The sequence below is a fragment of the Diadema antillarum genome, unplaced genomic scaffold (genome assembly GCF_040938485.1).
Source record: "Diadema antillarum isolate AM-2024a unplaced genomic scaffold, OU_Dant_1.0 seq00002164_RagTag, whole genome shotgun sequence".
NCBI classification, from domain to species: domain Eukaryota; kingdom Metazoa; phylum Echinodermata; class Echinoidea; order Diadematoida; family Diadematidae; genus Diadema; species Diadema antillarum.
The window spans coordinates 10,983-83,071 of NW_027272803.1; the positions used below are offsets into that span (position 1 = coordinate 10,983).

Below are 72,089 nucleotides of genomic sequence, written 5' to 3' on the forward strand. Positions count from 1 at the left end.
ATGCAAGCAATGAGTTTTTCCATTTGTGGTTGACGCAATGATGGATCGAGAGAGGCCGCATCCCCCTCTGGTGCACCCTCACTATAATTATTCGGTTAAAACAACAGAAACAAAAATGAGAAAGGGGGGGGGGGGGTGGAAGTGTCGCGCCAGACTTTGATTTTGTAAAGGCGACCCCCCTCCACCTTTACGGAATTCCTGGATCCGCCCCTGAGACGCGATATGATATTTGTGGTCGACGTGTTTTGACACTTGTGGTTAATTCCCGGTTTTGACTTTTGGTTGACGCAATCGCGGATTATGAGAGGGCGCATCCCCCTTTAGTGCCCCTCTCTCTATTTTGTCAACAAAACAGAAATAAAAAGAAGAAAATGGGGAGGGGGAAGGTCACTACACCCTTTGACTTTCTTGTAAAGAATTACGCCTCCCCTTTACAAAATTCCTGGATCCGCCCCCACAATTTCAAGCAATGAGTTTTCCCATATTTTGTTGTTGACGCAAGGATGGATCGAAAGGGGGCGCTTCCCCCTCTAATGCACCCTCACTATATTAGGTTAAACCAACAGAAACAAAAATAAGAAAAGGGAGGTTGCGCCAGCCTTTGATTTTGTAAACCTCCCCCCTCTCTTTACGAAATTACTGGATCCGCCCCTGTGACGCGTTATTTGTGTTCGAAGTGTTATGACATTTGTGGTTAATCAAATATTGACATTTGCGGTTGACGCAATGGTGGATTTAGAGGAGACGCACCCCCCTTCTTAGAGCCCCCTCTCTTTATTTCGTCAACACAACAGAAATAAAACGAAGAAAAAGGGGGAGGGTCGCGCCATTCTTTCATTTTGTAAAGGCTCCCCTCCCCTTTACGGAATCCCTGGATCCGCCCCTCTAATGGAAACAATGGGTTTTTCCATTTGTGGTTGACGCAATGATGGATTGAGAGGGGCCGCATCCCCGTCTGGTGCACCCTCACTATAATTATTATGTTAAAACAACAGAAACAAAAATAAGAAATGGGGGGGGGGGGGATGAGTGTGGCGCCAGCCTTTAATTTTTGTAAAGGCGTCCCCCCCCCCCCCTTCACCTTTACGGAATTCCTGGATCCGCCCCTGTGACGCGATATGACATTTGTGGTCGACGGGTTATGACATTTGTGGTTAATCCAATAATGATATTTGTAATTGACGCAATCGCGGATTTAGAGGGGGCGCATCCCCCTTAAGTGCCCCCTCTCTTTATTGTGTCAACACAACATAAATAAAAAGAAGAAAATTGGGGAGGGGGAGAGGGTCGCGCCAGCCTTTGATTTTGTAAAGGCGCCTCCCCTTTGTGGAATTCCTGGATCCGCCCTTGTGACGCCTCATGACATTACGGTAAATTTGGAAATTTTGACATTTGTCGTCGACGTGTTATGACATTTGCAGTAAAAATGGAAATTTTGACATTTGTCGTCGAAGTGTTATGACATTTGTGGTTGATCCGATTTTGACATTTGTCGTCGACGTGTTATGACATTAGTGGTTGTTTTGACATTAGTTGGCGATTTTGACATTAGTGGGCTCTACACCCCTCCCACAAGACGCAGCTTTTGCATTTTTAGGATTGACATATTATAATGATCTGATGTGCACTTATGTGGAATATTCAGAAAAGTATCAATCCAAGTGCAAATGCAAGTGTGCAATGTCTAAATCAATGGATAGGAACCGAGCTGGCGGGGTAAATTAAAAGAGGATGAGGGAATTTTTAAATTTATTAGAATTGAAACAATACATGTAGATCTGATGCACACTTAATGAAACATTTCGAAATCTAAATCTGTACTAAGTCTATAAGAAATGGACCGAACCAGGGAGGGGTGGGAGGGGTATTTCCCTCCCATGCGAGAGAGATTTTGCATTTTCAGAATTGAAATTCAGTAATCTGGTGCACACCTCGGACAAGATATTTGGACAAAACGCAAGAAAATTTCCCTCATTTCGGGAATTATTGAGGGACGAAATAACATGTTTGCCCCCCCCCAGTCCTCCAGGATCGACGTCCCTGCATACGAGTGGGCTTTTGCATTCTTATGATACAAATACAAATGAAAAGTTTTGATGGAATTCGGAAAGCTGTCAATCCCCAATGTGTACTACAGTTTTTAATGGGAAACCAAGCGGGGAAAGGGTAGATTGAACGAAGATATCCCCTCCCACCCGCGGTTAATCTTTTGTGTTCTTTTTTTTGGGGGTAACTGAAGTGGCAGACCGGTTGCACACTTAAGATGAAACATTTGGAAATCTGTCAATCTAAAAAGAAATAAGGAAAAGGACCGAAAGGGGATGGGGATATCCCCCTCCCACGCGAGAGACATTTTTTTTTTCCTTTTTAGAATTGGAATTCTGCAATCTGGTGCACACTTTGGATAAGATATTTGGACAGATTTCAGAAACGCAAGACAATTTTCCTCCTTTCGGGAATCATTTGCGATCATTTGCCCCTCCCCCCCCCTTCCGCGCCCCCGTCCCCCAGGATCGACGTCCCTGCATACGAGGGTGCTTTTGCATTTTTAGAATTCAGATGAAAATATCTCGTAAACACATTTATGATGTAATCTGGGAAAATTTCAATCCCAGTAGTGTGTTTTTTTTTTTTTGGCCCTCCGTTATAATTGAAAGTATCTACATATCTCCTCCCACCCACGGAACTTTTTCAGTTTTTTTTTAAAACCGAAGTAACAGACCTGGTGCACACTTTAGATGAAACATTTGGAAATCTGTCAATCTATCTAAGTAGAAAGGACTGAACGGGGAGGGTATGGAAGGGGGTAGGCCTATCCCCCTCTCACGCAAGGGAGATTTCGTATCTTCATAATTGAAATTCAGCCATCTTTGGGTGAAATATTTAGTGGGAATTTTTGTAAGTGAAAGATCATCTGCACACTCTTTGATAATAGGAAATACGTCAATCTCAAAGTGTACAGTCTATCGAAAGGGACCCAGTATTGCAATTCAACGATCTGGCGCATAGTTGTGGCGGTATATGGACAATTTTCCATAAAGAAAGTTCGAGATTTGTCCTCATCACGGGAATTGCTTGGGGACAAATGATTTGTCTGCCCCCAAACATTTCCGTAGTTGCGGGGCAAATACCCCTCCCCCTCCCCCGAGATAGAATCGATGCCCCTGACCATCCCTGTGTATGCCCATAGATGTATCCTGACTGAGTCATCAGAGTCATTATCGTTTCAGGAATGATTCAGGAAATGGAGGGGTTCAATTATACGGCGGTATATTTTTTTGTCATTGTTTGTTTGTTTTCGTACACAATTTGCAGATGGTCCCGAGTTGCTCACGTCATAGCATGTTTACATGTTGGAGTATACTATTTGACGTTGTCAACGTCTGGACCATACTTTATGTCGACATTTCTTTCTTCGCGAGCGAGCGAATCCAGCGAGCGCTTGAGAAAATATGTATACATTATCCTACAAGATAGAATACTGTTCACCTCTGTTACCTCTCTGAAGGCGGGCGTACGGACGTCATGCAATATGCCAAAATTGATACAATCACATTTCTGTTTCCTCCATTTTTTTTTTCAAATTTCAGGGGGGATGATTGTACGGGCCATCCCCCCTCCTCCATTTCAGGGGGGATATATCCCCCCCATCCCCCCGAGATTTACGCCCATGATTGTACATAATGGATATCGTTTGACCCCTTCACACGTATTGTGACACTTTTCATTTATTTTTTGTGGTTCAGATAATGCAACCAACATCTCACAGCCCATCATGTCTAGTGAGCGTAAGAAGGAGTAGCACTAGCTGTGTCTTTGTTGAATAAGCATGCACACTTAAAAGATGGAGCAAGAAAAGCAAAACTGTACTCTTGTTATTGGATAAGGGGGGGGGGGGTGGGTGGGTGGCACAATGGATGATAAAATAACAACACTCCTGAAACATTCACCACAAGCAGAATGTTTCACATACCCTACAAAAGTAACTTGGTGACTTTTTAAAAGTGACTATTGTCGTGGATGTAAGGTCACTCGTACGTGACTATGAAGATCACTCTCGTTATTTTTCACATAAAAGTCAATCAATAAGTGTAGCAATACGAAATAATTTTGCTCATTTTTTTTTTTTGCTACAAGTGCATTTATTTTGATTAGGGGAGTTACTTTTCTGATGTGTGTATATCAGTTATGTTAAACATTGTTAGATAAAGCAATACATCAAGCGGGTCGACTATCTGATGTTGTGGCTGGCCTGGGTGCTGCTTTCAGATGATAACATATAAAATCGTCATTCGCAATACTGCAAAGGTCACGTTGTCATCATCTTCAACCTGTCAACCCTTGCCATCATCAATGGTTGTGGATAGTAGGCCTAACCACTCTGCAGAATTTAAGGAAACAATGAAATCCACTGTCAACCGGACTATGATAATCCCATTTGGGTCCAATCGCACTTTAATGGGGGTCGCTCTTGGTCCCGATTGTGGAACATATCGTGTCTTATCTCAACAGCCCGCATTGGTTCGCTGTATTCGTATTGGAACGTATCAGAAAGTAGCTGCACGTACCAAATCGGGGATCATGACCGTAATGATCGTGTTAGATCGGTACCAATCGTGGACTCAATCGGGACAATCCTATCGGATCGTATTTGAACGGGAGACCAGATCGTGACAGATAGTACAGGTATTGCTTGAAATAGACCAATCATGACCATATCGGATCCAAGCATACCAACACGTATCGACTCGCATCACCTAGTATCCAAACGTGAAATTTCTGACGAGTTCAACAAAAGTTCCACGATCAGTTACGAATGTCCAATCGTGGCCTTCGTAATACCCCGTCCCCACTGCCGATCAGATCAACTCGATCAAGCGAGATCAATCCCGATCACCTATTTTTACCAGAGCGATCCCGACCAAATGCTCGATCGTCCTTCAACACGATCCCTTTCCGACCGCTATTCGATCTTTTACGATCCACATCCGACCATTCTCGACATCTCCAGAATCTCTCCTCGACAACCACACAGATCTCTACTCGAACATCCCGATCTACACACAATCAATACACGATCGCTACACGGTCAATACTCGATTTCTACTAGACTTCTTAGACCAGCTCGACATGACTCGATCTGTGTAAGATCTTGCATTGAACGGGTCGGCAGGTTCGTACAGTGATCGAGTGAAAGAAGAATTGGTTACAGTTATTCGTTTGGTTATATGAGACAACTCAGTATTTATGCTTGAATACGGCGTGGCCCAAAAGAGTGCTATAAAACTGACTTCTAATTGCAAAAGCATGAAAAACGAAAGAAATGATTATCTTTAGTATAGGTTTTACCGGCCAATTTCGCATTTTAGGCCTACATGTACAAATACTCTAGTTTAACTTTGAACATCTTCTTACAGTCATGACGGCACAAGTTAGATACTAACGTATTTGTCAAGGGGACAGAAAAAGAATTATAGGAATATTTGATGATCATAACCTTGACTTCCTACAACTGGGCGACACACGGAATAAAGCGCTCAACGGCGAGATAAGTTGTGGCCATGCACATGTTGCACTATCTTCGGACTTGAAGAGTCACTAAGCACATTAAAGAAAAAAAATGTTGCCAAAATCTCTAAAATGAGTGCGAAAATATGAAATGTAATGACGCTTGGAAAACAATAACTATGTTAAAAAAATAAAGAAAGAAGCAAACCATAAACATGCGTGCCAAATTGACTGCAAAAGATGTTAAATTGATTGCCAAAAATGAATTGGAATGAACGAGAGCAGCATATCCGTGATCACGTGACTATATCATTCTAAACTGAATGAACGAATAACGAAATGGTGCTTGTTTTACGAATTTGAATTGAAAAAAGTGTTAATTAGAATGAGGCTAAAGGTAATTTGAATACTCCAAAATGAATTTGAATGAAGAGATTATAAAATTGAGCTACCGAACATGATTGTCATCTATGGTATATTTTGCTAAATTGAATGCAGCAATTAGGAATTGGACTGACAAAAGTGCGAAATTGGCCGGGAAAACCTATAGTCGATAGAAGAACACTTCCTATTTTGAAACCACAATCATAAATTCTCGTGCAGGCGTTTCGATTCTATAATCATTTTTCCTGAAAAAAACGATGACAAAGACTGATCACTACTGTTTGTGAGCCACTCAATAAGGTACAAAAAATGCATTCAGTTGTATTCATTCATTTGATCCGCTTTCAGTAGATATTTTTGACGCATTCGTTATCAGTTTTTACGTCTTCACTATCGCTCAGTCAAGGAGGATATCAGTGCCCAAAGTTACAGATTTTGTAAATCACAAATTTTCATGGAGATCCTGCACGAAGATTGATTATCATTGTGTCAAATAAAATTTGAGGTGTTCTTTCTATTTAATAATGTAACGATTTCATTCAGTCGCTCATATCTTTTTAAATAAGAGACAGTTTTGTAGCACTCTGTCTGCCGAGACACCATGTATAATATCATAAGTTCGTTCATATGCGTTCGATATTTGCAGTGGATGTGAAGAATAGCAAATCTAAGTTTTATGTCTCATAAAAAAAAAAAAAAATGTTACACCGCCACGCTTCGTAAGTGCATTACATATAGTTGGCTGAAATTAATTCGGGCTTAAATGAAACATAGGCTTATATGCCCATAAATGCACCATTATATAGAGTTGAAAAAAAAAAATGACTGTTCTTCAACCCTAATAAGTCGTGTTATCTTTGTTAATTGTTCTCATTATTAAAGAATGAAAAAGTGAATGAAAAATATGTATGTATTCATTGATAACCTATAGGCCCAAGAGTGTGTAAAAGAAAATGCATGTATCATATCAATTTCTAAATTCATGAAGTGTGCTGATATGTGGAACAGAGTACATTATTATGAAAATAAAAACAATATAACATTTTACACTGGCAAAAAAATGATGAAAATCTTAGTTGTTTATTTTTTTGTCAACTCATCCCAGCCAATCGATACCAAGGTGGACTTCAAGCAATATACATACAACTCTCGATAAAAAAAAGAAACATTTCTCAGTTTATAAGTAAAGTAAATAATCTAGAAAATTTCCTTTCACGTTACAGTCATATTGCCAGAATACCGAATTTTTCTCAGTTTCAGTTGTGTTTCCTTTCTTTCTTCTGGTATTTTTGTCTGGAGAGTCTAATTCTACCATGTCTGCTGTTTAGGGTTTATTGTCTATTCTCTCTTCGGGGCCCTTTTCTTTTCTTCAGTGGGCCAAGAGTGGCTGAAAATACTGACGACATTTAACTTTTTAACGTGACCAAGGACTGCATATATTTTTTCTTAATACCTGAACAATAAATGAGTGCTAAGAAAGTACGTCTGCACCTGCTGCAACCACTGTCAAAAAGTGCTCGGTATTTGATCGAGTGCCGGTCGAAGCATGATCGAATTTAGTCGAGTATCAATCGATAGCAGTCCTGTATCGGTCGTGTAGCGGGCGAGTTATTCATGAAACTGATGAATCCTGGATCGAGATGATCTTAAATCGATCGTGTAGCATTCGAGTATAACTCGAGATGATCGCAAACTGAGCTCGGGGAAAAATCCGTCCCGACCACACTAGATTTCTATACGACCGATTCCCGATCAGCTCGATCTCTTCTCGATCACTACCCGAGCTGTTGGTGTTCGGGCTTCCTACTCGAATATTTTGGACATGTCCAAAATTATCGTGAAGGAAGCAGGGGCGATGCCGATCAAGGTAGATCGCCCCCGAATACCAATGCCGAGCGAGCCCGACCAGGCCAAAAAAGGCTTGATCGGGATTGATCGAGTTGATCTGATCGGCAGTGGGAACGCACCATAACGGATCGCTCGATAATGGGAACGCCGCTTAATACCCCGTTCCCACTGCCGATCAGATCAACTCGATCAAGCGGGATCAATCCCGATCACCTATTTTTACCAGAGCAAGTGCTCGATTGTCCTTCAACACGATTCCTTCCCGACCTCTATTCGATCTTTTGCGATCCACAACCGACCATTCTCGACATCTCCAGAATCTCTCCTCGACAACCACACAGATCTATACTCGAACATCCCGATCTTCACACAATCAATACACGATCACTACACGGTCAATACTCGATTTCTACTAGACTTCTTAGACCAGCTCGACATGACACGATCTGTGTATACTTGTATATGGCGTGGCCCAAAAGAGTGCTATAAAACTGACTCTTAATTGCAAAAGCATGAATGAATGAAAGAAATGATTATCCTTAGTAGTTGCTAGAAGAACACTTCCTATTTTGAAACCACAATCATCAATTCTCGGGCAGGTGTTTCGATTCTATAGTAATTTTCCCTGAAAACTTGTGATGTGCATTTTTGATACTTTTGCCACCCAAGCCATTCTTGACTGAGGGACAACTTTGACAACTTTGCAAGATTAAGCTTCCGACAGAAATTACTGCGCTGGTCTATAAAACGATGACAAAGACTGATTACTACTGTTTGTGAGCCACTCAAAAAGGTACCAAAATGCATCTAGTTGTATTCATTCATCTTATTCGTTTCCAGTAGCTATTTTGGACTCATTCGTTATCAGTTTTTATGGCTTCACTATCGCTCAGTCAAGTAGGATATCAGAGCCCAAAGTTACAGATTTTGTAAATCACAAATTTTCAGGGAAACGGCCATGAGATCGAAGCGCCAGCACGAAGATTGATTATCATTGTGTCAAATAAAATTTGAGGTGTTGTTTCCATTACATGCTGTAACGATTTCATTCAGTCGCTCAAATCTTTTTAAACAAGAGACAGTTCTGTGGCACTCTGTCTGGGACATCATGTATAATAATAGGTTCGTTCATATGCATTCAATATTTGCAGTGGATATATAAGAATGATAGCAAATCTAAGTTGGTGTCTCATAGAAAAAAAATGTTACACCTCCACGCTTTGTAAGTGCATTACGTAGGTTGGCTGATTATCAATTTGGTCTAAAATGAAACATAAATGCCCATAAGTGCACCATTTATAGAGTTGAAAAAAATGACTGTTCTACAACTCTAATGAGTCGTGTTATAATTTTCATTATTGTTCTCGTTATTAAAGAATGAAAAAGTGAATGAAAATATGTATACTCGTTTTCATTGATAAAGTATAGGCCCAAGAGTGAGTAAAAGAAAATACATGTATCATATTCATTTCTAGATTCATGAAGTGTGCTGATATGTAGAACAGAGTACTGTATTATGAAAACAAAACAATACAACATGTCATAATAGCAAAGATAATGATGAAAATCTTGGTTGTTTATTTTTTTCTCAACTCATCCCAGCAGCCAATCGATATCAAGGTGGACTTCAAGCAATGTACTTACAACTTTCAATAACCAAAACCTTATTAAGCAAAGAAAAAGTGTAACATCTACGTAAATGAAAGTAAAATAAGTCACTGAGCATTTACGAGTCTACCTTACAAGTACTGTTTTAACACGTCAGAAATAGATTTTATATCAACGTAACCAACCTCAACTCTAAAAAACACAAGCAAGCAAAAGAATTCAAGAAACATTTCTCAGTTTAAAAGTAAATTGAATAATCTATAAGATTTCCTTCCACGCTACAGTCATATCGCAAGAATACCGATTTTTTTTTTCTCAGTCCACGCAATATGCGATATTGTTCTTTCTAGTTTCAATCTTTCAGAAATGTTTTTCACATCAACAGAAACGTATAAAAAACTTAATTTTGATAACACAAGGTTACAAAAGAGGTGATTCATAGTTCATGCGAAAGTTATAGCATGCGACAGTTACAGCTCACTTTCCTGGAATGTCTGAAGGTTTAACACTCCAACACACAAATACAAAGGATTAACGTTTACAAACTTACAAAAAAACAAAACAACGTCATACAAACATAAACAAATAAAACACTACGTGATGCAAAACAAATTTTTACTTCAGTACATGTACAGGGAAATATTACCGAGTTGTGTCACAGTTCATTCCCATTGGATCCATAAATATCGCTATTTAGGTGGGGTTTTGTTTGTTTTGTTTTTGTTGGGCCAGTGGAAAGTTAATAGATAGTACATCAGTCAAGTTCATATGTTGGTGTTAGAGATCGGCAAAGTCTACATCCAGTGTTTCTTGACTCAGGTTGAGGGAAGTGCTTGTTGTTCAGGCAATGTCCATGGCATGACGGATGACACATGTAGAGGTCACTGTTGGACCTGTAGGTAAACCGCTTCCTTGAGAAAAGGCCACCCATTGCACATTGGGTGGCTGTAAAAGGCTTGGTATGACATCTGAGGAGTAAGATGGGCTGCTAGCGCCGCAGCAGCTATGTTGGTGATCTTTTCTCAGTCAACATAACATGCAGTTTGATTCTCTTTAGTTCTCATTTTTCATTAAAAGAAATATTGTTAACGGTAACATAGACCTATACCAAACTAGATTTTGATGATAACACAAGTTTGCAGAAAAGTGGAAATAAACAACAGCATAGATTTAGCTCTTGCGACAGATACTTCACTTCCCTGGAATGTCTCAGGGTTGGTTTCACAACCCCTTTCCCTAACACGCGAAGAAGAAACACATACAAACTTTCAAAACTCAAAACATTATAAAACATAAACAAGACAAAACTAAAGTAATGCGAACCGAAGTTAACTCTGGTATAACCAACTACTACAAGGTTCAGTCACAGTTTTTTTTTTTTTTTTTTGACAGTATGATAGACAATTCATGACAGATTATGCATCAGTCAAGTTCATGGCTGGTGTTGGAGATCTGCAAAGTCTCCATCCAGTGTCTCTTGGCTCAGGCTGAGGGAACTGTTTAGTGTAGATGAGGCAATGTCCATGGCACGACGGATGACAGATGTAGAGGTCACTGTGGGGCCTGTAGGTAAACCGCTTCCTTGCTGTTCCATGAGAATAGGTTGCACATAGCGTGGCTGCAGATGAGAGTAGTATGACATCTGTGGAGTGAGATGGGCTGGTGGCGCCGCTGCAGCTATGTTGGTGGCTAGCTGAAAATCCTGAAGGTGTTGTTGCGGCTAGCCTCAACTGCTGTTGCTGCTGCCCTGGTTGCTACTGCCTCAACTGCTGTTGCTGCTGCCCTGTGGAGCTCGGAGCAGCTACTGAAGTATGACCCCATCTTCTGTTTCCTGGGAATGGATGTGAGGGGAATGGATGTGAGGGAACATTGGTAATAATCGAGGCTCTTTCTTGTGCTTGTGGAGCTGCATTCTGAGCTGCCTGTAGCCTCTTCTCCTCTTGGTTTTCGTCTAACAGGTCGAGTGCGAGCCTCGTGGCAAGAGTGACGAATGAATGCATCCTTTATTGATACATTTGGCGCATTAGGTAAACCAAAAATTGCCCACTCTGAGCAGCTGCATCTCTTGCATCTGTTATTGCACCTCGCACGGACTCCAGTTCTGTGGACAGTGAGGAGAGTGCTCGAGCTGCCTTTTGACCGCGACGAGAAGTTGAGGGTAGTGATAAATCAGAGACGGCGTCACCTGAGTCATCTCGCTCAAGTTCCTTTCTCTTCTCAGTAAACTAGAAAATAAGGGAAACCAAGGGTATATCAATCAATAGGATACAATGAATGTGATCTTTTACTGGCAAATATGCATAAGGGTCGGGCCACACTTTTTGTAAATTTATGGGATTTCGCAGTGCCTTTAAACCCAATCTTTAATTGGCCTACATGTTATTTCTCGGAATATATTTTTCATATCCATTCCTTCAAATCATATCATATGGGATCCTTGTTTTGTTGAATTAACATAGCGATTTTCCAATTCAAATTTTAAGGTGAAAAGTTGTTATAACTTACGTTGGATCCTCTCTGGTGACGCAACTGCACTAGGAATGGCCGAGTGAATTCAAACTTGTTAAGGATCCATTCTTGTCTTGCTTTAAGTTCTGCAGCACCAGATCCCGATTTGCGAGATGTCTTTATGAGCTTTGAAAATTGGGTCCTCATATTGGGATACCAAATCCCTGACAAGTCTCCTGGATACAGTTCCAGCTCGGCCTCCTTTTCATGCCACGTTCTTCTCTTTTTCTCTCTGAGCTTGAACTCCGCTGATGACTCGTCATGAAGAAAAGTATGCTCTCGCAGCCACGTTACCATGTCATCTTCTTCTTCAGGAGTAAGTATTCGACACATCGTCTTCCTGGGCCTGAATGCAGTCTGGATATTGAAACAACCGGGAATGACTTTTTTACGACGAATGAAACAAGATATTTTTCCAGTTCTGCAAAAACGGGCATATTACACTGAATTAGAAATACGTAAGATTTGTTTTCTCTTTCTCCTACGGGTATTCTATTCCTTTCTTTTATCATTTTGTTTCCATACTATATTAAAAAAAATAGAATGTTCCCAATGCATTTTTCATTTTTCTATAAGCTTCTTTCATAAGTTTATTGGGGTGAAATGGTAAATGATACCTGATATATCATTCCAAATTTCGACCCCTCTTCAAATCACACTGTAAGGTTTACAATATCTATTACAGATGTAACACTGAGGGGCAACTCTGTTTAAATAAAATGAATAGTATAGGTGGAAAAATGAAATACTATATATATATATATATATATATATATATATATATTAATATACATATATATTCACCTCGTTTTGTGGAGACCGAGTCTGCGTATGTTCTAGGGTTCCTTCACTGTTGTTGACGGGGATTTCATCCGGAAGCGTAGGACTAGGAGTCGGCAAAGTAACCGGCGTAGGATCCGGTGGAGGAGCTGTAGACTGCTTCGTATTTCCTTTCCTTCCTCTGGTATTTTTGGCTGGAGAGTCTAATTCTGCCATGTCTGCTGTTTGTTATCGTGGCTCTCTTCGTGGCCCTTTTCTTTTCTTCAGTGGACCAGGAGTGGCTGAAGATACTGACGACATTTAATTTTTTAACGTGGCCAAGGACTGTGGATGTGATTTTTCTTAATACCTGAACAACAAATGAGTGCTAAGAAAGTACGTCATCACATGTTGCAACCACTGTAAAAAAGTGCTCGGTATTTGATCGAGTGCCAGTCGAAGCGTGATCGAGTTTAGTCGGGTATCAATCGATAGCAGTCCTGTATCGGTCGTGTAGCGGTCGAGTTATTCACGAAACCGATGAATCCTGGATCGAGATGATCTGAAACCAATCGTGTAGCATTCGAGTATAACTCGAGATGATCGGGAACTGAGCTTTTCCCTCTCCTTTTCCCTCTCTATTCTTCCCTGCTCCTCTTTCCTCGTTCTTCGTTGTCCAGTATCTGTCTGAGTGCATTTCCTCAAGTTCTGTTATTTCTGTGTTTTGTGTTGTTGTTGGTGCCGTTATTTTTTTTTTTTTTTTTTGGTGGCCGATTGCATATCTCCCTTTCCGTTCAATTTTCTTGGCATACCTGGCCCTATAGTGTCGGCAACAAATGTGATAATTATGCTATATGGTTTATATGTTTGCATTCTAAAATTCTAGTAAATTTGTTCATAGTATCAGCATCATACATCAATGAGTAAATGTACAATAGTATATAGAAGAATTTAAAATGAATATGTTTTATTGGTATAACAAATTGGTGCTGTTGTTGTTTTGTTCCAGTGTTCCACGTCTTACAAGCTTGGCTTTCTTAGTGGAACGCTGTTTTCCATCATTGTGATTATTTACTATTTTTGTTGCCATGGCAAAGTGCATTGTTTCTTTTTTATGACATCATTCGTGCATATACTTCATATTGTATTTGGAAAAAAATCCTTTAGCAGACGAGTGTAAGAAAAATGAAAAAAATTGTATCACTTTGAATTATGTCAACTTTTTCTTTTCTTTTTGATGATGGAAATAAATACACTATTGAATTGAAAATCCGTCCCGACCACACTAGATTTCCATACGACCGATTCCCGATCAGCTCGATCTCCTCTCGATCACTACCCGAGCTGTTGGTGTTCGGGCTTCCTACTCGAATATTTTGGACATGTCCAAAATTATCGTGAAGGAAGCAGGAGCGATGCCGATCAAGGTAGATCGACCCCGGATACCAGTGCCGAGCGAGCCCGACCAGGCCAAAAAAAAAAGCTTGATCGGGATTGATCGAGTTGATCTGATCGGCAGTGGGAACGCACCATAAGATAAGAGCATGCATTTCAGCATTGAGCATTCAAATTCATTTCAAGCCGGTGCGCAGCGGCGATGGAATCTCGTCGGTCATTCAAATTCGTGAAAAGGCAACCATGTTCCAAATAAGTTCATTCAATTTAAAGGAAGTCTTGCATTTAGTTCGCTTGGGGCGTGTGTAGCCATGTTCAGACGTATTTCTAGTCGGAGTAAAATTTTATGGCGCAGCAATTAAAATTAAAATTTATACTTATCTTACCACGACCCTGTGTCCACAAGACGGTCGTGGGAAGAAACTCCGACCAATTTACCACGGCCTTCGCGGAGATCACCTTTGAGGGTCGGTGTAACTTTCGGAAGTGGTAGCGCCGCGCACGTCGACCATACGATTGTTTTTTTACCAGCGGCATTTGTCTTCTCCATTCTTGTTGATGGAAATTTCTGCATGAGCGCTAGCTTCTTCGTCGCGATCGACTAGAATTGCACTACACACGCACGTGTACTCGCAAAATGTCAACATTGCGATTTGACCCAGGAAGTTTTACCTAGGTCGTAAGGTATGTAAGTTCATAGATATTCCGAGGGCTTGTCCGCGCGGGCAATTTACTCCCACCGGCTAGTCATGGTAGCGAGATACTCCTGAGAAAACGCAGGAGTATCTCGTTCGGAGGAAGAGGTCGTGGTAACTTCCTCCGATCCGAAGAAGGTACCACGACCTTGTTCAGACGGGCACTACTCCGACCTATCCTCCGAAGTTACTCCGACCAAGCTTCCTCCGACCCTTCCTCCGATGTTACTTCAACCAAAACTGCCTCCGTCTGAACACAGCTTGTGTGTCTTTTTCACATAGCTTTGAATATAGATTTGGCTTCATGATGAATGTTATTTATTTTGCCGTATAGGTCCACCTGTTTATTCTAATATTTGAACTCAATAAGGAGCATGACGAGGGTAGAATGGTAGTCATTGATACAGGCACATCAGGTATTGTATAAAACGAGCAAAATAACGGAGGTTGATTGACACCTTCGAGAAAATCAATTTCGACTACATGGAAACTAAAACTACGATCATTGTAGGTCATTGTTAGATCATTGTGTGTCAGTCTGTCTTTAAATTGATGCATTGTTTGATTACTGTTGGAGCGTTGTCCCTTTTTAGTGCGTGCGGTGTCATCAGGGAGTATGTCTAAATAGTTGTTGTGTTGTTTGGTGCATGCACTGCTGATTGGATCTTATGATTTAAAATTTCTTGAAATGAAAACCCAAGAACACATGAACACAGAACAATACATATACTTCAACATGATTGAATGCATATAAGCCTGGGTTGTGTACACCTCTTTGCTTGTTTTCTAAGAAACTTTCGCCCATAGCTGCCCACATCCTTACCCCTTAAAGGGATGGTACAGTATTGGTGGAGATGAGAATTCGGCTTTTAACTTTTTTTTTGCGATATGATTTTAAATTTCTTGAAATGAAAACCCAAGAACACATGAACACGGAACAATACAAACATTTCAACATGATTGAATGCACATAATAAGCCTGAGTTGTGCACACCTCTTTGCTTGTTTTATAAGAAACTTTCGCCCATAGCTGCCCCCATCCTTACCCCTTAAAGGATGGTACAGTATTGGTGGAGATGAGAATTCGGCTTTAAACTTTTTTTGCGAGATACCAAGAAAACACTTATGAGATAGTACAGAGCATACCATTCTAAGAGCAATTCAAAGTTTGTTTAATGAAAATCGGTTTTAGAATGACTGAAACATCCAAAAACAAAGTAAAATAAAGCTATCATAATAAAAGTTGGGTCCCACATTTTATTAGGAACGCTCTGTTTTGGATATATCAGCCATTTCAAACCCAATTTTTATCAAATAAACATTGAATTCCTCATGGAATTACATGCATTTTCTTATTTCATAAGTGGTTTCTCATTATCTCACCAACAAAATGTTAGAAACTTGAAGTTAGGTCTCAACCAAAACTATACGATACCTTTAACCCTCATTCTTCAAAATATTATGAAATACATTACTTTAACATACACTGCAAAAATAATGGTGTTAGATTAATAATAGCCTGTTCCATACGGGAACCTGGTTGTCTGTGTATCAAGTATGTGGGGATTTCAGAATTTAGTATGGAACGGGTTAACACACAAAATGAAATCAGCACCGGACTCCGAAATTTAAGACCAGCTCGGTATTTCATATTAACACCAGCCTTTTTGCAGTAGGCCTACAATGATTTGCGTAATAAGCCTTTGTGAGTGGTGTATACCGGTGTGCTTACCTTCGCCTCTTCGTCCCCCATCCTTACCCCATTACCCCTTCTAAAAAAATCCTTCCTTAAATTCATTGCACGTAGTAGAAAATTGATCATCTTAACATGAAATTGAACGCCCAAAACATGCTCATCGGGACTATCGCGTAGATTTGAATGCACGAGTGGAAATTTCATTTGACGGAAACGAAATTGAGCTCCCATAAATGCAATTTATCACTAGCATTCTGAATTTGAATGCCCGAATATCTTCGCGTGCGTGCGCTATGTGAAATTCAATGCACATTCATGAATTAGAATGTCAAAAGTATGAAATTGACCGGGGAAAGCTATTATCAAAAGAAGTGGTCATGACTGCTTGGTTTAGACACATAATGAGGAAGAGGGATTAAAATGGCACAAAATTCATCCCTAATTCACCAAAATACAACGATCTTATGTTCCCATGCTCAAATTTATGTAGCCATGTCAAGAGTGTTCGTATACGTTACTTGGGCGACCATTGCATTACCATCCATAGACTTTGCACGTGCAACGTGAATCTACTTTGTGGGTCTTGCACAGCAACGCTAACACCAGCACCAACTTGAAATGACAAAGATGATAATCCCTAGGGGCTAGTGTTAGTCAATGGGGAAAAAGCACGTAAATCGCAACACAAACGGCGGAGCTCGGTTCAGCAGACGACATTCAACATCGAGCTCAACACCACCTACCAGAAATACGTATTTGAGGTCAACTTTCCAACACCGACTGGTTTCAAGTTCGGTTTTATCACCGGTGATACTAGTGCTGAGATAGCACTAGCACTAGCACCGACCTTCAAATCACCCATTGTACACTTGTACATTGTACACTTGTACATTGTACACAAGAATTAACCTATATGATGGCATTACCTGCATGACGGCATTAACCAGATTGTGTGGTTTATCATAGCAAATAAATCCTCCTCAGTTCAAGGTCGTGGTTCCGCAGTTTCCCGAATGGCTGAAAATTGGATACCGAATTTTAATCGCGACTCCGGGACCAGCGCTCTCCTTGCGTGGGAAGACAATAGGGAGTTTTCACTAAAGGCAGACGTCCACTAGGGCGCGGACAAGCCTAGGAAGGGTTGCGATAGCAAATTCTGTCATTTCGGCATCCTGTCCGCGTCAGACGAGGAAAAAGTGTGCGAATCGGCTTTTCCTGGGACATTCCTAGGAATGTCCGTGGAATGTCCGCGGACTGACTGCGGACATTCCTAGTGTCCTAGGAATCATTCCAGAAGAGCGCGAAATACCCCGGAATATGCTAATCGTAGCCGGGCAGCGCGGAAGCATCTAGGATTTCACCAGGAATGATTAAATCATGAACGAGGACAATCAGGATGACTCGCGGGCAACAAGAGTTAGATATGCGGACAATATGGGGAAACAGGGGAAAAATTATAAATTGGGAGCCGACTTTCGATTTTTCTCATTTGACTGCTAGCCCTCATGGAGATCACACCAGTCGAAATTCACTTTGCCCTATTGCTTCAAATACCAGCCGTGAGAGGTGCCAAGATAGCACTGGCCCTGGTCCCCTTGGAATGTGGATGGTCATTATCAAACAAGTTAGATAATTTGTCAAGCCTATAACATAGTACGTTGACATAATATATATATATACACTTTTGTGGGTTTTGAGTTGGGCGGTCACATTTAAAGCGAACAAAACGATGCACTGTGTATACGATGTAATGGCTTCTATCAAAAGTCCCTCAAATGAAAATGATTTCTGAAAAGAACGCAAAAACAAAATCAAAAACAAAGTTTACTCGGAGCGGAGAACGCTGCTTCCTCTTTTTCCTAGTTACTGTTGGCAAAATATCCACTGCCTTCTGCTTTGCTTCCTTCATTTGGGACTTATGAGAAATGCTGATATTTACCTGTTTCTAATCAATGGAAGAGAGGTTTGTCTGTTTGGCTAGCATGGGGACCTCGCCTCCCTTATTGGTCTTTTTGCGTTTCATTGACATTATACTGCATTGATCTATTTTTTCAACTTTCAAAATCCTTTCGCACTAACGTGTTGACTCTTTCATGTCTTGATCATAAAATGTCCGCATTGGCTCCGGACACTTGCATATATAGATCCGCATCGGATCCGCTCTGTCCTAAAACGTTCCTGGTGTCTTCCGCTTTCATTCGCGAAGCTTCCACACAGCGGGATTCTTTCAGGAGCGTTTGCGGAAGGAGCAGAAGAGTTACGGACAGGCGGGAATGTCCTGATGATGTCCTGACGACAAGTTGCTGAAAGTGTCAGGAAGTTCATTTCCGCGTCCAAATTTTGGTCTCGATCAAAATTTGGACGCGGAAGTTTGTCTCTCTCCCGAAGGTGCGGAAACGCCCGGACATGTTTAAGACAGTGAACGGACACTTTCAAGAACGTGCAGAGAGGTTGCTTAACGAGTGCGGAATACCAAATTTGCTTTCCGCGTCTTGTCCGCGTCTTGTCCGCGGCCTGGTGGACGCCTGGTCTAAACGACGGAAAGACCTAGAATACTCGGAAGCAATCAGCTGTGAAATTCCCCGTACTCGGACTCCCGTCCCATCAGTTTCGCTTTCCTGTTAGGACGGAGGTGTAAGGACAAGATTGCTGATTGGCTGGCTGGCTGGCTGGTTTTCTCCTGCTTTGGCCGAATGCCGTACTCGTTTTCCCCAGGACGGAACGTTTCTCGGATTTGATGATGTACAGAAGCTAATTTTGCACACGGCACGCTCAACTACCGGCTGCGTCGTGCTTGCGAAAACTCCCTAATGAAGAGCAGGACGCACGTCGCTTGGAGAATGCGGTGTCGACCCAGCCCCAGTAGGCCTACACTCTGCCGAAATGGAAGAAAGCTTCGCCATATATACGTAACAGTCTTCTGTAAGGTTATGTTATGAAACGAAATAACCTGCCATCCAGACTGTAAACAATAACGAGGAACGACTGCCCTATTAATGTACATAATCTCAGCTTTAATACGTCAACCTTACCCGCTACTTTCACGAAGCAACAAATCATTTCGAGCGAATGATACAAAAATGAGTGGCATCCCTATAGAATACATCAAACAGGTGGAGATACATCTAAAAGAACAGGCTATCGCGTTTGAGAGGAGGCGAGTGATAGAGGTAGAGGAAGGAATCTGAAGCTGGAGAAAAGAATTGGCGAGCTGGAAAAGGAGGTTAGTGCACCGCGATCAGAGTGGAAACGCACATCTCGGCAATTAGCTGGGCATACCAGAGTTTATCATCGGCAATGAGGATTACACAGCTCTTGTCGAGAAAATGGCGGAGAAGTTCGGGTTTAAAGGTAGAAAGAGCGCATTGCGATGGCAAAGCAGTAAAGGATAGACCTAGGCATATTATCTTCAAAACTCTTTCGTACCGTGAAAAAGTCGACCTCATAAAGAATCAGCACCAGAACCTAGCGTAGGAGGCATACTTCATGATGGATGACCTCACAGCTGATGATCAGGCTAATAAGAAGAAGTGGTCTGCAGCCAGTCAAAAACTCTACAAGAACGGCGTGAAGCTTCGCTTCTTTGCTGGCAAATGGAGGAACCGGACCGGAATCCCGCACATCTTCGATTCCTCCAATTTGATGACCGTGATACTAGGGAGGTTTTGTTAGTGTATGTTCATTGCTTCACCATCTCCAATATGATTCATTTATAATATTGTTCCTCATGTCTATTTCTCTCTTTCTCTTGTTCCACTCATTCACCTCTCCACCCCTCTTTCTCTATCAGCATATATACTGAGCAGAAATGATAACCAAAAAAGAGCACTAGATTTCTTGGGATTTGTAAAACTGAAAATTTAAAATGGAACGTTCATATACAACATATCTCTGATAAAATTGCCCGTAATGCAGGTATACACCATAAACTGTAGCATTATGTTGTAATGAAAATATATGAATTCATAAATGCTTTACAATTCCTTGATGCTATCGTACTTCTGATATTGCTACATTGTCTGGGCATCCACAAAAAAAAAGTTATAACAGCATATTAAGGTGTACTAACTCAGGTTTTCAGGATCATTCAGATCCCTTATTCGCAGAATAAAAAAACACTCAAGGTAAACTACATTGATTTTTAAAAAACGAAATTGCGTGTTCCAAACTGAGATTATTTCCCTATCAAGGGAAACCAAAATCTAAAAATAATTATGTGAATTGAATGAAAACAGCAATACAAGTAGAACATATTAGTGAGAGGAAATCGGACATCCTGTCCAACCTTTGGTTGGATTTCGTGGTCATAGCTCAAAGCTATGATTAAAAAAAGAAAAGAAAAATAAATGAGTATACACCACAGAGTGCAGTACTTATCAGGTAAAGTTCATTTACTCTCAGTCTTGTCAGAGTTTACCCATATACTAACTCGACCGGCATTTTTAAATGATGTACCCGTGCCGTGAATTCAGGACCACCTCACTATTTTACACTTTCTTTATGGGTTATTACTCGGTTTCTTTCTCCCTGTCAGGAATACGTTTTTATTTTGTATATTCTCTCTCATTCCCCTTTTTTCTTCCACACGAATCTTTTCAGGACTTACCCCTTTTCTCTCTCTCTCTCTCTCTCTCTCTCCCACAGCATTCATTCCTAGATTCCACTCAACCTCCTCCCCTTCACTTTTCTTTAGCTTTCATTCATTTTTTTTTTGCCTTTCCTCTATCTGTTACTCTGTCATAGTCTAATCTCTCCTCGACTTACATCTTTCCTTCCCGATTTATCCATCCTTTCGTCGTTTTGATTACGCGTTCCTTAGTCCACATTGTTCTCCGACTTCCTTTATCTCTCTTGGTTTCCTGAAACTTCACTTCTATCTGCTATCTCCATGATTTTCCAACCTTCAACTTCTCCCTCGTCCCCTCCTGTCTATTTCATTTTTCTTCTCCCAACGGTTTCCGAACCCTCTATCTAATTTCAATTCTATTCTTCCTTGAGGCTCTCTCTCCTTTTCTCCCTTCTCCACTAGTGCAACTTCAACTTTCAGCTAACTGTTGCCCCTACTTTTCACTATTTTCACTATTTGCCTTTCTTACACTCCCCCTATGGCTTCACATCGATTGATATTATGATAGTTCATGTAGATAGTGTAAATATTTTAAGATGAATACACAACTCTTTAAGAACGATTTAGTCTAAAATTTATTTTTGGTATGAAATCATTTCAATGTAAGCACGTATTATCGACTTACATTTCCATGTGAAATGAGTTTAACACTTAGCGTATCACATATTAATAGTTTTTCCATTAATGCAAACTTTGAGGAATTACAATTGTTGTTTGAATCAGTTCTGCAATCTCAATTTAGGAGCGCCCGGTGCGCTCCCCCTGGATCCGCAACTGATTATTATCGGCGATTTCAATGTCAATTCACTTTCGGACGATGACAAAACAAGTGAATATAATGATGGAATGGTATGATATGCATCAACTTATCAAAACACCTACCCGAATAAAGCTAGGCATAGTATCTCTTTGATTGATCATATATATTCAAATATTAAATAGTTCTTGTCAGATTTCAGCTGAAACCAAATTAGCTATGTCATGTGTCACTTACCTGTTTTTGTTTTGTCTGAGTGTAACTAAAAAAAAAAAAAATACAAGATCGACACCTCATGCTTCTGGAAAAAAAAGTTTCCGCAGCTATATAAGCTATTCTCCAGTAGCGTTAGGGGATCATTTAGATTGTATTTCATGGGAAACTTGCATTGAGATGATTTGTTGGTTTTTCTACAACTTGTACACGTGTAAAGATTGTGGAATCTGTTTTCAAACACTCATCGATGTCTGTACTCAACCCTTGATCATATTATTTCTTATGTTGATTTCTGCCTGTGCACACATTGAAAGCAGCCCAGTTTGAATAAACTCAAGGCCAAAGTCATTATAATGTCATTTGAATCGCCTGATATTTCTAGGAGCTCGCATAGAATACTAGGTATTGACAAGGGCGCCGAAGCGGGGGGGGGGGGGGGGGAGGGGCAGAGGGGGCACTCCCCCCCCCTTCCCCCTCCCAGCAGCAAATAAAATGTATGAAGGAGAGGGCATAACTTATACAAGTAATTTTAGTGCAAGATAGTAGCCTCGTGTCCTTCGACGAGTGTGCCCCTGAAACATACCTTTAGTAAACCCTTTCATTTTTCATTTTCTTCTAAACTTTCTAGCAGTATAAGAATATTTTTCATTGCTCGAACAATGCGATCATGTTTAAGCTTTTATTGAACACATTTCAGACTATAACCGAAAGGCAAAGTGAAAGTTACTCACCAATGCATGCTGGCGCTGACCTATAGCCTATGTACGCAATGCACCCATCGGCTCATCCACTTTTAGAAATCTCAGAGGATATGGCCAATCCCAAGATAGTGAAGTGCTTCCGACAGTTTCAGCTCATCAATAATGGACTTTTGTTAGAAGCAGCTATCAATCCCTACGTTCATGAGAAACGAATATTTTCGATGATTCTGAGATCTCGCTCGCGTTGTTCGTGCATATAAATGTGTATAAATAAATGTTTCTGAAAGGATATTGCATGACAAAATGGGAAAATGTCACTTCTGTTATTTTGAGTTAACAATAGCGTAATACAAATTTGAAGTTAGTTGATCAGGCATGAAAGTCTATATACTAGGTGCTACAAAAACATTTCCCACTTTCAATCCTTTATAGTTCAAAAAATGACACTAACATTGATATGAGCAATAACTGAATAGTGTACAATTTTGTTGGAGGTAAATTGAAAATGAAAGCATAATTCAGTTTCGTTAAATTCAACATTAATTTTTCAGTAAGGTTGCAGATTTTGCTCTATTTTCAACCCTTTGTGCAAAACTTCAACTTTGCACAGGGGGTTATTGGTGTGTATAGGAGTGTGTTGCTGATACCCAGGCAATGGTTCTGGAAAATGGCCAGGATTGGAATGCTCTATTACATATTCATGAGGAATTCCACTATCACAGCTAGTCTTTATTCATTCTGAAATGCGGTGTATGCAAGCACATGGAAACATGTGCTCACTTTTTTTTCATGTGCATGCATTTCACCCTGTGTCATGAATTCAGACTAGCAGTGCTCAGGGCGATCCACATAAGTAATTAATAAAGCATTCATGTGCCTTGCAGCAGAGCTTTGAACAGGTGGTAGCCATGTCCATTGTTCAGGGTCATTGTAAGCACACACACATACACATCGTTAGTTCCTGTGTAAAGTTCAAGTTTTGTACAGAGGGTTAAAATTTGCTCAAAATCTGCAACCTAACATTGAAATAAATCATTGATTTCATGAAACTAATATAGGCTTTCATATTCAAATCACATCCAACTAAATTGTACACTATTCAGCTATTACTCATATCAATGACAGTTTTAGCTGATCAAAAGTGGGAAATGTTTTTTGTAACACCTAGTACATTCCGAAGCGATCGCTCGCTCTGCCCGTACTTAGTAGAATGAATAGTTTCTTCTTCTTCTTCTGATTAAGTCTGCCTCCTTCAATAGACTGAAGATTCTTGCAGACTGGTGCTATTTACATTATAATACAATTTATTTACAGATATTTACAAGCACATAGAAAATTTGACGAAAATACTAGCCACTGTGATCAACCGCTAGACGGTTTCGAAATGATCCCACAGATGGCGCTGAAACAATTTCTGACGACAGGGAATTCCAGTTCCTTACAGTTCTTGGGAAGAACGAATGGCGATGCGATTCAGTTCTCGAATATGGTACCTGATAGGAGTGTGGTTGCGAGGCTCTCGTTAACTGAGTAGCCTGTTTGATGATATAGTCCTGTGCTGAAAGAGTTTTCATAAGTTGTGATCACAGTCCTTCGCAGTGATTTTTAAGTTATGTTTAAATCTAGGTCCTGCCATTGCGAATTCATCTGGAGCAATTACGCTGTAATTTTACTGAACGCTGTTTTCATTTCATTCATTTCATTTCATTTTTATTTCATTTCCGGCCAAAATATATAATATGACAATTTCATATAAACAAATTAAGTACAATGTAACTATTACATTTCCAAATGAAATTTAGATGCACGTCATTTGTTTACATGACTCAATAAACATACTAGTTGAAAAAATACATGGGCAAAATGTGACTGAATCATAAGAAAGAAAAGGTCGGAAATGGAGGGGACTGCTAAAAAGCCAAGCTTGTAGAATGCAGTCCCCTCGTGAGTCGTGAAAAATTATAGTAATAATGTAACAAGACAATTTGACATAGTCCTCGGGAAACAGAAAATAAAACAAGTATAAGCACACAAAACGCACACACAGACAAAAACAAAGCTGCTCTCTTACATACGCGAGGAAAGAATAAATAGGAGGTCAAAGGCCAGAGGGGGACAGGAAGACAGAGGAAGAGAGAGAAAAGGGCAAAGGAGGAAGAGTTCAAGGGCCAATGCCAGGGCACATGAGACTTTGGTCTTACCAAGAAGTGGACTATCTATAAGTAATATATATAACAGTTATGAAATAGATTAAACAAAGTAAAGACATTAACAGCAAAGAAGTCAGTTAGCAACTTTCGAAATGCAAATCCCAGTGATATAAGAATTGATAAACATTTTCTTTAATTTCAAAGTAAAAGTGTTAAAACTTAGAGATTCTTTTATGCTGCTGTCAAGGGAGTTCCAAAATTTAGGTCCAGCGAAGGAGAATATAGACTTTGCCAAAACCGTCCTAGAGAGTGGTAAATGGAATTCATTGATTTGTCTCGTGGGGTATGAATGTACAGTTTTATTTTGAATAAACATGGAATCAAACGCAAAAGGAAGGGAATTATTTATCAATTTGTACATAAACTGACCTAAATTCAAACAATACAAATCCTTAATTTTTAAAGTATTATTTTGATAAAACAAATCGTTTGTATGACATCTCCACGACTCTCTACAAATAATACGAAGAGCTTTTTTCTGCAATAATAATATTCTTTCTAGATATGAGGAGTAAGTGTTGCCCCAGGCGAGAATGCCATAGTTCAGATAGGGTAAAATTAAAGATGAATATAACATAAATAAAACATTTTGGGGGAAATAAAATTTAACTTTATTGATTACGCCGACATTTCTAGAAATTGTACGGCAAATTGAATCAATATGCAAGTTCCAAGTGAGCTTATTATCAAGGATCAAACCTAAAAATCGAATTGAAGAAACTTCTTCTACAACTTCATTATCCAAATAAATGTTCTGAGATAACTTTTCCAAAGAATTACTAAAAAGCATACATTTAGTTTTTTGAAAATTAATTGATAATTTGTTGGCTCTAGTCCAGTAAAGTAACTTTTTTATCTCGATATTCATAGTATCAATCAATAACACAGGATCAGAACTCGAAAAGAACACATTTGTATCATCAGCAAATAATAGAAAGGAAAGAATACTTGATGAATGTTCAATATCATTGATGTAAAGAACAAATAAAAGTGGACCAAGTAAACTTCCTTGCGGTACACCACAAGTGATATCATGCATAACAGATTTATGACCATTAATATAAACAAATTGTTTGCGATTAGTAAGGTAGCTCCTGAACCACTCCAAGGCCATGCCTCGAATACCATAATGGGATAATTTGTAAAGGAGTATTTTGTGGTCAATGGTATCGAAGGCCTTGGAGAAGTCCAGGAACACACCTATAGTATGATGAAATTTATCGATGGCTTTGGAGACTTTATCTAAGAAAGTAAGGACTACATGAGATGTGTTGTATTCTTGCCGAAAACCAAACTGATTATTAGAAGTAATGTTATGCTTATTAAGAAAATCCAAAAGTCTAAAATGTACAACTTTTTCCAGTAATTTAGAGATAGTGGATAACAAAGATATTGGTCTATAATTACTGATGTCTTCCCTATCCCCTTTCTTAAAAATAGGAATAACCTTAGATACTTTCATAGCCTCGGGGACAACGCCATTACCTAAAGACAAATTAAACACATGAACCAAAGGGTCAACAACAAACTCTATGATATTTTTTAAAAGAACATTATCAATATTATCATAACCAACACCTTTTTTACTCTTTAAATTCCGAACTATATCAATTAGTTCGTTCCGGTGAGTGGGAGCAAAAAAACAGGAGCTGGGATTAGGCGTTTGTAAAAAATCAACAAATAACTTTTGAGATTTAGGAATCTTTTTAGCAAAATTATTTCCTATTTGTGAAAAATATTGATTAAAAACATCAGCTATAAACCTTGAATCAACAATTGTAAGATCATTATGTTTGATTGTAGTAATACGGGATGTTTCTTTGTTTCTATTAATGGCCGAATCAATAACTTTCCAAGTATTTTGGATATCATGTTTAAAATAATGTATCTGATCACTGAAATATTTTCGCTTTGCACAACGCAAAATTTGAGTAAGAACATTCTTATATGAAATATATTTATGACGAGATTCCTCAGTACGTTTGATTTTATCAGCGTAATACAAATTATTTTTTCGGTTAATTGACCGCAACAAGGACTTTGATATCCACGGGAGTCTCGGGAATCTTTTATAATTACTATTATTTTTCTTAACTAAAGGAACATACTTATTTAAGAGCAAATTCAATTTTCTCATAAATAAATTATAAGCATAATTTGGGTCCTCAGCATCATATACCTCAGACCAATCTACTGCATTAAAACCATCTTGCAACCGAGCTATATTATCTGGTGTAACTTTTCGAAAATACACTACAGAAGAATTCAAATTAAATTTGCGATTAACTGGAATATGAGTAAATATGGGGTAATGGTCGGACAAATCTGATAAAACAATGCCAGAAAAGGGTAATGGGTTGATATTGCAGAATATATTATCAATAAGTGTTGCTGAATGATTAGTTACTCTAGTTGGCTTTGTTATAAGGGGTAAAAAAGATGAGGACATCATAATATCTAATAAATTCTGAGCAGAATTTAATGTCTGAAACTTGGATAAATCTACGTTAAAATCTCCCATAATATAACAATCTTTATTGTTAAAAATTGGATTTTGCAATAACGATTGCAGATAAGTAAAGAAATCTTGAACCTCAGAATTCGGAGGTCGGTACATGACTAATACAAGTATGTTCCTAGAACCAGGCACGTTAATTTCAATAAAGAGTGATTCTACAGCTTCACTCATGCAGTTCAATCCACTATGAATAATATAATCAAGGTTTTGCTTTATATACAGGGCAACTCCTCCGCCTTTCTTGTGCTGACGACTGTTTTCTATAAAATCATACCCGGGAAGAGAGAACGTAGGCATAGAAGTCGGACTGATCCATGTTTCACTCAGACCAATTACAGAGAAAGATGATTTATGAATGTCATTCATGAAACAGCAAAAATTATCAAAATTACGATTCAAACTCCTTATATTGAGTTGCATCAACGAAAAACTTTGAGTAATTTCAGTTAAAGCTTTGAATTGATTGATTGTAAAATATTCAGAACTAAGATATTGTTCATTATTATCTTCACCAAAATTTACACTTTTAGTATGAGAATTTTTAACGACGGAAGCCTGATATCTCGATGACTGCACATTTCACTTGTGTATGTATGCGCGCATGTGTGTGTATGTGTTTACGCTGAAAACTTCCAATGCATTTACATTCCCTCGCATTCCAAAGTACATAATATACAATAATCCCATCTATTCTTAAACTAAATGGAAGCTACGTCACAGTCGTGGGTCACATCTAAATTATGCTAGTAGATATATCTCATTTTTTCCCTTTATTTGGTATTATTATTTGATTTGGGCTCTGTTTCAAAAATCTGTTCCTAAATTTACGCATGACTTTACGGACGACTGGAATATGAAGTGCCAATACGTGTGCCCATTTTTTTTCTTACGTTTTTACACAGTATGACAGTATGTCAATATTTCATCTACATTGGGGCAAAAATACACTTTCAACTAAAAGTGTGTGTTAATATGTACGGATAATAATTATCATCTGCAAATTTCATCGAGCTATTGAAATGACAATGATTAAGAAACCCAATTAGCTTTCTGTTTTTTATTCACAACCTCTGATTATTTGGGGCTTACATGCAGCCAAACAAGCTTGCTTTAATGCAGGTCCCGTCATACTCTTCTATTTTCACAACCCTAACACCGATATTTACCAGTTGTCATTAAAATTATTGTCTTATATATACATGTATATATGCATGTATATAATTAATACTTTGGTTACACTGAGATTAGGCACGCTGATAGGATATTAACACCATACTGTTGATATCACTGTGAAAATTCACTTTCATCCCTGACGAAGGGGGAGGCCTCCGAAAATTTCGATTTTGAATAGAAACCAATTTGCATTTAATGCATTCTTGAATCTTGACATTACTATATATATATATATATATATACATATATATATATATATATATATATCTTCCTTTGTTTCTCATCGACAAAGTACAGCAATTTATACTCATATTATTTAAATGTAACCCAATATCAGAAATATGAGTTGAAATATGAACTGAATCGATTTTACTAGGTGGGACTTGGATTTAGAGGGTCGACATCGAATAAATCTTGTTTTATTGTTGTTGAAAATCAACAGATCTTGTTACTTTCAAAATTAATGATCAATTAACGACATTGTAATATCCAATGCGCTTTATCTGACTGCAGTCGGGTACACGTCACGAGACCGCCACCCATGAGTCATACATCCCACGAGTTATGCAGCCCACAAGTCATACAACCCACAAGTCATAGAGCCCAATAGTTATACAGACTACGAGTTCGACATCAAGTAAAATAGGCCCATGAGTTATACAGAACTTGAGTTAGACACTAGCAAATAAGGCCCATGCGTTTGACACTACGCAAAGAAGGCTCACGAGACCGATATAGGCAAAGAAGGCCCACGAGACCGACAGGACGAACAGCGCCAACTATACACCAAATAAGAGTGCGTAATTGAGCAGGGTGTCCCGATAGTAGCATGAGGAAGAAATGAGTGATGGGAAAGGGAATTGCTATGGTGTTCCCGCGTCAGTTGCCTTCCCTCATCCTTTGGAATTTATAATATTTTCATTTGTAAGTGCGTGTGTGAGTTTCCGCAAAAATTGACAAAATTCACTAAAAGTGTGCTCCTCATCTTTTCACTTCACATTCCAAAAATGCAAAGCACCGTCATTTGCGTATCAAATCCTCGAATTTTATAGGTATACTTGCTCCCCTTCCTAAAAACAAAAAAGAACGAAGAACAACACTGCGTACGACAATGGTTATCTTAGCCTTGTTTGATACTGGGGGGAAAAATGTCACTGCTGGAGGAATTTTAGAGTAAAAGTTAGATTGTGACTGCACTTTTCTTTCTGGCATAATTCGAGTATGCTGAGTTGATAAAAACAAACACACAAACAGTTTGCAAGCAAAATTCAAAATAGTGCAGCCCATCTAATTTGCATAGGCAAATTGGCTGCCAAATCCTTACTTTTTATTCTTGTAGGCTATTACTACTCGGAAATTCTCTACAGAAGTGACAAATTAGCATTGCTTCAATCGCACAATGACATAGAAGGGCTGCAGAGAAGAATTTAGTACATTATCATTCCACAACACTTATTAACACGCAAATTACTTTGAAAATATGCAAAACCATGCATATAGCAGCATATTGCTAATGTTTTTATCATATTTGGAGTCATAGGGAACACCGATAATGGCGTGTTCATATAGTTACATGAAGATCAGATTATGAAAGACAAAAAAAAATCAAGAAATCTTATTGCAGTCAATAATAAGAGAAAATAATGATGATGCTATCTCATGTACATACTTTATCAATGTATCATTTTGCCAGTTTTGCATACATCATTATTAGTCTAAAGCTTAATTATGATTAAAAACTGTGTCAGGGACTACTTAACAGGTGTAATAGCTAAGAAGATATTTTTCTGAACAATTTGAATTATATTCAATCATAATTTTCATTTAGAACTTTTTTATAATCACTATTTACAATCTTGCGCTTGATAGTGTGACGAAAGTTTTTTCTCTTTTTTGTCATTAATGCAACACCCTGTACAGATACATGTTTGCAGTTTACATTATAGAAGGCGCTGTTTATTCTGTCGATCTCGCGGGCCTTCTTTGCTAGTGTCGGTCTCGTCAGCATATTCTCCAGTGCCAGTCTCGAGAGCCTCTTTAGCGTAGTGTCGGTCTCGTAGGCTTTGCTTGCGCATGGACGAACTACACATGGACATTCATCATTTCGTTAATTACTGCAGGCCTCTGTCTATGTCAAAAGTGTCACAAAAAGATTGTAAAAATTCTTTCCTGCTTTGATCTTTTATCCGCCACCGGCAATCCAGAGCAAAACACAACGCACCTTGAAGACTCTATTAATCAAATGTTCATAAGATATATTATCTTAAATCAAGGAAAATGCATGTGTAGTTGTGGTATGTATTCATTATATCACCGCTCAGGTATCTACATTGGCGAAGTGCAGATACTGTTAAAGAGAAAGCTAACTTTAAAGCTGATTGATTATGATTTGAAATGTCATTTTCCATCTTTTCCGCACATTTTTCTAGAGTAAAAAGAGACAGTAGAGGAAGCGGATATGTATGTGTCACTGTTAGGCAAGGTCGTTTTTGTGAGCGATTGCGAGCGAATCTGCACTACTCAGTATCCAATCAAATGACACAAATTTAGTCATGCTCTGACGTTTGCAGCTTCTCATCATTGGCGTTTCTTTAAAGGCGTTTCCGCCTGAAAAGGTGCATCAGGCAATTAATATCAAATAAGACTGGAATTAGGGAAACAGTTCCTTTGTCAGTGACGATGCATGATTATGCAATCATCATCTTCGAAACACTTGTATGTATACTCATTAAGATGCGCGCAGTCAGGTGGCGGCGGATCTCGTACTTCACAGTGGTTGGATTCGTTAGTATAGGTCCATGGTTTGCGTAGGGTCGGTCTCGTGAGCCTTTTGTGCGTATATAGTGTCGAACTCATGGGCTGTATGACCAAGGCGGTTCAAGATATGGAGTCACAACAGTCCTAAGCTAGGCTGACACTGGCACGATTTTTGGCCACGATTTTGTCGTGGCAAGTCGTGCCATTTGGGGGCACGAAGTGGGAGGCTCCAGCACTGTTCACGAATAGTTCACGCATAGTTCACGTCGAGTTCACGAATAGTTCACGAATACGAGCCCATCAGTGTCCACATTTACACGAACTGGCACGACGAGTTCACGCATAGTTTGCGCATAGTTTGCGCATAGTTTACGCACTTCCCGCATTGGCACGACGAGTTTGCGCAATTCGGACGGTGTCGTGCCGACTTGGGCACGCCATATAAAAAGGGGGCCTCCCCAACCCCTGGTCATTTTTTGGATGGGCTGTGGAAGAGACAACATGCTGAATGCCAGAGACACAATCATTGCAGAGAAGAGAAGATGTCTATACCTGGCAGCTGCTCTAGAGCCATTCTCCAAAAAAGTGTGCAGTTACAGTTGTACAAATGACAAAAATTCAACATCAAAGATTTCATTCATGTTCTATCAATTCAGAGAGTTTGATTCCTTAGGAATACAAAACAATCAGTGGGCGATTTTTGAAAGCACATATTTTTTCTAGAAACATTTCCAAACGCAGAGTCCTTTTTTACATGTTAGTAGGCCTACCATATATCAGCTACGTTACCAGAGGTAACATAGAAAATCGTTGATTGTCTGCTTATTTCTCGCTTTAAAATGGCAATGCTTATGTAAAACCACAAGCTTAAACATAAACAAACATCATGAAAACAATTTGGAGTCAGCCGTGATCTTATGTGTAATAAAAATGATCCTGATTTATAAAGTGAAGGCTAAATAAAAAGCAAGAAAATAAATATATTTCGATTTAAAATATGTTACCTTAATTTAACTTTGTACCTGCATTTGAATTATATCGATAATCTCATTGATTATGTATGAAACATCATGAATAAGTATTACACTTCTCATAAATAGCAAATACCAGGTAACATCTCTGTCAGATTAAATACATTCTGGATCGGAAGAAGAACGGTGTGTGGTAACGTATCTGACGCATCAAAAGTTCCGTTAGCATACGTTTCAGACCAAACACCAATCATGCCAATAAATTTATTTTAACTTGTAAGAACATCACAATGTGACTATTTTCGTTAAAACACCACACTTCTAAACGTAAAAAAACCCCAGGATTTCGTCATAGGTAGAAGATAAGATAACCCTTCGACAAAACTTTGATATACGAGAACCAAACAAACACAAATCAACAATTCTTTTTATCTGATATAGTTCCGACATTTTGTAATTACATGGAAGACGGTAAAAATGAAGTTGGAAAATATTTCTGTGTACATGATACGCACAAATCAATTTTTCTTTGTTCCTGTCCGTAATGAATTAGGTCTCACGAATCGACAAACGATGGTAACGTATCTGACAAAGCATTTATGTTTATTGACACATTTAACTACCGATTTACATCAAACCCAGATCACTCAACCATGTGATTAAAAGCAACCTGATGCAAAACGCTAGACGTCATTAATCCTGCAGTCATTTTCAGAGCATTGTGCAACCAAGGAAGTGCTCTTGACCTTAACCATGATACTGAGCGCATTTTATGTAGATAAGATGCAGAATTATAATGAACAAAGGTATAGAGCGTTCATGTAGCCTCGTTTGCAGTAAAGTTGACAGCATAAGGTGGGTACCAGACTTCAGCCCTAAAAAGTCCTAAGTTGATTTCTACAGACAAAAATTTATTGTGGTATACAAAACGCTCACACACACACAAAACCTCAACAAAGCAGAAACAAAATGGATTTCTAACATATCTGACGGCACTTTTTGTAAATGCCATAATTCTAAGGGATAATATAGGTTTTCCCGGCCAATTTCGCACTTTTTTCAGTCCAATTCCAAATTTGTGCAATCAATTTAGCACAATTTAGCCTAGTGGCATGTTGTGTATTTCAATTTTATAATCTTTTCATTCAAATTCATTTTGGAGCATTCAAATTATCTTTAAGATCATTCGAATCAGCACTTTTTCAGTTCAAATTCGTAAGACAAGCACCATTTCCCCAATCGTTCGTTCAATTTAGCATGATATACTGTAGTCTAGTGATCACGTATACGCTGCGCTCGTTCATTCGAATTTATTCTTGGGCATCCAATTTCGCATTTACTGCAGTCAATTTAGCAAACATGTTAATGCTTTTATTCTTTTTTTTTCCATTTTCACTCATCATAGGTGTTGTTTGCAAGCATCTTAACATTTCATATTTTTGTATTCATTCTTTATTCTGATATCCCCTTTGCAACAGTACTTTCAAAATATGTGTATGTGTTTATAATGTTCGACAGCATTATTTCATTCACAGATGCTTAATCTTAAGTTTGTTTTGACATTAATTGGGAGAAGGATTACATCGTGATTATTTCTTTCATCTGCATGTTTCATTATTTTCATTTGGTGGGTGCTATATTGCGTTAATCATCATTAGGAATCAAGTTCTTGGATCAGCTCTAGCCATCAATTTATCAAGGTTATTACCCTCAAATGCTTCTATGATTTTTTCCCGTCTTCTTGACTCGTACTGCCATGACTGGACATAAGAAAGTGAATTGGATCTATGGTACTGGTTATGTATAGTTCTGATAACATGTATGAAAAGGGGTGTTACAGAACAACAAACTATTTAGGGTCAAAGATACGTTTGCTATCTACATTGTACTTAACAGTGTGTGGATGAAACAAAGATTCACACTCAAATACGTATAAATCACGGTTCTCACCTTTTCAAAAAAGAAATAACATTACGCCAATTTGAATGAACATGTTTGGAATTTGACTGCCCATATACGCGAAATTGAATGACTGAAATACCATTTTCCGCCAGTGCTGGCGAATCTGAATGACTGAAGAGCACGTGCCAATTTGAATGCCCGTTTTACGAATTCGAAAGGCACATGTACGAATTTCATTGATCGAAATGCTAAATTGAATGAACAAGTTGCAATTTTGAATGACAGAATGTGCAGCGACGAGGATTTTCGCTAAATTGAATGAACCTTTTATCAAATGGACTGACAAAAGTGCGAAATTGGCCGAGAAAACTTATATTATAATTCTGGTTTAGATGAGGATTCAGATTTTAACCTTTTGCAAAATAATCAAAATCCACTTATACTTACGAAAAGTTTATTTGATGAAAATCAGTTTAGAAATGGATGAGATGTCCATAGTAAAGTAAAAGGACATGTTAAAAAAAGTAGATCGGCCATCACATTTTGTTAGGACCTCTTTCTTTTACTTTATTTTGGATATCTTGGCCACTTGAAAACCGATTTTCCATTAAATAAACTTTTAATTCCTTTTAGAACTGCATGTTTTCTTATCAAGTTGTATAGAGCACAATGTCAGGCGGTTAAATCCGCGCACAAAAGCGCGCGCCGATACATTTCATTGGTAACGTATCTGACATGTTTGATGGTAACGTATCTGATGGGCCGTTACCGTTCTCACACTATTATTTACAAAAATATTAATTTTCTTCAGTAATTTCTGTTGTGTGATTTACTGTTACCTAAAGTATTCAAAAGTACCGGAGCTTTGCTTTCATATAACAGCATACTTTTTTCTAAATGAAGCAAATTTTAAGTAACGTATCTGATATCAGCTCATCGTAACATTAGGTTTCCACGGCTTCCACGGCCACGCTGCGACGCGCACCAATTCTATAACAAGTCGTTAACAACACGTGAACTCGACGTGAGCTGTTCATGAACTATTCGTGACAGTCGTGGCAGGGCGCCCACTGCCACGCACTGGCACGCATGGCATCCTCCCGCATCGTCCCGACGAGTTCACGACGAGTTCACGAACAGTTTGCGCATAGTTCACGACCCGGTCGCGATATTTTGTCGTGACCAAAATTTTGAACATTTCAAAATTCTCGTCCCGACATGGCACGCAGTCACGACGGGTTTACGCACACTTCACGCCAGTTTACGACTAGTTTGCGCACTGGCCCGACTCGAGTCGTGCCAATGCGTGCCACAAAATCGCGCAAGTGTAAGCCTAGCTTTATTCGTTCTGATCCCATGCTCGAAGCCACCACTCAAATATATTTGAAGTATGTGTCAAACTGGATCTGTCACTCAGATGCGAAGAGAATTGACTCGTGTCTCATTGCATAATCACCAGCCACTTTCAAAAGAAGATATGTCTTTGTGATATGGTAATTACTTTTCGCTATCCCCACTTACAAACGATGGGCGGTAGACAACGGTAAAGGCACGGGGGTGCGCGAATAGAAATTGCTCAAATATTGCTCAAATAGATATCAAACTTACTCGACTCTACGTATCTGTACGCTAATCTCACATATTAATTTATAAAGAACTATACTTGAAGATGATACCATATTAGTTTCATTTGGCGGAAATAAGGAGAAAAGTGATAAAACCGGCTTTCCATGAGGGTAAAATTTCAAACACTTTCACAAAATACAGCTCAGATTTACACTTTTGCACATATTTTCGAACGGAATTGACTTTCGATTTATGTGCTTTATCATTAGGTGAAATTTCATTGCATTTGATATATAAACGAGCAGCATTCAACCGATATTATGTTAGCGTTGAAAACGAATCTTCAGATTGCTCAGAAAGATGGCGGCTTCAAGCATCGAACATCAAAGGCACAAATGCACGTGTGGAATTCTTTTGTCCATCCATAGAAGACCGACAGCTGATTGAATAATTATAGTCAGTTGTAACTCCATCTCTCGAACCTCCTTGGTATGACTCGTGGGCTGTATAACTCGTGAGCTGTATGACTCATGGATCTATTTCCAATGTCGGTCTCGTAAGCCGTATGGTTCGTGGGTGTAGGTCTCCTGGGATGACCCCCTGCAGTTTGCGCTAGCAAGTTTTGCATTGAAATTTCTTACATATTTCTCCTTTCCTTGTTTTCTGCTAGCCTTCTGTTCTTTGCCCGTTCAATTTTTTTCTCTGTCTTGTTTCTTGTTTCTCTGTCTGTGCAAATGTAGATTTGTTTTGTTTCGTTTTGTTTTGTTTTTGTTTTGTTTTGTTTACTTTACCTGCGAGACACGACCGGCCCACTTAAGACTGAAGCGCCTTATGATCATGCCAGCTACGGCAGGGACAATGATGGTGACCAGCGTGGTGAAGATGTTAATGAAGGGAATCTTGGTTTGCTCTGTGGTCCATCTCCGGGAGTAGATAAAGAGGTTCAGGGGCATCATTCCAATTGCTGCTATACACGACACCGTTGTCATGCACACACTGATGAGAGAGGGACAATGATTGTGAGACCGTGGTTAAATGTGTGCAGCGATATGGTCGAAATTCAAAAGATACAAGGACGAAATTAAACAATAAAAATGTAGATATATTTATCTCTATTTATACGTCTACTCTGAAAATAGATTTCAAGGATAAGAAAAAAGGCGCAATAGTAAAAGTGATCGTTTGTGTTTTTGATCGTAGCATAAGTGTAAACTATTACTTTTCTGAGACTCGTGATCATTTCGAGATTTACGGAAAATTTATTTCGGTGTTCTTCAAATAACATAAGAATATATCAATGTAGAATAAACTAAGACGCAGGTGAATAAATGGATACCTGGCAACGCTAGGGTAATAATAATGGCAGGCCTTCGGGTACAGCAGTGGCAACTCTGAAGAGGCTACCCTGGGTAAATAAGACCTTATCATTATTATTATTATTATTATCATTATTATTATTATTATTGTTATCGTCATTATTATCGTTATTATTAAGATGAATCATGTTTATTCAATACTCGTCATGTCAAGACCTCTCCTGCTATGAGTTATATGGATTTCTTTGGTTCGCTAATTGTGAATTATCATTTTTCACATCAAAACCACTACATAATGTTATGAAATAGTGCACAATTTCCCTCTCCTGTGTGTGCGTAGTTGTCACGCTCTGTGAATAAGGTGATTTGAAACATTAAGTTATAATGATAAAATATGTAGGTTACTGCGGTGTCAAAATTGATACTATGATCATTCAGTTTTGAGGGCTTGTTTTGTCATTCAAATCCATTTTTCATAGTCGAATCTATTTTCATGCCAATCAACTCTAAAAGGTTGCCATTCAAATTCTTAGAAAATACTCCAACTTCGCTGAACGGTTATTCAATTTTGCGAGAGACGGGGAGGTGACTGCGCAACGGCGCTATTCCAGCATTCACATTCGTTTCAGAGCAATCTATTTAACAATAGTACTCCGATCTTATCTCGTAATCATTATGATCATGTGTTTTCATCCACTGTGTATGCTTTAAGCACTCATCGTGACTTTGTGTTTTCTACGTTTTCATTAACTATGTTTGCATATATAGGAACATTTGTTTATTGTTACACACTTCATGAAAGCGCATTTCAGCATTATCCTTTTCACTAACAATCGCAATAAATGTTCATTTGCTTTGATTTGAACACCAGTTTATTATTTTTCCTTAATGATATACATTATAACTATAGGCTATATGTTTTATTGGGAAAAGTACATATTTTCTTCCGCTGGGAAACGGCAGCTATGCACACCAAGGTAATTATTGATTGCAGTCTTGATTTAAGGGGAATTCATCGCAGTTGAATTAGCTGTCTGTTTCCTGGTGGTGGAGGCCTCATGGGAGGAAGGTCTTAGTGTGTCTGTACTAATGAAATATATTTACACAATGTTCTCTGAAATATGAAGTCGATGTTATGCCTTGCAACTTGCGACCTGAAGACAAACGTGCGAAAATGACCGCAAAAAACCTATACAAACATTGAACTACATCCAATATTTATATATATATATATATATATATATATATATATATATAAGAAAATTAGAATGGATGATGAATTCTCTCAATTCTTTTGGTTGGCACCGTCTTGACAGCATACGTTATTTTTGTACGACTCTTCCAGCCCTAAACGCGAATTTAAGGTCGCAATGATAATGGTAATTAATATACGTAGCAGTTTATAACATTATTCTTGTCATTAAGTTCGTGTTCTTTAGCTCACCTGAGGCATATGTCACCGTCTGTCCAGAACGTGAAAAGGTTTGAGACGGTGCCACCAGGACAGCACCCTATTATTAGCAGTCCGAGTGCGAAGGGGGGCTCAAGTTTCAGCACGAGGGCAAAGACGAAGCAGATGAGCGGCATGGTGATGAACTGCGAGGCAAAGCCGACGAAGAAACCAACGGGATGACGAAACTATTGAGCAACAAATTCACACCATCATCATTATTATCATTGCCGAGACATTTGCTATTACAGTGTACCATATTACTATCACTCGGATTATCACATTGTAATTATCGTTGAACTTCATCAAAGTTAGTAGTAACACATGCAGCCTGCATTTTTGTTTTCTTTGCCTCATCAGAGGATTTATAATGTGCATAATCTGACGCATTGTTTACATTCAAAGGTACAAAATGACTGTACGACTCAAATTACACCATGACAAAATGATAATTGGCAAGACAGTAATTTTAACAAAAAAAAAGATAAAAAAAAGTATTCTGTTTAATTTTCTTTTTCAAATAACACGCAACAACCGTGTTGGAAAAATGCTTTGTCTGGTGTGACTGATATTCTATTCATATTCTTTTCGAAATTTCTCTCTAAAAATTTGTTTGGCTGCGACTATTCTTTTTAATCACTTTCCTGTAATTTTGTGATCTCCAATAAATTTGTGAATAATTGAAAACCTATAATAAGAAATAAAATAAATTTATTTCCACAGTCTACCTTGAGTAAATGTTGAACACTGACCGTCAGCTTTACTTGGAATATTATCTGGTAATATTTCTCTCAAGTATTTGAGGAGGGGCTCATTCAATTTGCATGCAACAATTGCGTGTTTTACATCCTTATAAATACAACAATTTAGACATACAGCATCATTAGATTTTCTCCATCTAAAAAGGTGATTTTTCTTTCAGCATATTATAACTTATAATCAAATGTCAAATTAAACTCTCATAATTTGTTTGCTCTTATCTGAACAAGATTCTGTTTAAGACTGAATTCAAATCAATATTAGCCTTCAGTTTTTCTTCCTAATGAAGAAAATATGAGTTTGAACATATATTTGTCGAAGGAATAAGTTGTGTACACGATCACTACTTGTATCGTATCAGTAATAGGGAGTTTTGAACTCGTTCTCTTGTCTAACATACTGTTAGATTCTTCCTTCGCCCTCTCGACTCACACACCTCATGGTATCGCCCGATTCAGTCTTGCGTAAACAGATACCATCATGCCTTTACTTCGTCTGCAACGCGACTGTGATTTGATGTGCTAAATTCAACGAAAGCAATCTACCGTAAACAGATCTCCTTGGTAAAGCAGACCACTGTCGAAAAGAAAGCCTCAATAATAACCCCAAGCCAAGCAAAAACAAACGGACAAACAAACAACAACAACAAATTATCATAGACCACGTAGATAATGTGCCAAATAATCTGAACACTTTTACTGATTTACTAGTTATACAAATATCTTTCAGCGTACGGCAATATCTAATGTATTCCCACGCCCTTAAGATTTCCTTACAAGATTTTTCAATTTTACTTGTGATTAAGAATGTTCTTGTCAAACAAATGAATGATCAAGTGCCGTGATAATTATGAGAAAAGTTAAGCAACAATGGCGCTTATGACGTTTTCAACGCTCCAAAATATCTAGTCGAAAAATCTACCTAACTACTTCAGTCGGAAGCTGAACAATTTCCTCTCTGTATCAAACATTTTTTTTTTTCATACCGTCTTTACTGTATTCTTTCAGTAGAAAAACCATTTTAACTTTTTTTTTCTGTTTTCCAATTCCACATCAATTTAAACATATTAATTATTAATGCTTTCTATCCTCTTCAACAGATATGAAAGGATAGAATCAACAATTATGAAATCAGTAATTTGATAAGTGACAAACTTTTAAATACAGCAACTTCCTAAAATACTTCAATTTCTTTTTGACAAGCTGTCAAGTACTTTCAGCAGTTTCGTCATCTTTTGCTCCTTGTTCATCTTTAGAGCTTATGAAAATGCATATAATGAACTACGTATTTCACAGATTTGTTGGCCATAGCAGGTTATGATTCTCCAGGTTCCAACTACAATAGCTATCTCCTTAGGCTTAGTACATCATAACTGTTTGTTCTTTGTTTATTCTTGGACCTGGCACATCCCCAAATTGATGCGATTAGAATTCCTTTGATTTCATCCCTAATAAAAAACAAAACAAAATAAAACAAAAAATCCAAAACCAAAACGTATCATCTGCATATTGCAACACCTTTAAACTAGGATACTCAGCCATGTTTAGAGGGTTGATATCGTTAGTTTTTGTTACTCTTTTTTTTTCACGTAAATTTAGTAGCTAGGATAAATGACAATGACGACAATGGGCATCTTTGTTGCGTGCCTCTTTTGATATCAAAACTTCTAGAAATCCAATCATTGACCAAACCAAACTTAAAACATTTGTGTACAGGATAGAAATCCATTTGCAAAATGACTCACCAAAATGTAGCATGAATTGAGAAATCGTACATATGAAACATCAAAGTATTGGGAAAAATGTGCTGGCATAATTGTTCTAGTTTGACCATTTTTTCCCTGATGTATTAAATATTATCTTATGTCAATCTCATAGTAGTGACTGCCAGACGACCTTGCATATAACCTGTCTGATTTCCATGTACAAACTGTCTAATGACTTTCTGTACTCTTGCAGCTAAAACTAGAGAGGGGCCGTCAAAGGCGGCAGACCCACGCCTAAGTACAAAGTCGGGGTAAACATAATGTGCATTCGGTCATCTACCAGAATTCGGCCACTTAATTGCCAGTGTGCTTTATCACCAGCCAGTGAGTTCTACCAAAGATCGTACACTGAAGTGTACGATCTTTGGTTCTACAGTCACATCACACGCAAATCACATAATTACACATACGGTATTAACACTCATTCACGTACAGGAAAGTCCTTAAGTCTCCTCCAAAAATCCATCGAAAATCCCAAATTCCACCGTCAAAAGTGCAGAATCGGAACTTTTCCAAGCGCGCGCGAATTAAGTCCAGTTTTAAGAGTATTGTCTACGCGACGGGTCGCGGAAAAAGCGCTAAAAATCGAGAAATACGCCGTTTTCTTGCGGGATATTTTGATTATAGCAAGCCGAGAGTGTGATGATATCAAAGGTCGTATGAGTGTACGATCTTTGATGGTATCCACAAAAGCAAAAAAGAAAAACAAAATTTACGTACCCCCTAGGCAATTACCCCTATGATTAGTGTCTACGGGAATTATTCAATGCAAGGGTTGAATGCAAATGTCTACTGCACCAGTATTCGGCCACCAACGAGCGCCGCAACGTCCCCGGTGCAATTTTGCACCAACAGTGTAGAGCGCGATGCATTTTCAGCGGCCTTGCACACGCATTGACATTGAGCACGCATATCGTGCAGTGTGATTGCGACCGAGCAAAATGCTCCTCCAACGAAAAAAACAATCAATGTTAATTTGAAAAATCATCAAATATCAAAGGTCGTATGAGTGTACGATCTTTGATGGTATCCACAAAAGCAAAAAAGAAAAACAAAATTTACGTACCCCCTAGGCAATTACCCCTATGATTAGTGTCTACGGGAATTATTCAATGCAAGGGTTGAATGCAAATGTCTACTGCACCAGTATTCGGCCACCAACGAGCGCCGCAACGTCCCCGGTGCAATTTTGCACCAACAGTGTAGAGCGCGATGCATTTTCAGCGGCCTTGCACACGCATTGACATTGAGCACGCATATCGTGCAGTGTGACTGCGACCGAGCAAAATGCTCCTCCAACGAAAAAAACAATCAATGTTAATTTGAAAAATCATCAAATATCAAAGGTCGTATGAGTGTACGATCTTTGATGGTATCCACAAAAGCAAAAAAGAAAAACAAAATTTACGTACCCCCTAGGCAATTACCCCTATGATTAGTGTCTACGGGAATTATTCAATGCAAGGGTTGAATGCAAATGTCTACTGCACCAGTATTCGGCCACCAACGAGCGCCGCAACGTCCCCGGTGCAATTTTGCACCAACAGTGTAGAGCGCGATGCATTTTCAGCGGCCTTGCACACGCATTGACATTGAGCACGCATATCGTGCAGTGTGACTGCGACCGAGCAAAATGCTCCTCCAACGAAAAAAACAATCAATGTTAATTTGAAAAATCATCAAAATACGGGCCAGTTTGTGATGACGGAGAACGAACTTTCATAAATCTAGAAGGACATAGTCCCTCAAATAGGCCTAAACGTAAATTTCGGAATTCTTACGAACATTTGAGCAGCGAAGTCGGATCGTTGGGGAGTTTATGTCTTCGTATGGTAGCGGAAAATCGCAAAGTGAGAAACGGGAAATTTTCGGAATGGTCACTATACCATGGGGTCAAAACTTCAAGGTCACACAGAATTTGCAAGGGTCAACCGATTATCACCAAAATCTAATCGATTCTTTCCTGTCATTATCCAAACATTCCCTGAACATTTCGTGCAAATCCGTTTACCCGTTCTCTTGTTATCTTGTACACAAACAAACAAACAAACAAACAAACAAACAAACATACAAACAAACAAAAAAACAAACAAACAAACAAACAAACAAAAAAAAAACAAAAAAACAAACAAACAAACAAACAAACAAACAAACATACGGAACCCTTTACATAACCCCCTGCCGATTTTCATCGGCGTGGGTAATGACTGTCATTTCCATAATCACACATGAGGTTCGCCTTTCGTAAACAGCAAGTTTCGACATCAAGACCTTTTTGTTTCGTGTTCGACAAGAAGCGTGTTACGTACATGTAAGACTCAGTCGAAGCATCAACAAGCAATGTTTAACCTGCGGCCAACCAGCGATTGACCCCGAGATTCCATCTGACCCTGGCGCTTTGTTTTTCTACGAAGCAAATACTGCATAGGGCTTATTTACATTCCTCTTTGCAAAGTATCCCTTCACACCTTTCTTTGTTTTCATTTTATAATGGTCTGTAACTTTAGAACTTGATATACTTGCTTATATTATTGGTATCATGTTTTTCTTTTTATAAAACTTTGAGTGATATTTTACAACTTCTTCCATCTATAGTGGCGTAATATCTTCATTTTTACTAACGATTCAATTAACATTCCTACATTTGCATTGTACCATTTCTTTCTTCTTTGATTTGCTCCTTTCTAGACCCCAAAAATGTTTCGTACTTTTCTTTTGTTCTTTCATTCATAGTTATCTTATAAGAACTCTGATTCCAGCCCTTTTAGATTTGTGTTTATATAACTTCTCTAATCTGTCTATTCTCTATTTTTTCCCCAAAGACATTTTTCAGGAAACTGAAGATGATGATAATTTCTACAAAATGAACCTATGATTTCAGAAGCTTTTAACTAATAATCAACGTCATCAAGTTTATCAAGAGAGGTGCCATTATGCTATTGTGTGAGTAGTCGGGGAGTAAGGGAGCTCCTGCTCAATTTACTTAAAGTATTTGTTTTTACCTTCTCTCGGACAATACCGTTTTCAGAATAAATATTGGAGGACATGCATCTCGGTGATTTATGTGACCGTGCATCACAAAACCAAAACAAAAAAAAAAAACCCAAAACAAAACTGAAAGGGTCAACCAATTCAATATTGGGTTTCCCGTATTTTCTGAAATAGTTATTTTTCTTCTAGATTATGCTTAAAATTGGGATCATAAAATGAGTGGGAGAGTGTGTTTTTAACAGTTTTCGACAACCCCTCATTTTGTAGAGTGTTGTGATCAGGTATGTGTTAGAGGCCCCTTTTCATTTCTTGAAGATCCTTTGCACACTCTTACACTTTCAACTCTAATAAATTTTGAAAAGATAATGCTAATGATTTGAAAGGTAGCATTAATCATGGACAGAATATATCGATACAGCATGCTCAATTTCAGCTTAATCTGATGATATCTTTATTGTTGTTGCTCCAGTGGTTTACATCCTGATTTTTGTTCCATTCATCGCACAGCCACCACGGCTTAGTGAAGATTAAGGGCTTGAATAGACCCTGTACTTCAGAGCCTTTTTTCTCAGTTCTCATTTTCCAGAGTGTGTGCTTTATTCCCAATATTTAGATAGTTTAAGAGAGTCCGTCTGAATTGAGTTACACATCATTTTAAAGCTTAGAGTCTGCTCTTTCAGAACCTACCCTTAACAAAAAATTCATACTTGACGACTTTTTGTTGGTTTTGTGATGCAGGGTCACTATTTTTTTGGAACCACTTGTGGACGCGATGGATCAGATTTACAGAATGTACACAAATCTGGAAGTGCAAGATTTTATCTTTAAAGGAGGAGCACGAGCTCCAACATCACAAAATAATTTTTCATTATTTACTCTACCCCACTATCTGGCATGCTTTGGATGCCACAGATACACTTGTCAGAGTTCGTTATTTTTGTTTGCTCCCGTGAAAATGAATGATACAAGAAATTAATGTTGTGGATGCTACATATGTAAGATGACTATTAAGTGAAATTGATAGTGAAGTTGAAAATTACGTAATTTATGTATTGCTAAACTTTAGGAAGAATGTTTTGTGATGAGTGTAAAACTTTAATGGTTGGATATATGTGGTTTAAGAAATTATATTAATCGGAAGAAAATTTTCCGAGTCTTAACGTAATAAATGTTAGATATAATCATCTTTACAAGAAACACATAAAGCACGCAAAAAATTGAATTTCTTTCGGAGAAACCAAATGAAAGGAGCCTTATAAATTTGTACATGCATCAGACTGTGGACAGGGAGTTCTGATCTTAATTCGAAATGGTTTTAATACAGTATATTTGTTATAGAGTGATACCTGATCTACGTGGTCGTTATGTTATTGTCAAGGTTGAAATATAGAAGATGCTATTTACTATTTGAGATATTTATCCACGAAATGCCATCTCAGATCAGAAAGATTTCCGGTCCTATATGCAAGATACATTGCAAAATGCAGAAAATATGAGTGATTAAATTTTAAATATTAGGTGGCGACTCTGATATTTGCCTTAAACCCCATTTAGATAAAATAAGAAATATAATGACCATCATCAGATACTTTAGGTTTTCCCATTCATTTTCAAACTTTTTTCATTCAATTTCACAAATTTTTACTTCAATTTCGTCGCGGGATGTCGGGAGTAGGCCAATCTTACTTTCAAATTATTCGTCTTTCGTCGTTCATTTTCAAATAAAGTCCAGTCAAGTTAGTCATTTGGCATACATTTTCGTCATTTACAGTTGAAATTCGTCAGTCTCTCTCGTAGCACTCAAAACAGCAGGATCGATTTCGTCTTTTGTCAATCATTTTCGTTAAATTTTCATCTATATTCGTCTCACATCTCTACCCGCTGTGATTTCTAGTCATTCATGTATTGTTTTGTTCTGTAACCGTTCACATATTACATTCAGGGGTTAACATACACACAAGTGCCCCCCCCCCCCCACACACACACACATGCAGAACCACAGATACAGACACACATACACACACAAGCAATGCGAGTACACACTGATACAAACAGACGTATCGTCTCGCAAACGAAAACACTGACAAACGATTTATAGGTAAATATGATTAAAGACAAAATTTAAGTGTAGAATTGTCCCCTGTTTAATGTCAAAGAATGGATAACATAACTATGTTTGCTGCTTTCCAGGGTACAAAATTTAAAGTTTGCTTCATGCATCATGATGCGAAAACCTTAACATTACGAGTTCAAGTTCAAAATGTGACACTGACATACTGTCCTGGGTTATGACTTTTGACTGTCATTTATCCTTCAATCAATTTTCGTTGGCAGTCTTGTATTTCGTGTGTATTGTTAAAGCAAATGGAGCAACTGATGACATATTATATAGACATGAAAAGTCATTGCGACTGATCGACCCTACATATGCTGGGCAAATGATTTGCCTTCAGGCCGTGTCAAACCTTTCCAGGCAAGCCTTGCATGTGACTTGGGAAGAACAATATTTACTACCCTGAGGTCCCTGCAGATGACCTGCACATGACAGTACCTTTTAGCTCGTATCTCAACCGTGGTCGCCCGGAGGTGCACATACATGCAAATCCTTTTTACCTGCAACCATGTTTAGGTCCATGCTTGTCCTTTCTGGACAAGCTACACAGGCATGTTGCTTCAATGGGGAATTTCCAGCATACCGGACAATTTCTGAGGGCGGACAAGGATTTGGGCGAGTTTTTGCATACATGTGTCTTACTTGCAGGATGCGTTTTACTTGCGGCTATTCTGTGGAACCTGTGTGCCAGGCGCGTGGGGGCTGACAACTCAGTGAAGGAATTCCTCTGAGAAACGGCAGAAGTCCCACAGAATGTCATTACCATGACCGCACACGGGGACTGCGAAGTACCTGCGTGGGAGAATTGCCTGCGAGGTGCTGCCGCTATGGGCCTCCTACTGGCGTTCTGCGTGGACCTCTGCGGCAATCCCCGCGACTCAACTGGAAACAGTTTTGGTCATGCTCAAAACTTTGCTGCGAGTTAATCGGTCTTGAGTGCGCACCTCCGGGCAACTAATGAACACTTCAAACTGCGTAGATTTTTTTTTCTCACTTTCGATATGAATTTACAGATTTGGAATAATATTGGATGTCACTTGCAAAACTTCTTACCTGAAATCAAGGATCATTCAAGTAAGTTTGATCTTTTCCATCAAATAGGGCAAATAGATTATATTGGCAGATTCACAAATACATGGACAGTATGTCCCAAAAAAAAATTACAACGGGACCCCCCGCAATGATATCTTTAAGAATAGCGAATCAATCTAAATACAAATTCAGGGTATGAAACTATAACTCATTGCCCACATCTTACAGAAAACCCCATTCGATTTGCTCCAGTGGTCAAAGAGAAATGAGGAATTTTGTAGATGATGTCGGGAATCTCTTTTGTCCAAGTTCTGTCTATTATTCACGCACTAGAGCATTGAATTGCTAAAATTGGAAAAATTAGACTCATGACATGCTTTACAACAATCTACATTTCTCTGTGACTGCTTAACCAAATTGAATGAGGCTTTCTGCAAAATAAAGCTAAGATGTTATATTTTAAGGCCCCGACGTAGCACTTAGACAGGTCGATCATTTTGGATGTTATCAATTCGAAAATTTGATTGTCATTTTTGAGGGACATACTGCAGTATGTCCCACAAAAATTACAATCAGATTTTCGCATTGATAACATCCAATATGGTTATTTTTTTTCAATGCTACTTCAGGGTCTTGAAATATGACATCTTAGCTCTATTTTGCAGAAATCCCCATTCGATTTGGTTAAGCGGTCACAGAGAAATGGGGATTGTAGTAAAGCGTGTCATGAGTCTGATTCTTCCAAGTTTAGCACTTCGATGATTTTGTGTGTGAACAATAGACAGAACTTGGACAAAAGAGATTCCCGACATCCTCTACAAAATTCCTCATTTCTCTTTGACCACTGAAGCAAATCGAATGGGGTTTTCTGTAAGATGTGGGCAATGAGTTATAGTCTCATACCCTGAATTTGTATTTAGATTGATGCAATATTTTTAAAGATATCATTGCGTAGGGCCCCGTTGTAATTTTTTTTTTCGGACATACGGTATAACTAAATAATGTATCAATCTAGTCTTATTCTGCACTATCCATGAAATCTCACTCTCACAAAATTAGTGTAATTGTAATTTTCCAGAATTTCTTTGTTTTCATTGTCTTTTACGGGCAATTCCATAATTGCAGACGTACATTTCGTACACTTTAAAAAGCTCACACAACTAGACTTGATTTCATTCACAAGATTTGATACTTTTAATTTCTATCATCCATCTCAGGTAAAGTGATCACAAAATCATATTCAATACGATCAATACTTTGACCTTGATATGATGGAGAATAGGGCCGTTACAGACGTACTCTGACATTGGAATCTAAAGTGGAAAACTTTGTGAATTGTGGGTACTTTCCAGCATATTCATTCTTTTTCATTTCAATTAGATGTTAAACAACCCAAAAGTGCAGAAATGAAGAATTATTTTCTTTTCTAATTAGCCATTAATTGCACCCTTTTTGTGTTACGGACGTACAGTTACAGACGTACGATTTGAAATTGTTATTGATTTCATTATTTTGATGGATTTTTAAAGATCCCTTTACCAGAATTAAGTGACTTCTTATGCTGTAGGGTCTTAAACTTATAATAATTTTAGATGGCAATCACATTTTTTACTGAAATGTGCAAACACCTTCCCCAAATCATCACCTTGCATACAGTTCGTGCTTCACTGAGCAACAGGATGATTACATTATCCAAAGAAATATCATTTCGTGGTAAATTAGCTGGTCATGTTGTAGCCTATATCATTTTGACAGACACATTATGGTCTAGAATATTAATTCGTAGAAAAGAAATTCATTTAATATTGGAATCAGATTTAATTGATGCCACCATAAAACTATCTAGAGATCCATTGCTCATGTATACAGTACACACAAAGCAGTGCAGAAATGGTTTGCGCCACACATAAAAAATTGATGGTGTAGGCCTACTATATTTTGCAAGCATTTTAAACAAAATCCTTTCAAACATATCTGAATTGTAGCTATACCTGATCAAAGTTTTGAAATAAAAAGATAGATACATTTGTACATAAAAACAAATTGACAGTAAACTATCATGATGACCAGAATGAGTGAGAATAAAAAGTCTATTTTAATGTGGATGTTGAAAACACATCATGGTGTCTCTTGCCCTATGAATGTGAGTATTCCAAAAATCTTTTATCTCTCAGCATGTTAAAAACAAAATCTTATTGGTTTGTATGGTTAAATTGAAGTACTAATTTCACTTTTTTTTTGTCTTGAAAATAGTGTAACATGGAATGATTGAGACTTTAATGGAAAGAAGGACATAATTTACAGAGCAAAGAGTTTGAATGCGAGTCCCAGTCTCCAGCTACTTGTAAACTGACCACGATTGCCATCAACTGTTTGTAGTGTGATTTTTCTGGCAGTGTTTTTTTTTTCTTCTTTTTTAAAGGAAAATATTTGATCTGGTGGCTGAGGCCACCTCCAATGACCACTTGCAATATGCATGACATTGATCCTGAGATTCCTGCTCTTAGTGCCCCGATTTAAAGAACCTCACCAGGAAATGTTTCCCTGTGATATTCATCTAAAACACTAAATCCCCAACATTTACATCAAGTTTATCATTCACTGAAGTGTCATCTTCAGGTATCTCATCTAGACTGACAATGGAATCATAGATCTTAAACTTGTCTAATTGGACTTTCCTGTATTCTAAAGCATTAGGCACTTTTGATACTCACATTATGCTCCTTGTATAGGCCTAATGACTGTGTGAGCATTTGGTACAGGTACAGCTATTTGCAAATAGCTGAATCCAACTTCTCTCTCAGTTGATATTATTTCCTTTATTAATCACATATTTTGTGGGATTCTTAGTATTTCTACCTCATAGGTTGTTTGTGGGGTTGCTGTAGCTGCCCGCCCAATTTTCACATATGTCATGTATCTCCAAACTGCTTTTTTCCTCTTTTTTTTTTTACAGTACTATTTTGTCCATCCACTGAGAGCACACTTTCGTTGTACACCCTAATACCATGAGAAGTAGTGACAAAAAGCCACTTTATCATTATCTGCACTGATATTTTCCTTCTACTTTTGTATCAAGGAAGACTTGGCTTGAACTGGGTATGTGCACATCTGAAACCACATGGACAGTGGGTAGTTAAGGGTATATTTTGTTTAATCCTAATCAAGATTTGCTCCATAACTGTATAGATCTATAGATGTTTTGCTTGTGTTGTATAGCTCATCTGACGCAGTAACAGTGCTCTTTGTTTTATGGCATTAAGAGGCCACTTCTAACTCTCTGTCTCCTGATACACCGTGGCCAAAAGATGAGAGATCTATGCAATTTAGCATTTCCATATAGATCTTTCTCGGAAATTTTGAATGTGTGCGATGCAATTTACCAAAAAAAAACCCACCCCAAAACAAACAAACAAACAAACAAACAAACACTGCAAATGAGTTTAATTAACAAGTATTCCAACTTAATCGTAGTTATCAAGATGTTCCATGCTACCTTTCAATTAAATCACAAATAAATATCAGAAAATAAAATCGAGAAATCAATCCTCATGAAATTATAAAGCTCACATACAATCACACTATATGTGTCTCTTACAGATGTACACTTTTTAACAATAATTAACTTCTTAGATTATTACAGAGCAGAAGTTTCTTTATGAGTGTTTCAGAAGAGGGTTATGAGCTTACTTTGCATTGGTATTTTTCTCTTTACTGAGTGCTTTATTTTTAAAACTTGAAAATTTTTTTGTTTTTTTGTTACGGACATACATGGCCCAATGGGCTGAAATTAACGATTAGCGCGGAGTAATTACACAGGTAAAATTGATTGTCACTGACGAATGTTTGTTCACTTATCTACACTCTTCATACACAAAACCAAAAGTGGTAATTTCACATTTAGTGAAGGAAAATATAATGAAAACAATTAGACAGCATTTTGGAGATCAAAATGCACATAATATTTTCTCTTGTTTGAAAAGGATTATATGTGATGTACGCCAGGTTTGCTTTTTGGCAAACCTGGCAGCCAGGTTCGCTTTTTGGCAAACCTGGCAGGGCAATATTTTCTCTTGTTTGAAAAGGATTTTGTGATGTATGCCAGGTTCGCTTTTTGGCAAACCTGGCAGCCATGTTTGCTTTTTGGCGAACCTGGCAGGGCAGCAAGGGTTCGCTTCTTAGCGAACCTGCAGCCAGGGTTCGCTTTTTAGAGAACCTTGGAGCAGCATTTTCGGTAGCAAATGCCATTTTGTTTTTGCACATAGATGGATAAATTTTCAACAAATTTTTCCCAAAATCGAATGCTTTTTTTTTTGTAGACTGTTTCGGAAAGTCTCTTTTTATTTTGGACTGGGTTATAAGTCTTCTGCGTATAACTTACAGGTTCACGTAGCTGGCCATCTTTTAAGCTATCAAACTTTAACAACATCATGAACCCACCTTTTAAAGTAACTGATGTACTATTCAACAAATCTACGAACTTTTTGAATATTAAATTTTTAATTTTACTCTACTGCTCTATGTGTCAAAATAAAAAAAAAAAGTAATGAAACTTTAGCATTCAACGTATATTACCCGATCTAGTATTATGGGTTCATCTTTGCTTTTTTCCCCATTTTTTATTGCTCCGCCACGAAGTGTCGCCGGAGACATTATTCTCTTTTAAGTTCAACATTTGTTTTTGCATGAAAAGTTATGGCGGTGTTGACACGGTATTATCACGGATCCGTGCGGTGCAAACACGGAGGATGCGTTCTTTACACATTGGACGGCGTTTTGAACACGGCCCATCTCAAACCACCGTGACCGCCACGAAAAATTAAGCATGTTTAATTTTTCTGGCGGTTCTCCGCGGTTCTCGGGGTTTGTGACGGATGAGGGACGGATGACCAGGGTATGTGCACGGTGGGAACACGGTCTTTGGCGGAGCACGGCGATTTGCCGATCCTCCATGAACCGCCATCTAAACCGGCGATGTGTGATCGCACCTTAAGAGCAAATATTGTGCCATGAAGTGCGCCGCCACGATAATTATTTCTTGAGTGAGCATAACTTCCTGAGCAGGATAGGCGTTTTATGGCTAAAGCGCACTGAGTTGTAAATGTGATGGAATCTGATGATGAGACAGATGATTTGTGCCAGTAGAACAGGTTCATTTGTCTGAAGCTGTTCCGGTCGAGAGTGATAGTGATAACACATCCCAAGCTTAATGTGTCCAGGTTCGCTAGTCTACTTACTTTGTGACCATCATGCAGTTTATTGTGCGTGTCACCATTGACAGTGGTGATACAGGCAACATGATTAAGACCTCCACGGTTGTCTATCTATGGCGTCATTATTCCCAGTTCACAGTCCGCCCACTATAAAAGCCGATGGGTCTTCCCTCCTCGATGTCGATGAAATAACACTTACCCCTGGAGAGGGATTATGGATGAATCAGTTACTATAACAACTGAGAAGGGAGAGTAGCGGGGGTAGGGGACTAATGGAGGGGATACAGGGGACCTCTGCGTCTGGAGGCGAGGAAAGCTCTGGCGGGCAAGCTGGCTGCGTATCAGAGATCGTCTCAAGTTCGTTGTCCTCAGAAACCTGTGATGACCGCGGTATCACTGGTAGTGGGACAGGTACCTCTAGGCACTGAGACATCTTGACGCGATAAGAAGACTTTCTGAGCTGGGTACCGAATTATTTTTCGAATATTGTACCTGTTGGCTGTTGCTATCAACAGATGAAACAAGATAGAGTTAACGGGCGGTGGTCTTGCTACGGTCGGACCTGAAATATACAAGACTGCTGATGGTTGGCAAGACACTGTTCATGCTGGGTAGAAATGAGATCTGCATCTGATAGTGGGATGTGACCGTGGGTGAATTGATCCCGCTGGATCCACATGTCGCGCGTAGACATGCCACGAGAATGTAAGGCGATTGTTAAGGTATGAAGGAGTGTTTGCTTTGTCTGAGATGGATCTTAGACTTTGCAGCATTATCCCACACGATATCAGAATAACGGACCATCTCCAATCAGATTCCCTTACCGCAAAGTACCCCCAACTAAATGCTTGAGATAAGATGCTGCTAAAAGTATGCTTGACATGGAGGCATCATCCTGCGCTCTGGGAGTCTCTTTTCCTGCCTTGTGGTGTGCAGTGCAAAAGAAGGTTGATTACTTAAGATTTGCATTGACTACAGGTAACTTAATGAAAGGACAATTCGTGAATTGAAGAAGCATTAGAGGCATTAGGAGAGGCGAAATACTTCAGCTCACTTGACTTGGCAAACGGGTATCTTCAGATATCAAATAAGGAGTCGTCAATCGAGAAAATCGCATTCCGAATCCCATGGGGCTTGTTTAAATTGCCCAGGATGCCACAGGCCTCGTGAACAGTCCGAGTACTTTTAAGAGGTTTATGGAGATCGCGCTTGTGAAATTGAATATGGCTGAGGTCATATTGAGCTTAGATGACATCCTCGGGTTTTTTTTCCAAGAACAAAAGATTGAAAAACAACAAGACTGAGGAAGGTGTTTGACTGGCACATAATGGGAAAGAAGTGTCAGTTTCTGAAGAGAGGATTACAAGTCCTTGCCTACGTAGTAAGCGCAGGTGTATCAGCCGACCCAGCAAAGGTTGATGAACTCAAGAACTGGCCTACCCCTACATCCCCTGACAAGTTGCGGTCACTCTTGGGATAAGCGTCATATCACAGCAGATTTGTCCCAGGATTTGTAATCATTGCATATTCTGCAATGTGAACAATATGAAGATGAACAATAAAATATCTTTTCTTGTCTAAAAATGGTCAATTTCATAAATGAAATGCGTGAAATTTTCGCTCCTGACAGGGCACTTACACTTTTAAGTACATTTATTGTATGGTAGCCTCGCGTCCTTCGACGAGTGTTCCCCCTGAAACATACCTTTAATAAATCATTCTATTTTTCCTTTTCTTCTAAGGTTTCTAGGAATAAAAGAATATTTTTCTTTGCCCGCAAAATGCGATCACGTTTAAGCTTTTAATGAATACATTTCAGACTCAAACCGAATGGCAAAGTGAATGGACTGTCATAATAATAGACTGTCATAGAAGCAGCTAGGCCTATTACGAAAGTGTACGTACGTTCATGAAAAATGAAAATGTACGATGATTCTGAGCTCTTCCTTGCGTCGTTTTGTCAAAGCAATATAAAAATTCAGGTATTACCACAGCAACTGCAATTGTCAAGTGTTACTGTGATCTTTAATGACTGAGATATCATATGAGGTTGTGGGTGATTCCGCTGCGGTCTTTTGCAAATTTGTGTGCTAAAATAGCATTTAAGAGCACGCTAAGCTTGATTTTCCGATAACTAGCTTAGTCCAAAGTAACTACAACCACGTTGTTGACTAAGACGTTCAAAGTTCGGCGATGAGCAATGTCTTCACCGGCCGTATCTTAAATTATGGTGCATGATAGCGAATTAGCAATTTAAATTTGAAGGCTTGGAATTCATGCAGGTATAACCACGATCTATCTAAAAACCAAAGCAAACTATGCAACAAAAATTCGTGTGGACAATGGCGTTGACAAGTCCCATAATGAATCGATGGCAATGTAGCAATATAGAGACTTCAAATGAAGATGTGTTGGCGAACGTTATCATTATTGTAACTTATTCCCATGTGAAGCTTTAAAATAATTTCGTGAAACATCCACCACTTGGCCATTGCTTGGTTGTTGGATTTCAATCTATCTAGGCATATCAAAACCCAACTGACTTTTCACCAAAATCTATTCTCATCAGAAAATCAGAGAACTAAATTTACAAATATTCTTTTTTCACACAAGTATGAGCTGTGGATGTCAAGATTAACAACATGCAACAAGCATAGTAGAGCACGACTGCACACAACAACATCCCTACGTCAACTTTACTGATTATAAATTATTGATCGAATATGAGAATAAAATGTGGGGTAAAATTAGGTAATTCTTATTTTCATGAACAGTTCGAAAATAATGACAATCAAAATGATATTCAGTATCAGTTACCATTCTATTTACTGTAATTATAAATATCTCTATCGTAATTACATTTAAATTTGTTGATACTTCGACCATCCTCGGCCCAAGGGAAGGGGGGGGGGGAGTAAATATCCGTAGTCTTTGTAAATGACTTTTTTTTTTTGCGTTACCAAATTAAAGTCTTTTGACGTCGTAGGGATTAGGTAAGAATTCAGTTCTTTATCAATGCAGGGTACCCCCTTCGTTGTTGACACTGTTTCAGCAGAGGGCCTACCAGGACCTTATGTTGCCAGGTTGGCCCTACTTATTTATATACATTGTTTGACAGGGACATAATTATGGGAGAAACATATAATCTAAGGACATACAGTAAGCATTCGACGAGATTGTGACTCAGGAGCTCTGATTAAAAGTCAGGACTCTTATCCATTATACCACAGCAGTGCTACTACTATGTTGCCTTTTGTTTCTGATGTGCGTCCATGAACATATACAGCTTTCAAATTCTAAGCGGGTCTCTTTTCAATAAAATGGGTACGTCCAAGACAACGTTTTATTGTATATCGTCACTTTTTGTGAACAGCACGCAATATGGACTCACTTGCGACCATGCATACATCATTTCAATTTTTCATTCCATTCCATTTTCATTTATTTTCATTTTCAACAAAGAGTATCGGTATAAAAACATAGCACGAAAAAAAAATAAAACACGTTCTACATTATATTGAAATATGATATAAACATAATAAAATGGAGAAGCGTATCAATGCATGATATTTTACTAAATGATGTTGAAAAAAATTGAAAATGGAGGGGAACCCTGAAAAACCAGAGAGTATGCATTTCCCTCGGAAGCATTACTAATAAGGTACAAAAAATGTAGCCACGTACTCGCAGACAAACATATATATGTATATATATATATATATATATATATATAAGTATTGGAACAAGTTCACGCGGTTTGACTGCAGGTTCATCCGTATTTATTTGCAACTCGGAGTAATTGCCTGATGATTGCGCCTCATGGAGGTTGCATGAAACTCCGAGTTGCAATAAATACGGATGAAACCTACAGTCAACCGCGTGAAACTTTGCTCCAATACTTCTGTCTAAAGCTCTTCCTTTGAGGATATCGAGCACTCTTCATAGAAGGATACAATCACCAAGTGTATATATGTTGCGAATTCACGTTTTTGGCTCCAATATAACGACGAATCAAGAAATGTCTTCTTCAGGAGTAGAGACTCCTGAAGAAGGTGGAGGCCACCGAAAATTTGAGTACAATAAACTCATTCTTATTGGCGAAATAATGCATCACTAGTTTGTTTCTTGATTCTTCGTTATATGTATCTAGAAAATGACAAAGTGAAAAAGTCTAGATGACTGAAAATGTTAAGGCTGATAATGATTCTCTGAAGACCCGGTATAGGAACTTAACAGAAACTATGTCAGTCTAGCATGTCTGGATTTAAATGACGCTATATTTGGTGCATAAATAATACTATCATCAAGGGAATTTGAAAATTTAGGATCAGCAGATGTAAAAATCGAATGGGTGAGAATTGTTCTCACCCATTCTCACGCCTTATATGCTTTGCTTTACAGCATCGAGCACTTTTCATCAATCCTCAACAAACTATATATTCCCGACGGATATTTATAAACGGATACATTAACAGCAATAAACGTTTTGCCGTGTGACATTTAGCCGACAATCCCAAAGTTACATTGCTTGATTGTGGCTGTGTGACGAGTCAAACAGCCAGATCCTCGTATGGCGGTATGCATGTATTATGAGCGTCTGAGCAAGCATTTCTAAATTACGTTGGGAGGGGCAAAAAGAGCCGAACACAACTGACTTATTCGGCAGTTGGCACGTTTGGGTTAAGCATTTAGGCGAGCAAAATCTAGCATTATTGCACATCAACATTGATAACTTGTTGGCTATTAGAGTGCTTTTTTTGTTGTTGTTTTGTTTGCTCTGGATATAATCAAGTTAGTTTCAGACAAGATGGATAGGGAAGATTGAAAAATATACGTCAAATATGCTGTCAAATATTACTTTTGTTGCATTCTCTCACGGATTTAATAGTTTCATTGTTTTCTCGTTTTCTATGGACGGCATATCAGACATTTCACGATAAGTTTAAACTGCAGAGGTCCTATCATATCATCCATACTCTCGAGCATATGCGTGTAAATATTTATGAATAGTTAAGAGTCGAGGTACTTCAAGAAGTTAACACTATTCTTGATAAATGTCGATTAAGCTCCCGATAAGTTCTTTCAGTTATATGTTTCCAGAATTCAAACAGTTGTTTTCTTTGTATAATGATCCTGACAATGCACTAAAGTACATTTTCTACCCTTCAATATAATTACCACATCAGTGGTCCCACGGTGTACGGCCTACTTCACAAATGGAGTCCAACAAACCAAACCGCTACAATTATAAATGGGTTAGAGTTGGATTTATTCATCTCATGTTCATTGTGAACGCCATACTGAATACAAAAATATATTATCATTTTTTTAATGAGAAAAGACAATCGCCATGAACGCAAATAAACAATATTTAGGAATATATATATATATATATATATATATATAGTGTACTTTTCTTACTTTTTTTCAGTTAGTCAAAATCAAATTTTTGAAAGATGGATGTGATCGAGGAACAATAGGTTTTCACTCTTTGTCATTTAAACCAATTACATTTTGCAAAGCATTTTACCCTTCGTCAGAGAAAAGATTAGCTCACAGGTATTGGGGTAGATTGACTACGAAACCTTTATATCCACTTCCTGTGAGCTAATGGGTGTACTGTAATTCTTCATAGAGTGATCCTATAATGAATAGTACATCAGTCTACAAACACTACGATGCTGCTCGATATGCGAATAGTCTTCCGAGGTCATGAACTGTTCATCGAACAGTTAATACAATGCTGCTGTCAGTCCATTGTTTATCTGATAATGCTTCACCAATTAAGCACAGTGCACAGAGTACAAAGATGCAAAATAAGTGGCTTAAAGTAGGCACGGCGAAATTTCATTCAGTGTGGAACTAACTTTTTTAACCATGTATTCATTTAAGTTTGATTTCCTATCCGTTCAAGTCCCCATGCTCTAAACACCAGCTGTCTCGATTGCATCGAGGGTGCAATTCTGCCCTGCCCTGCCTATGTTTAAAGCTAAAACTCTTTCCATTTGAGTAGAAGAATTGGTTTGTTTGTGACAGTTGTGTTGGTATTTATTCTTGAATCAGACAAATGAATGTTGCTTTAATATCGAACTGAAAAATCAGCACGGCGGACTTGTCAATATGCCGTTAGATAACCATGAACCTCCACGTAACCATGACAAAGGTTAAAATACTTGAATTAGGTGACACAACATGGGCAAAAGGATGGAGACATATTCGTCTTCCGAGACGACAATACTTTCATTTGATATCAGTGCTGAGGGCATACATATTCTCTTTGATATTTTCGAATGTGATGTTCTGACGAGTCAATTGTTACTGGTATTTTGGTAACATAATTATATCAATTAGAATTGATAAAAAAACTTTATCTTTCAATGAGAATGTGATAGGATATGATAGGAAAGAACATAATTTACAACCATACCATTGAAGACAGGAGGTGAGACATATCTTACAGTTTGCTTGAAGTCCTCGAGAGAGATGACAGCACCCATGGCAAGCATTATGAAGACCAAGATGGCCGTGATCAACCACTTCTGAACTGACTTCAAGATCGTAATGTAGTAAGGCACCGGTGCGTCAGTCAGCGTCGCATTTATGAGCTCTGTCTCAAATGTGGTGACAAAGACGGTATCCTTTATTGTAGTAATCGCAGTTGACAGTATCGTCGACATCGGTGAAGATGACAATGTCGGTGGTTCAGAAAAAGCCATGGTTGACCAGATTACTTTGACTGGCTTTGTTAAAACTGTGTGGATTTTCGAAACTTCTCTGCAGGCAGACAGTGCTTGGTTAGTTGTGAGTTGTGAGAATTTTGAACAGTGCAGACACTGCCGAAAGCAAGAAAAAAAAATGAATAAAAAACAAAAATAACTAGATCCTTGGAGCAGGTGCAGTTGTCAAGTCACGGCATGAGAGAATTTACAACAGTCTGCTATCTCCAGGGGAGGCTGCGCACAAAAATCACTGCTCCTGCTCCTGCTTGTTGTGTGTCCAATATGTGATCTTTGATCTCAGCACCACCGATAGGTTCACAAACTGAGGCAGTCTTGTTTAAGACATCTATGATTACGCTGTGAAAGTCTCCTCATAAACGTTTGCTGTCAATGATTATGAGAGCGAGATAGTTACACTGTTACTCTTGTCATAATATTGAAGAATTCATGACATGATCACACTGCGTTATATGCACATCAGCATATTTGATTTGTTTTGTGCCTATCCTGTCGCTATGCAGCGTTGCTAGTGTGATGATCCCAACCATCGATCCAACCAATTTCCATCGTGAAGGGAGGGAAGTGGGTATTCGACAGCTACAAGGTACATTCTCTCTGAACCTTTCAACTACTTTTTTTTTCATTCGAATGCTCTCAGACTAGGTCACAACCCCCCAAATCAGCCTGCTGGGGGATCGGTCGGCGAGCTTTTAGCCAAATTTCGGTTGGGCACCGACTGGTGACCGACCGGGCAACACTGATTTTTTAACGCGGAGGTAGATTTCAGCAGTGACCGACCAGCTAGTTTTCACTCGCCGCCCAAATTACGCTCGGTGTAATGGCAACCGCCCGGGCACCGACCTATAATCGCCGCTGAGTGATTTAGGAAACGAAATTAACTAGAATTTAAATGTCGTGCTGGCGACTGGTATGCCTCCGCCATAATGCGTGTTTCTCCCAATAGGTCTATGGTACATCTTGACAATGCGTGGGACGACAGTTTCAACTAATTGGCAAAATATAGATTTTCCCACCTTATTTCATCAGATTTGCATTCGATTTAACAATGCGATCATTCAAGTTAGAGTGAATTTGAATGATCACCAAGATCCAACATTGAAAGTAGAAACGTCGCTATGGCGACTGGTATGCCTCCGCCACAATGCATGATTCTCCTGATAGGTCTATAGTACATCTTGCCAATGTGTGATGACAGTTTAACATAACTGGAAAAATATTAAAATGACATGTTTATCACAAATGAGTTGAATGTTCACTTTCCTTGAACTAGGTTTAAATGGATGAATGGCTATATTTTTTAAGAGAGCATGTTTGGAGATTTGAGGATTTTTACTTGACTTTTGACCCTTTCATAAGTTTTATACGCACTAAGTAATCTATGAAGGTATGGAGAAAAAGGTGTAATTTCAAAATTAAATAGTAAATTGTTAGCATTTTAACCTTGCCTTTGACCCTTGACCTTTGACCCTATGACCCTAAAATTCCCAAACAGACTCACTGTCAGGCAGAACAGGCATAAATATATATTAAGTTTCATGATTCATTGTAGGGTCTATCTTGAGCCACTCCCTAGATATGGAAGAAGTGAAATTTAGCACGCCCACCTGGCCTTTGACTTTTTGACCTTTGACTTTTTCGGCAAAAGACTTTCCAGAGAATCTCTATTCTGTAATACATGTATAGAAAAGTCCTGCAGGCATTGCATACGTATGAGGGAAAAAGTGAACTATTGAGGAGCTAACCTTAACCTTTGACCATTGACCTTTGACCCCATGATCCCAAAATTCCCTAGATAATCACTGCCAGTCAGTACATGCATATGCACTAAGTTCCATGAAGATACCCTGACCATTTCCGAGATAATTATGGATTTGACCTTTGAGCTTTGACCTCACGACACAGAACTCTGTCTAGAGAATCTTCATTTGGTATAACATGTATGCACTAAGTTTCAAGAAAATGCTTTCAGGCATAGCATAGATATAGGGGAAATTGTGAAGTTTTGAGCATTTGACCTTGAGCTTTGACCTTTGACCTTGAGCATGTGCATCCAAAAGTTATAAGCATGATTTCGCCCACTTATACATATGTTTGCCAAGTTTCACTAGGATACCTCGAACGTTTTTTTTAAATTACCTGTCCACAAATTGATTACGGACGGACGGACAACCCGAAAACATAATGGCCCGAATTCATTAAGGTGATACAATCTTTGTCCATGGTTTAAACCATGGACAAACGTATGGGGCGCCAAGTGTCGTATGGCCTATTTCGTTACGAAATCAGGTATTTCGTCGACGAAATGACTGATTTCGTAACGAAATAGGCCATACGGCACTTGGCGCCCCATACAAAACTACGGTCTTTGTCCGTGGTTTAAACCATGGACAAAGATTGTACCACCTTCGTGAATTCGGGCCATTGCCTCCATCGACACTTTGTGGCGGAGGCATAGAAAGTAACTAGTTCATTCAATTCAATTTCATTAGCATGCGATTTCATGTGTTCTCAAATAAACATGTAAAAAAGGGCATTGAAATTAAACATGCACGTGCAACGCATTCAAATTCCCATCAGCATCGTCATGAAGACGGTTAAGGAATTTAAATTCACGATGAGGCAAACATTTACTAGGATTTACAACATGATACATGGGCAGTTTTTTTCTTCTTTTCTTATATTCTTTGTAGTTATTCGTCTATTTGAATACACAAACTTAATGTATCTTGAAATAGGAAGTTTGCCTTATAATAGCAAATATAGGGCCTATAATATTATGAAAGCTTGTATAACTCCTCTCTGAAACACATACGTGTACATCATAATCATCGCGACTTTAACGCTGCTAGAGGAGAGTATACATGAATATCTCGAATGTGGACAGAATTTGTGGGCGAAGCTTTTGACATCTAGTATGACTATATCACTGGCGAAACCCCTGGGTGAAACAGGTCTACAGCTGAGCCGTTTGTGGCAACATATGATATGAACACGGAGAAGATAAAAATGGAATCAAAATGTAAATTTGAATGTAGACAAAGTTATGAGATATAGTTATTCCGTGATGTGTTACATCGATACTGCAAGAGGGTAATTTGAATGTGGAAGACAAGAGTATACAGACAACACAATAAATAGACTTAACTGGATAAATGAAACTTCAGATTAAAATGCAGTTATTGTTTACAACTAGCCAATATGGCACAGAGAAAAAAAGAAAAGACCCGTAGAAACGCATGGGAACTTCTTATGTTGTCTGAATTTGAAAGTTTAAAGTGCGAAGTTGTGTTCCTATAAATGAAACTGAAATTGGTATTTGGGACGAAATCAAACTTCTATCCAGCTGGCGCGAAATTGAATGCCAACTTTGAGTCATTGAATTGAATGAATTTCTCTCTAAATTCATTGAAATCAAATATGAAAAGAATGACATGAAACGAAATTGAACGCTCAAAGAAATTAAAATGAACGGTGAGAGTAGAGCAGTGGCCAAAATCACTTGAATTTGAAGGCCTTTTCATTAATTCGAATGCAAATTTGATGAAAATGGGCGAAAACCTACATCAAAATGACGTGTTTGTCAAATGTTTTTAAATGTTTACTTTCCTTAAACTAGGTTTAATTGGATGAATGGCTATTATTGTCTAGGCAATAGGGTAATTACCCCCTGGGCAATTACCACGGACCCTTTCCCTGACCCTAATCCTAATCCTGAACCTAATCCTACCCTAACCCAAACTCCTAACCCTAAATCTAACCTGAACCCTAATCTTTACTCTAACCTTACCACTGACCAGTGTATTTAGCCGGGGGGTAATTGCCCTTTGGGGTAATTACCCGGATACGGTCTAGTCTACGACAGTAGGTGTTTGAGGATTTCAGGATTTTTACATGACTTTTGACTCTTTTATAAGTTTTCGCATTGAGTAATTTCCAAGGTATGGAGAAAAAATGTAATTCAGTATTAAAAAATAAAATTTTATCATTTACCCTGGTCTTTGACCATTGACCTTTGACCCCATGACCCTAAAATTCAGAGAAAAGAGAATCACTGTCAGGCAGTATATGCATGAATATATACTAAGCTTCATGATACCTTGGCCACTTCTGAGATATGGAGGAAGAACTGAAAATAAGCATTGTAACTTGACCTTTGACCTATGATCTTTAGCCTTTTGGCGGAAACCTTTCCCAGCAAATCTCTATTGGGTAATACATGTATACACTACGTTGGAAGAAAAATTCTACAGACATTGCATAGATATGAGGGAAATAGTGAAACTTTAAGGAGTTGCCCTTGACCTTTGACCTTTGACCCCTTGACCCCCAATTCCCAAAGTAATCACTGCCAGTTAGTACATGCATATGTACCAAGTTCCATGAAGATACCTTGAACCATTTTCGAGATATAGAGAAAAAAGTGAAATTTTCACATACTCACTTGACCTTTGACCTTGACGTCATAGCCCAAAACACTCTTTAGATAACTTTTATTGGGCAGTATATGTATGCAATGAGTTTCAAGAAAATACCCTCAGGCATTGCGTAGATATGGGGAAAATAGTGAAATTTGGAGCATTTGACCTTAACTTTTGACTTTAACCTTTAGCATCTGCACCCAAAAGTTGATAGGCACAACTTCGCCCACTCATACATGTACATGCCGAGTTTCATTAGGATACCTCAAACGGTTTGATAGTTACGCTGTCAACAAAATTATTAACGGACGGACGGACGGAAGGACGGATCCGCAACCCGAAGAAAACATAATGGCCCGAATTCACGAAGGTGGTACAAATGAAACCATGGTTTAAACCATGGACAAAAACCATGGAGCGCCAAGTGTCGCATAGAATATTTCGTTACCAAATCAGTCATTTCGTCGATGAAATGATTATTTTGTAACGAAATGACAACATTTTGTAACTAAATGAACATTTCGTCCATGAAATGATAATTTCGTTAACGAAACGGTCATTTTGTCGACGAAATGACTGATTTCGTAACGAAATATTCCGTGCTACACTTGGCGCTCTATGGTTTATGTCCATGGTTTAAACCATGGTTTCATTTGTACCACCTTCGTGAAATCGGGCCATAGGCTCCGGCGTCACTTCGTGGCGGAGGCATAATGAAAATAGAAATTACAGAAGCACCGAAGTAAACCAAGGGAGTAGATTGGGGAGAGGAGCTAGGGCTAGCTAGAAGAGGCGGTGGGGGGGGGGGGGGACAGAGGCAAGGAAACCCCAACTTCTCCCCATGAAAAAAAGAAGCTGCAGCTTCTGTCTGACATTCCCAGGTAGCCCACGCAGAAGAGGACTCGGCTAGTAACATGGTTCACGGGGAAGACGGGGACAACATCTTTGGAGTGGATGAGATGATAGCTAAAAGTTGAGGAATTGTTACCGAGACATAGAAAATACATTTTTTAATTATTCATCATTCATCCAGTCCTGTTGGATGAAGAAGTAATGAACGAAAACAAAAATGGGGAGGACAATAGACTTAAAATAGGAATAAGATATAGTACAACTGGAAAAGCAGACCTCCGCCAAGCAGCTGATTTTCACCCATCCATACATGCTAAAAATCGCCCAATTTCCCAATATGAAATCCAGACAAACAAGCAAACCAACCGCGATGAAAATATGATTATAACCTCCTTCCTAGGCGGAGGCAATTATACGCACGCAGGTGTTTTGGGACATTCTGATATAGGAGTGATTACAGATTTTCCCTCCGCCAAGGAAGGAGGAGGTTCTGCGATCATCGGCTTTGGTTTGTCTGATTGCAAAATAACTCAAAAAGTTGTAAACGGATTTGAATGAAACTTGCAGGAAAAGTTGATAATGACACATTAAACAGTAGATTTAATTTTGGGAGTGATCCGGGAATTTTTATGGAGTTTTGAAGGATTAAAAAAAAATGTTTTTGCAGATATAGGGTCGATGAACGTTGGAGTTAAGGTGAACGTATTTGAGGTTTGCATGCGCGCTCTTATGCTAGAGTCACACACGGCTGGGTCACAAAACGGATTTGATCCGGGTGAAAATGAGCCGGATTAGTCGCGGAATGGAGGGCAATTTATGCTACAGTCACACACGGCCGGATTTCGAACCAGATCCATAAGGAATTTAAACAATATTGTCCCGTTTCGAGCCGTAGAGAACCGTATTGACCCTTATCGAACCGTATAAAAATCCGCTTTGAAATTATTGACTGAATCCTTTTCGACCCCTATCGACCCGTGTCAACCTGCTTCGACCCGTACCGACCAGGATGTAAACCTTGTCATCATCCATTGCATGAAGGCAAATAATGCGGTATACGGCAAGGGTCCATACGGTTTTACGCTGCGGGTTGCAGCGTATCGATGCGAGTCAATGCGGTTCTAACCGGGTCAATTCTGATATCAATAAGGTATTGGAATCCGTGAGAAAATTTTGAACTTGACCAACAATTTTTTCACCGCCGTATCGTGGCCCCCGGAATCCATCAGGTATTGACACGGCTTAAGATGCGGGTCTATGCAGATCTCTACGGCTCGAACCGGGTCGATGCGGTTTTAATTCCTTATGAACCCGGTACGAAATCCGGCCGTGTGTGACTCTAGCATAACAGGCGCGGCGATACGGTGCAATCAGGGAGGTGGGAACACCTCCCTGGTGCAATAAACTGGTGCAAATAAAAATCATATGATCTCGAAGGCTCATTTTGCATAACGTACACAGCTTGTGAACGCAAAACCGCTGGAGAAGTGTTGCAGGACAATTAGGCCAGCGGATTGCGGCTGAATTTGGGGGTCAACTGGCAACTATCGTATAACAAATAAATTTTGTAATTTTTTAGTATATGTCTTAACAAACTTACCAGTAAAATTTACCCGGAATTTCTGCGTCGGATCATGCTCAAATGACGTCATCAATATGGCCACCCCCCAAACCAAAAAAAAAAAAAAAAAGAAAAGAAAAAAAAATCAATGGGAATTTTAGGACATCTCAAGCGTTCATTATACAACTGACATTATAATTATTAGATAAGTTGCCAGTGTATGTATTTCTTATTTCCTGCCTTTCTTCAAACAAAATTGGGCCCATTTGTGACCTCTTTTCAAAAAATCTGAGCCCAAATTAGGTCATTTCTCTGGCAACTTTATGCTAAAAACATTTTTTTTTTCTCAAACAAAAAATGCAACACCCTCTCAACGATAAAGACCATTCTAAATTCATATAAGTATGTAAATTTGATTGACTAGAGTTGAGACCTAACCTGTGAGAGACCATAGTTACCATGGTTACACTCAAATTTGCTTGTAGCCATTATAACACAGCTGTCCAGATATCACAATTTTCATTATTGGTGGTGTATTATGTATATTCCATCTCAGTAGCTGGATTTTTTGTTGTTTTTCGTTTTGCATTTGGCCATATCATAAGACAATCTGACATTTTGTTCAAGCCAATTAGGCATAGAACATAGATTAAGTCAATTTCTCATAAGATGAGACCCTCCTCTACCTCAGCCCCCACTCCCAATAAAAAATGGTTAGTTCATGGCTGTTCCTTTCTTACAGTCCTGTAGGGTGTTTCACCAAATTTCTCATTGGTTTCACTGGTTACAATACAATATAATGGGAATTGTCCAAAGTGCACCTACGCTCAAGCCCCTTTAAGACAAAATATAGATATTAGCAACACAAACACCGTTGTTCTAGCGTGGATGGTTTTAAAAGCAGTTCCGGTAATATAGCAAATACACTTTTTAACAATGAAAAGTCATGGAAATGATAGAAGAGGTTTAACTTTACAAGATCTATGCAGTGAAGAGGGTGCACATTAATTGGCAACCCTGTGGTATGCGCCAAAAAATATTCCACCCTCACGGCAATATATAAGACATATAAAATCATATAATGCGAATATATTATATATGTTCCAAACGTATATGTCTTCAAAATGCCATCGTGCCGTACAGCAAAGGCACTTTTGTGTCCAAGAAATATAACTTATTAATAGAGGAGACATTGCTCTACAATAAATATATTGTCAAAAGGGTAAACATTCAAAATTAATCCCTTGGGAAGTGTCTAAATTCACACCTAAGCTTACGCCCTCTTGTTACAAAACACATATATTAGCAACGCAAATACCGTTGTTCTAGCGTGAATGGTTGTAAAAGTAGTCCCGGCAATACAGCAAATACAATTTTCATCTATGGGAAGTAATGGAAATGATAGAACAGACTTAACTTTACAAGATCTATACAGTGAAGAGGGTGCGCATTAAACGGCAACCTTGTGGGATGTGCCAAAAATACGCAACCCTCACTGCAATATAGAAAACATTATAATATCATATAACGCAAATATATATGTTCCAAATGTACATGTGTTTTCGAAATTCCATCGTGCCGTATAGCAAAGGCACTTTTGTATCCAAAAATGCAGCCAATTACTAGAGCAAGCATTGCTCTACAATAACTACATTGTCATAAAGGTGAACATTCAAATGTAATCATTGGGGAGGTGTCTAAATTTACACCTACGCTAACGGCCTTTATTACAAAATACGGATATTAGCAACACAAATACAGTTGTTCTAACGTGAATGGTTTCAACAGTAGGTCCGGCAATGCAGCAAATATACTCTTACATCAATGAAAAGTCATCGAAATAATAGAAGAAGATTTACCTTACAAGATCTACATGATAAAGAGGGTGCTTATTGAAGGGCGACCCCGTGCCGTGTGCCCCCAAAATGCCCTTTATCCTCTTGGCAATATAGAAAACATATGACGCGAATATAGAATATGTTTCAAACGTACATGCTGTCGTGCCTTATAGCAAGGGCACGATTGTTTCCAAGAAATGCAATGTAATTAATACAGATTGTCACATAGTTCTTTACCTCAAATGTGACATCCATATTAATATATTTCAATAAACAGAATACACAAGCAAAATGACACTTGGCAGATATGTTGAAATTGCACTCTCATTCCATTGCGTAAACCTGTTTCCGAAGCTCTTTCTCGTTGCCATGGAAACAATTTTGGTGACCACGGTTAGCCTTACAATGAGTTGAGTCATCTAGTGACTGGATACTTTTACTGGGCACCTACTTATTTGAAAGTTATTAAGCTTAATTTATAACTATTTGCGTAGAAAGAATTACATTTTATAATTTAATTTTTTTTTTCATGAAAGCGTTACCATGGCAATGACTATATTTCCCCCATATTAACACATGATTAAGACGGAAATTGGTTCGGCACTTCGCTGAAACAACAAGACACATAAAAAAACATATATCTAGACATTCTTATTATATTTCAACAAATTAAATGAAAATTATGAAAATTATTATGATTTTTTTTGTTTATTTCTACTACGTCAGTGTAAGGTTGCTATAGAAACGCTATTGGTATGCGTACAACTCACCAGCTCAACTGAAAATGAGCATAATTGACGGCTGATGACCTGAGGTACATGAGAAATAGCATTACTGTAGCTAGAATCACTTCCTTTCCGAAATATTCCATTTTTATTATTAGAGATGTCGAAGTGACAATTACTCTAGCAAAATTGCAATTCTTAAGAAGCCATTTTGATGACGTCATTCGAGCATGTTCTGATTAGATTTTTTTTTGGGTAAATTTCAGATGGGATATTGTCAGGATAATTACTGTATACTTTTTAAAAAAGTTAAAATTTGCTTGTTATGCGATAGTTGCCAGTTGAGCCTTTTTTAAGCCACTTTTTGGCCATCGTCTGCAGGCCTAAATCGCAATACCTCGCCTCAGAAGCCAACAAATGATTAAATCTATACAGCAAACTGAAGGAGAAACTATTCTCTTACTCGCAATGTTAGTTGTTTTGGCTTTTATTGGGGATAAACCTGTGAAAATAACGTTGGAACTTACTCGGTTCGAGCCGTAGAGACCCACATTGACCCGCATCGTAACCCGTGTCAATTCCTGGTGGATTCCAGGGGCTACGATACGGTGGTGAATTTTTTTTTTTTTTGGTTATGTTCAAAATTCACGGATTTCAATTCCGTATTGATATCCGAATTGATCCGGTTCGAACCGCATTGACTCGCATCGACCCGCTGCAACCCGCAGCGTAAAATCGTATGGAGCCTTGCCGTATACCGCATTGCCTTCATGCAACGGATGATGATAAGGTTTACATCCTGGTCGGTACGGGTCAATACGGGTCTCTACGGCTCGAATTCCTCTGGCATAAGCGTGCGCTGACCAGTAGAGAACGCATGCGCAGGAGGATGATCTATAGTTGTGCATGTCCAGTATTTTCTCCTTAATTCGGTTGTCTTTTTGCTCCGATTTTCACCTACTATACTATATGCGAAAACACGAAACTTCGCAGGTAGTGAGTCTGGTGTATACAGACTAGCAATATGTTTTAATCAAAGGCATATTCGTGCTGTACAGACTTGTGTCGAGAAATAATCGTAACTCTTTCCCACTGTTGACTCAAATAGTAAAATACACATATCTCGAAAGATACAACAGCATTTTCGCCCGAAAATCATATAAAGGATGACATATCCATATCACGTATATGTGTGAAGTTTCAAGGGATTTGGTGATAAAATAAAGGAGATACGAGGAGGTGTAGAGCCCACTAATGTCAAAATCGCCCACTAATGTCAAAACAACCACTAATGTCATAACATGTCGACGACAAATGTCAAAACAACCACTAATGCACATAACGCGTCGACGACAAATGTCAAAACAACCACTAATGTCATAACACGTCGACGACAAATGTCAAAACAACCACTAATGTCATAACGCGTCGACGACAAATGTCAAAACAACCACTAATGTCATAACACGTCGACAACAAATGTCAAAACAACCACTAATGTAATAACACGTCGACGACAAATGTCAAAATCGGATTAACTACTAACGTCATAACACGTCGACGACAAATGTCAAAATTTCCAAAAATTTCTGCAAAATGTCATGACGCGTCACAAGGGCGGATCGAGGAATTCCATAAAGGGGAGGCGCCTTTACAAAATCAAAGGCTGGCGCGACCCTCGCCCCCCCCCCCATTTTCTTATTTTCATTTCTGTTGTGTTGACAAAATAAAGAGAGGGGGTACTAGAGGGGGTTGCGCCCCCTCTAAATCCGCGATTGCGTCAACCACATATATCAATATCGGAGTAACCAGCGTAAAGGAAATCTCCTTTTCTACGGCCTTCATCAAGCCCCCAACGAGGATGTATATGCAGTTCTACGTGGTGCTTTTGTAACCCTTGGTCTGTCGCAAGAGGAGTCTGCGTCTATCGCACTTGTTAATGCCCATCGCCTTCCCCAGCGGAACGCAGCTACCAGTTCACCCCAGCCCATAATTGCAAAATTTGTGTACATGTATGAGCGAAATCGCGTTCTTGCTACCTACGAAGGAAGAACCACTCGTCGCGGAACACCCGACGATGGAGCTCAAACGCGAGGTCCAAGGATTTCTGTCCGCACCGATCTACCCCCCGCCCTGAAGGCCAAGCGAAGCGTACTTGCAGCCAAGGCGTACAAGATGAGGAAGGACGAGAACCTCTCCACAAAAATAACCCTTGTTGGAACTAAAGTGGTCTTGTTCAGCAAAGCGAAAAATACCACCGCCTGGCAAGCTTATAAGGAATAGCTGCACTTCATTCTGTTCTTCATTTCCATATCATATCAGATCAACGGTGTTTTTCGGCTTGTGACATGCCATCTGCTCCAGGTAACACTCTTCTATCTATATCTTTCAAAGTAATACTGACATTGATAATGAAACATGCTATAATATTACCAATACAATTTTGAAAATTGAAATGAATTGTCAAACTAGACAGTTTGAAGTAATATAGAACAAACGTTGTTCACTAAATTTTGTCCTAAATAGTGTTTTTTTTCTTTTCTTTTCCTTTTCTGGCACAAAGGACAATTTTGTAAGAACACGATGAAAATATAATGAGTTCTTACCTGTTAGACCGATTTTTACGAAGTGTATGCCACGGCTGACCATAAATAGGGCTATTTGTTACAAGTTTGTATGTTTTCAGCTAATTTTGCTCCAATGCATATATATAAAGGAAGCTCTGGTTTTCTTTTTTATTGTTCTCCTCATCTCCATCTTTGAATAAAAAAAAAAGAAGAAAGCAGCATGGAAAAAATGTATTCATACTTACCTCTTATAGTGACAATGAATTGCAGATCAATGCTGCTTATACACAGTAGTGACCATTTCTTCTTGTACATTATTTCCTCACTGATTGAACAAGTAAAGCCGTCACTTTCCTATTTCATTTTCACAAGAAGACAATGAGGAGAGAGAGGAGGAGGATGAGGAGAAGGGTATAATGAAAGTAAAAGGTTGAAGAAATGAATATTGGTATTCTGTTGCTTTTTACGGTTTTTTGTTGTCGTTTTCCCTAGTAGAAAATACGGTGATATGATAGAAAATTTGATTATTTGTTTTATTTTCTCCTCATTTCCATTTAGTAATGAAAAAGAAAGAAAACAAATACAAAAAATATTTGTATATACTAACCTTTTATACTGATTGTGAATATTGTATATCAGTGCTGCCTATACACAGCAATGACTTTATACTTCTCCGTGTATATCCTTTCTTCATTGATTAGATAAGTTAAGCCTTCACAGACCCACTCTTAATTGCACCAAAAAAAAAAAAAAAAAAAAGCAATGAGGAGAAGGAGAATGAAGGTAAATTGGATTTAGCTTTTACCTTACCTGTAATACTTACAATTGTATTATGAAATAGGTCTATAGTGACAGTAAACTTAAAGCAGGTTATTTGCTGCGTGACATCATTTCACACCTTTTTTTCTTTGAATTATTTCCACTTTGAAACAAACAAGGAAGAGGAGAAT

The 72,089-nt window shown here is 38.6% G+C and overlaps 1 protein-coding gene across 1 annotated transcript; it reads right to left on the bottom strand.

The window, feature by feature from the left end:
* Positions 1-11,037: 11,037 nt before the first annotated feature.
* LOC139714114 (ileal sodium/bile acid cotransporter-like) lies at positions 11,038-59,154 on the bottom strand. Its single transcript, XM_071625836.1, has 5 exons — positions 58,897-59,154; positions 38,560-38,753; positions 36,591-36,795; positions 12,014-12,213; positions 11,038-11,179 (listed from the first exon to the last, which is right to left on the bottom strand). The coding sequence occupies exons 1-5, from the start codon at positions 59,152-59,154 to the stop codon at positions 11,038-11,040; spliced, it is 999 nt and encodes a 332-aa protein (XP_071481937.1).
* Between the last annotated feature and the right edge of the window lie 12,935 nt (positions 59,155-72,089).

Coding starts and splice junctions, on each gene's coding strand:
- LOC139714114 (XM_071625836.1), bottom strand. CDS start 59,154: ATGGCTTTTTCTGAACCACCGACATTGTCATCTTCACCGATGTCGACG. Junction 36,796..38,559: donor GACGGTGACATATGCCTCAG/GTGAGCTAAAGA, acceptor CTCTCTCATCAG/TGTGTGCATGACAACGGTGT. Junction 11,180..12,013: donor GGAGACTTGTCAGGGATTTG/GTATCCCAATAT, acceptor ATCCATTCCCAG/GAAACAGAAGATGGGGTCAT.